Source organism: Cetorhinus maximus, unplaced genomic scaffold (assembly GCF_964194155.1).
Source record: "Cetorhinus maximus unplaced genomic scaffold, sCetMax3.hap1.1 HAP1_SCAFFOLD_316, whole genome shotgun sequence".
NCBI classification, from domain to species: Eukaryota; Metazoa; Chordata; class Chondrichthyes; order Lamniformes; family Cetorhinidae; genus Cetorhinus; species Cetorhinus maximus.
Window position 1 is genome coordinate 1 of NW_027596266.1, and position 67,871 is coordinate 67,871.

The window sequence follows — 67,871 nt, forward strand, 5'->3', positions numbered from 1 at the left end:
TGTGCACTGGGTTAAACAAGTTCCTGGGAAAGGGCTGGAGTGGCTCCTTGCTTACAGAAAATCCTCGGATACCAATTATTACGCGCCTGGAGTCGAAGGTCGAATCATCCCATCAAGAACTTCGTCCACAACTTACATTGAGATCAAAACTCTAAGACCCGAAGACACCGCGAGGTATTACTGTGCAAAAGACCACAGCGACCTGAACAAGCCCAGAGCTCGTACAGAAACCGCAGAGGAATAATTACAGCGAATCATAGGTCAGTATTAGCTCAAAATAGGTTAAGAGATGTGATTGAACCTAGATTGAAAAGTTACATTTTCCAAAGCAATAAAGTGGCGAAGAATAAAAACAAAATGTTGACTAACTCTGTATATTAAAGAGCATAGTTACCGCTTAGAATGTGCACAACTGGCGACCAGGAGCCAAATGGAAATATTGGCAAATTATTATGTGAATGGGGATAATTTGAACCCAAAGTTCTGCTCCTGAGTAAAACTCTTCGATGAAATGTAATCAAAATATGCAAATCTTCTGCTGACTGAAAGGTTTTATTTCTTATAGGAACAATCAGTGAGTGAGAGCAGTATTTGTGCTGGTGCGTGTCACTGTGGTACTACAGTGGGTCACGGTGCTGTGTATAGCGAACTCCTCATACAAATACCCCGGAGAGGGACTTTGATCAAATCTGCGATCAGTATCACACCAGGAAAGTCAAAGAAAATAAATATGACCAACAATAAGGGTTTGAAGGAACACTGAATTACGAAAAATGTATAAAAGTCTCCGTTTTTACTAATTTTGATTGTCTTGCTAAATAGGGGCATAGATGTTAAAGGCTTATTTCGATCAGCTTTATTAACATAATGAAGAGTTCTAACTGAAATATCACAATGATGTATTGCTACAGTATTCAGAATCAGGTTTCTCAGGCCACTGTGGATTTGAATCTCTGTATTTCACATTTAACTGTCCGCCACAGTTTCTGACATGGTGCGTCTCACAGTGATACTGGGGGGCACAGCCGTTACTGTTAATGCAAAAACCTCATCGGGGCTAATTGATTGCATTTGGGTCAATGCATTTTTTCTTACAATACAACTATATTAATCAAAGCCCTGTCTGTGCCTGGAACTCTCCAACTGACAGGTTTCAAGAGGTGCTAAAGTGTTAATTATTAAATCATTGGTTGTTGATTTCAATGCATGATCATCAGTTACTCTGTGAAATACAAATAAAACAGTGTAATTTATAAAGTGTTAAAAAATATTTCACAATTTTACTTTTTTGATAAAGTCGGTCATGATTTTACTTTGCCTTTCCGTTTGTAACATTTAAATTAATATTGAATTTTTCCACTTGTGTGCAGAACTGGTTATTGTGTGACCCAGACCAGCAAATGTAACACTGTGACTATCTTGACTACTGGGGACAAGGGACCATGGTGACGGTGACTGCAGGTAAGAAACATGCCTTCATTCTGTGCTGTTGGATTTGCTTCATTGTTTCACATTTCTGTTTATTTTTATCATTAATGTGTTAACCGAAACTTTGTATTGGTGGATTCTATGTTGACAATGTTTCATTTAATTATGCTGCAAAGGGACGGAACAATTGTTCTGCTTCTCGGCAAAAAAAAAAGCTATGGGAGTTTTAAGGGCTTGTTTGAGTGATTTGCCTTTTATCTGCTGATGAGGCTTTGTGCCTGGCTTACTTTAAATACCTGAGTTTTGTTAAACAATTTTGTGTTTCTACCATGTTTAATCTCGGTGACATCTGATTTCTGCAAGTTTTCTAATCGACTGAAAGCATTGTGTTTAAAAGCGTTGGAAATAAGATTGTAGACAGGAAACCGAGTGCTATCAAAGTCAAAAATGTCATTTTAAACTACGGGTTTTACAATAAATGTTTGTCATGTTTATTTGTGTTAACTGCGCTGAAAAATATCAATATAATGTTGACGAATGTTCATCTTAAATAAGTGAAATGCTACCATAACTAAGAACAACAGAGTTAACACATTTCCTACCTGGGTCAGGTTTAAATGACATATTAAAATGCAGTAATATCGCCAGATATTCTAAAATATACCGTGAAAATCAACACAATGCATTAAAAATGATCCATGGAAATACAATTCTTCTGCCATTGTTTCATATTGCTGTTTATTTCATAAATGACTTGTTCAATGAAAGGCGATTTCGGTGCGATGTATTGAGGTTTATTTGAAATGTTGCACCTGATTCTGCTGAAAGGGCTTAGGTAATTAAGCAGTTGTTGGATTCAGTCCCTCGGTGTTGTGATTTGGTGTTAAGTGCTGAGGAGAGTATGTGCCTGGGTTACTTTGAACAGTTAAAGCTCGTGGACCTATTTGGTGATTCTACAACATATAATGTCGATCGCATCTACCGTGTGTTGGTTTTGTGCTTAAACCATTATGAAGGACAGTTATAGTTACAAAGCAGGCAGGCTTTTTAATCAATATTGATAGATATATTGATGCAGTTATATTTCAGTGCTAATTGCAGATTCAACAATTAATATTTTGCTTCCGATACTCCCATTTAATACTTGAGGTAATAATGCAATGTTAAGGTACATAAGCAGCGAATTTGAACTGTGATGGGGAGTTAAATGAATATAACTCAAACGGCTATAATGCGGCAATATTTCCCAATATAACAGCAATAAAAAATAATATTGATAGACATTTAGCAGATAATCTGTGCTATCCACAACTCTGCTGCAGAACGCAGCACAATTAATGGCAGCCGGACAAATGCAGAAGTTCCAGCAATTTCCATTGTTTTTTCTTAATATAATGCACACTGATCGCACTGCAGTGTTTAGTTCGAAGAGGGATTTTAAATTAATTGGTTCCTCCCTGGTTTACGCAGGTTGAAAGCTGCTAATTAATCATCAATATTAAATGTGTTTTGTAAATTGCAGCTAGCTAATTTAATATATCTGCCGGGTTGTTGAACCTTTGCTATGCAGCCAAACAGCGTTTCTCCTTCAATTTTGGTGTAGACCATTATCACTAAACCAATCTTAAACAGTTTGCAGCTAATGAATTGCTCAGTAATTTTATTTTAATTCAGAGAAAGTTCAGAATGCATAAGGCTGGAAATGGACAAACATTGCAATTGAAGCAGGTTGGCTTAATTATAAATGTAACTTCTGAATTGAAGAACAACAACCAATCTTGCAAAGCTGTGTGATATACGGGTTGAATTAAATGGGCGCTACCTTTAATTCTCATTAAAATCGTTGTTCTTTTTGCTCGTTGACTTTCAGTGTCTCAGGTGATGCAGAGGAATTGTTATCTCTCAGTTCTGCATTGATGGTTGTGGATCTTAATTTCAATAAGTAACATTATATATTTAAATAAAAAATGCTGAAAAAATACTCAGCAGGACTGGCAGCATCTGTCCATGGAGAAGCAGAGATCTGAAGAAGAGTCATACGGATTCGAAACGTTAACTCTGTTTTTCTCTGCACTGATGCTGCCAGACGTGCTGAGTTTTGCCAGCATTTTCCGTTTTTATATCAGATTCCCAGCATCCGCCGCATTTTATTTTCATTATCTATTTAAAACAAATTTACGTGCATTGTGTGGATTACGGGCATGGTATTTCGAAGCTTGGCTGTATTATTATCAAGGGGAGGCTCCGAAAATGGCGACAAACTGCCAGGGCTACATTAGTTATTAAAAATAAAACTGCTGTTGAAATGTGGGATGATATTTAAACTCCTAAGTCCCACTTTAGTGACTAGAGGATGATGCACTCCATTTTTATTACCGATATGAGTACCCGGATAGTGTTTAAAATTTTTTTTAGCTGCCCATTTATAAACCTATCATGTGAAATACACGTTTAGAACAGAAGAGCTTTTAGGTCGTGACAACATAGTCACAAACATGAAAAACTTACACGGGTGTAGGTATAGGAGCACATTCCTATAAATTTTTGATCATCTTAATTTATTAAAAGTAAAATAATATATTTATCCGAATGTGTATGGAATTATTTGTTTAAGAAGTGTCACCTTAATTTAATTAAGCCTATTATTAACAAGAGACAAATCAGAAGAAGAAGAAAATTATTAACTAATTTGGCATAATAGGGTATAATATCAACAATGTGAAAATAAAATCTAAGATCAGTGCAAATTCATTACAAAAAAATCTCTCAAATGTGCTGTGCTGAGTCCAGGATTAAAGTTAAAACTCATGGTTGGAGAATTATTTAAAATTATTTTCAATTAACTTGGAAAGCAACATGTTTCTTACTCAGCTGCCTTCAGCTCCATTTGATGTTGCTGTACAATTTAATTAATTTCCTTCGTGTTTTGCCTCAGCAGTTTCAATGGTTACACATAATTCTGAAATTTATGTCAGTGAATATTCGGAGTTCAGTGTAAATATCTCCCGATTTGTTAAATTATTGCTCTGTTACAATGTCCCTGTTATAGACATAAATTACCCTGAATGTAAATTATTCTGATGTTCCTGTTTTCAGCCAAACTAACTCTAAGGCTGTTGTGAAAACTGTACACAGACAGGGAGAAATTGAGGCCCGTCAAAGGGAGTTTTTCAATTTAGAATCAGCTTAATTTCAAAGAAGTGACGTGGTCATAAATTTACAAAAGTTTTAATCAATTCAAACGGACTAATGGATACTGGAGAAATCTATCTTTAATAGAATGATTTTTGCATTGTTTATGTCTGTTCTGTTTCTATGTGCGTGATCACTGTGCGAGAAGCGTGAGCCTTCTGGCTGTTTGTGAACTTTCTGGTTCATTCTCCTGTATTTCAGGGAATTAATTTCGAACCATTTATTTAAGAAGTTTGTATATCCGAGAAAGGTGCAAGTCTGTTATTAAGTTTGAGAAGGTGTCTCAGAAATAAGATCAGTATCCCAGTTTGTGGAATGCAGAAGGAATGCGAAGTGTAGAAAGATATTTTTCCTGTTCAGTGTTTGCTGTATCAGAGCCGGTGGTTTGTTGATGGTCCAGTCTAAGTGTAAGTTTTAACTAACAATGCGGAATAGAGGGCGTTTTAGAATGCATCCCACCATTACTATTCCTGAAATACAGCGTTTCACAGGACTGTGCAAAGAGAGTTTTAGTATAATTCACCTGTTCTGTATCTGACATGAGCGTGTTGGCACTGTCAATGTTCAAGGAACTTTAACCAGTATCAAACTCATTGGGCGTGAGTTCTCCGAATGAGGTATGTAAAATTAAATGCCTCAATTCCTCCAATGAAGTAGCAGATCGTTAATTCAAAGTACATTTCATTCTAAAAAAAAAGCCAAGTTTCTGATGAAGGAATGATGATTAAACATTTTCAATAACAGATAACATTTGAATCAGATTGACCTGATCTAAAGTTCAATTTCAGGACAGTTAAATGAAGTGACTGTAACGTTACGTTCTGCGATATGATAGAATCTGGAAATAAATTGTGCAGCTTAAATAGACAGTATGGTGCCTTACTCCTTGTCTAATGCAATCTACTGTGGGAATGAAAGCTGGAAAAATATGAATTTAACTTAACTCAATGCACAACCTGATTCCAACTGCCCTAAGGACATTTGATGAACTATCATAGAAGCAGTTTTACTGTTGTTCTAAGGGCTTTACTAGAGCTGTGAATTTGATGTGGAACTTCAATGTTCTTCTCTCTTGCATCTAATCAATACAGTCTTTGAACTGTGAACATTTGATTGTGCAGTGTAGATGAAACGCCTTTTTCTGAACATGTATCTATTCATGCGTCCATTTTTCCATCCATCGATGCAAAGATCAATATATTGATCGGTCTGTCTGTCTGTCTGTCTGTCTGTCTGTCTGTCTGTCTGTCTGTCTGTCTGTCTGTCTGTCTGTCTGTCTATCTATCTATCTATCTATCTATCTATCTGTCTGTCTGTCTGTCTGTCTGTCTGTCTGTCTGTCTGTCTGTCTGTCTGTCTGTCTGTCTATCTATCTGCCTACGTGCTTACCTTGTCCATCTGTCTGTCTGTCTGTCTCTATCTTCTATCACTCTCTATCTCTTTCTCTATCTCTCTCTCTATCTATCTATCCATCCATCTGTTTATCTGACTGTCTCTCTCTCTCTTTCTCTATCTCTATCGATCGATAGATCTATCTATCTATCTATCTGTTTGTCTATTTATCTATCGACCGATCTCTTTAACTCTCTATTTATCTATCTTTCTATGTATCTATCTATCTGTTTATCTAACCAAGATAGCTGATAATAATGGATTATTTGTAAACACATTGAGCATTGGCAACTTTGTAGAGTTAATTCAGAATTGTGATTGGCGGAAAGCCAACCGTCCATGCTATCAAATAGTCTCATTGAACAACTCATGGTCATGCTTTATAAAAGTGCTAAAAGTTTGTCTGTAAGTAATGAAGCTAGTCGGTCCACCGTTCGGAGTTACAGAATCTTTAAAGCAAATGCTGCCAAGCATCATCCAAGTTTATCCCCTGAAAACAGCAACATGTTGAACATGAAACTAGAATAGGTTAGTGTAAAAACCCCACTGTCCCACTGATGTCCTTCATGGAAGATAGTCGGCAATCCTGGCCCAGAGATAGCTAAATGTTGCTGCATTAAAATAGTCATTTGCTGCTGATAAGAGGTTGATAGTAAAATACTTTAAGCGAGAGCTCAGTGGAAATAATGTGGAAGGATCTAAAGTGAAAGTTTTTGAGGAATGATTGATGTTTTCTCAACAGAGGAACAAGGGCTGGAGGAAGCCCAGGTTACAATATGCCTTATTTATTTCTCTATTATGTGGCCTCATGGGCAGTATTTCCCTTTTCCGACTTGTGCCTCATCCTATGTACAAGACTGGCCATCATGGGGGCGTGTCCCATCGGGCATATCAACTCCTAAATGCAGTTTATGATCAGAGTATTTTGGAAATTAATTATACCAATATTAAACTTCGAACAAGTTGCCTATTTCATAAGCACGAAACATATGTTTAACTTGTTCAATTGACTCTTCATTCCCAGCGACACCGTCTGACCCCACCCTCTACGCTCTGCTCTCCTCCTGTGAACAAGCAAACACTGCCGGCTCCGTGACCTACGGCTGTTTGGCTGCGGACTACTCCCCCGAAATCACGAGCGTTTCCTGGAAGAAAGACCAAGAGACGATCAAAGCTGGATTGAAGACTTTCCCATCAGTGCTGAACAAGAAGGGGACTCACACCCTGAGCAGCCAGTTAACCATCACCGAATCAGAGGTTGGAAGTAGCAAAATCTACTGCGAGGTTCGACGGAGCGACTCGGTCTGGCTGAAGGAAATGCCAGGTTCGTGTTGTGGGATGCAAAGGGCGGCAGTGCCGGGGCTGGGTGAAGGGTGAATGTGGTCAGCAAATGAGTTATGTTTAAATTCTGCATCACATGGGTTAGAATGGAGTGAGAGTATTGTGTATAGTTCAGGTGCCCATATCACACTTAGTGTATTGTGGATACCACATCACACTTAGTGGATTGTGTAGAGTTCTGGCCTCCACATCACACTTAGTGTGACATGGACAGCTCTGGTCTCCGCATCACAGTTATTGTACTGTGGACAGTTTTGTTCTCCACATCACAATGTAGTGTACTGTGTATAATTAAGGTCTCCACATCACAATAGGTGTACTGTGTGCAGTTATCCCCTCCATATCACACCGAGTATACTGTATGTAGTTCTGGTTTCCACGTAAGGAGAATGCTACAGGGACGTTGCACTAGCAGCTAAACTACTTACAAGGACAATGCCAGAGCTGATAGATTACACCTGTCAAGTAACAGCGAATAGGCTGGTGGTCTATTCTCGACAAAATAAAAATCTGTGGTGTGACCGAATAAAGGTCCCCATACTACTGAAATAATTTGATAGTTTAGACAAGAATTAGAGCTCATGTTTACAACAGAATGCTAAAAAAAAACAATTGGCAAATCTGAATCTTCTGTACACCAAGGATGAGCAGACTGTGGGACTCCTTGTAGGTGAGACGTTACTGAGACCCTGTTCAGGGGAATCTTAATAGATACATGAGGGAGATTGTAAAGGAGGTGGTTTTTACACTGCAAGATGAAGTAGAGCGAGAGGAAGTTCTTGTGGATCCTAAACTCCAGCATTGAACTATGGGGCCGGCTGGCCTGGTTCTGTCCTGAGGATTTTATGTAAATAGTTTTACAGTTTTTAATTGTTTGGTTTGAAGCAAAATTAATTCCAAATAATATGAATTTTCTTGCAGATATTGTGGTGCATCATCCAACTGTTCTCCTCACCGTGAGCCCCAGTGACGAAATCACAAGCAGCAGATTTGCAACCATCGTCTGTTCAATCGTTGATTTCAGTCCAAATTCAATCAACGTGAAGTGGCTGAAGAATGGACAGGCCATGATCTCGGGCTTCGTCACCTCTCCCGGCTTTGAAGTGAACGGGAATTTCTCGGCGACCAGTCGGCTGACAGTCCCCGCTGGTGACTGGTTCAGTCACACGCTCTATACCTGCCTGGTCACTCATAAAGGGGTCACTCAAAGCCGAAACATCACCAAACCTGATGGTAAGAGACACAACCCAAGAAATTTCAAGGCCATTCTTGGTGCCAATCTCTGTCCAAGCCAAGAATTATTTTTGAATGATTAAAATTCAGAGAATGTCTCCCATTTGCCAATTTGCCCGCTTGCGTTTCCTTCCAAAGGAAACAAAAACACACTGAAGTAATCCTATCATTTACACAGCGTCTTTATCAGCATCAGATTGTCCTAAAACACTTAACAGCCAATGAATGACCGTGAAAATGTGCTCATTGTCGTAAAGTAGAATATTCAGCAGCGATTTGCTGTACAACAGTTTCCTATAAACTGGGACATGATGCTGACTGGATTTATTTATTTATTAATTGATTTCATTCTGTATGTTGAGGGACACATGTTGTCCAGCAAACAGACACACTTTAGCTAAGCATTTAGATTTTTTTTTTCCAGATTTCCAGCAATATTTGGATTTTAGAACTAAATAACATTTTTGGTTTTGCTGCTGGGGATGGTTCAAAGTAACTCAGGAGGGGCGTAGGAACAAGGAGTGAATGTCAGAGAGTAATACCAGGGTGCATGGAATTCTGGGAGAGGCAGCTAACACTAAAAGAGGGTATAGTCAGTTAATAGATGGAGTCAGGAGAAGGGAGCATGCAATGAAGCCTAAATCAGTGTTGCACTGCATGTATGTGAATGCACGGAGTATAGTTAATAAAATTTGGGAGTTACTGTCGTAGATTGTCTTGTGGGATTATGATGTTAGGGCGATAACGGAGATAACGGTAAGCTTAAGGAAGGGCAAAATTGGGTGTTAAATATTCCTGGTTACAAGATGTTCAGAAAAGACAGGAGAGGGCATAGAAACGGGGTGGGGTGGTCGTGGCGTTTTTGGTTAAGGAGAATATTGCAATACTGGAGAAAAAAATGTGTCAGGCGATTCAAGGACAGTGCCAGTTTGGCTGGAGCAAAGGAATAAGAAGGGTGCAATTACATTGCTGGGTGTAATGTATAGACCGCAATAGCCAGTGGGAAGATGGAGAGGAGCATGGAAATAACAGAGAAGTGCAAACATCATCGAGTAGTTATAATGGAGGGGGGAGGGGTTCATTACCCGAATATATACTGGGATAGTGGTACCATAAGGGGCAGTGAGGGAGCAGCATTCCTAGATTATACTCTGGAGAATTTCCTACAGCTGTGTGTGTCCAGTGCAAGAAGAAAGGAGGCACTGCCTGACATCGTTCTTGGGAATGAGGTGGGCCAAGTAAATAAACTGACAGGAGGGGGGCATTTAGGGGACAGTGATCATTGTATCATAAGGTTTAGGATGACGGTGGAAAATCACATTGATCAATCCAGGGTAAGAATAGTCAACTTGCAGAGAGCGGACTTCAATGGGGCAAGAATGGGGCTGGGCCTGATAGACTGGAACCAAAGGTTGGTGGGAAAAACAGTAGCTGAACAATGGGCTAACTTCAAAGAGGAGATGGTTTCGGCACAGTAAAAGTATGTTCCCTCAAAAGGGAAGGTCTGGAGAAGCCAATCCAGAGCTCCCTGGATGTCAATAGGGATAGAAATTAAATTAAGGAAGAAAAGAATTGCTTACAGCAGGTGTCGGGAAGCAAATACATTTGAGAACCAAACTGAATACAGAAGGTTCAGAAGGGATGTGTAAAAGCAAATACGAGAAGCAAAGAGAGATTATGAAAAAAGACTGACAGCTAACGTAAAAGGAAATCCCAAAGTATTCTATAAGCATATGAATGGTAAAAGGGTTGTAAAAGGAGGAATAGGCCGATTAGGGATCAAAAAGGAGATTTAAACATAGAGGCAAGAGGCATGGCTGAGGTGTTAAATGAATACTTTGCAGCTGTCTTTACCTACGAGGTAGATGCTGCCCAGGCCGTGGTGACAGAGGAGGAAACTCAGTCACTAGAAGGGTTTAAAATTGATAAGGAGGAGGCATTGCATCAGCTGTCGGCACTTAAAGTTGATAAGGCACCGGGACCGGGTGAGATGCGTCCAATAGAACTGAGGGAAGTGAGAGTGGAAATTGCAGAGACCCTGACAATAATTTTTCAGCGTTCCCTGCATTTGGGGGAGGTGCTGGAGGACTGGAGAATTGCAAATATTGTTCAACAAAGTTTATAAAAGTCTGCCCTGCAATTACAGACGAGTCAGTTTAACATCGGTGGTGTGGGAACTTCTGGAAACAATTATTCCGGATGGAATTAATATCATATGGGATAATGTAGATTGATTAGGAAAAGTCATCATGGATTTATGAAAGGGAAATCCTGTACAACTAACTTGCTGGAGTTTTTTCAAGAGGTAACAGAGATGGTTAATGAGGGCAAGGCAGTTGATGTGGTCTATATGGACTTCCAAAAGGCATTCGATACAACACACAACAGACCTGTGAGGAAAGTAATAGATCATGGAATTAAAGGGACAATAGCTAAGTGGATAAATATTTATATATATAAATGATGTAGATCTTGGTTTGCAGGGGACAGTTTAAAGGTTTGTGGACGACGCAAAACTTGGGAGAATTTGGGGAAATGTGATGTCACACTGACAAAGCAGGCAGTCCCGGGCCTTAACAGTTGATGTTGAAGTTGGTACCTCTCACAGTACAGTACTCGATCAGTACTACATTTCTGGTATCAGAAGCTACACTTGTGTTCAAACATCTGGAGTGGGGATTGAACCCATGTTCTTTCTGAATCCGAATCTCCCGGTGTCCAGGATTCCATCAACTCACAAAACACGGTGACATTTTGTTCAAAAGTTGGACAGTGAGTGAGGAGTCATTGGTTTTAGTTTTATCCGAAAATGATTGTTCATATTGTGAGTAGGATTGGTGTCTGCAGGCCTTTACTGGTAATTGCCCACGACTTCAATTCCGACAAAGATGTGCACTTTATTTCTGCTGCTGTTTTCAGATTGAGCAGCTCTGATATCAGTTTGCATCGTCTCGGCTGCATTCCTTTGAGTACAAGAGTCTAATGAGTGATCGAATTCCGGTGTTTCGGTTAATTAATGAAATTGGAAAAGGGGAGAAAGAGTTTAGTCCTCCAAATTAGAGATAGAAAAATTCTGAGGAAGGCGATTTTGGCAACATTTTCCTCACACTGTGAAATATTATCACTTTCATTTACCCCAAGAATTTCTGAGGCTGGGAATCAATTGACATTTCAAAAAAAGAGATTAACATTTTTTTTTTAAATGTTATCGCACGTGACAGAACGGGGAGGATAAATGGGTTAAGGCGCACGTTATTCTTACAGAGAGACATAGAGAGCTGTATGGTCTCCTCCTGTGCTGTGAGCATTCTATCATTCACTGATTCCTTCATTTCGGGACGAGTGATAATCTGTCTTTCAAACGATTGTACCTGAATTTATTCGCATTGTTGGACCGGCATTTGGTTTATCCAGTCCCAGTGGTTCTGGCTGGAAATTCCCATGGAATGTTATGGAGTCTCCCGGAATTATTGCAAGTCACTGACCTTCAAATAATGAAGGCGTTAACACGGCAGCGGCAGGTCAAATAAATATTCCCGTCGTGAGAGTGAAAGCTGAAAACTGGGTTTCTGATTCTGAAGATGATGTTTTGGTTGACATTCATTTCTGCTTCACAGTTTCCGACTGCACCGATCCCGTAATTACTCTACAGCCACCGCCAATAGAACAGGTCTTACTGGAGGCGACAGTGACCTTAACCTGCATCGTGAGTAACGCCCCTTATGGAGTCCTCGTGTCCTGGACACAAGAGCAGAAGCCTTTGAAATCAGAGATTGCTGTCCAGCCGGGAAAGGATCCTAATAGCGTGGTCAGCAACCTGAACATCTCAACACAAGCCTGGCTGAGTGGGGCTGAGTTCTACTGCGTGGTGAGCCATCAGGATCTGCCGACTCCTTTAAGAAATTCCATCCACAAGGAAGAACGTAAGTGGTGAGAATGAATCAATAAGTGAGCCAGTGTGCAAATTCCCAGTGTAAGTTTAAGAACCAATAATTAGTGTACAGTGCATTAATGAGCTAGTCTGATTGGTAATTCCACTAACTAAAATCCCTAGGCCTGTACATGAAGCATTCCAGCAGTAAATTCATAAGTAGGTGAATGAACAAGAAACTGTACTGCAGGGTTTGATGATATAAGGTGGGAGGAGCTTGGTGTACAGTTTAGACACCAGCACAGAACCGTTCCGCCGAATGGCCTGTTACTGATGAAACTTTCCAATCCAATCCCGCATATTCTCAGTGTAAATGATTGCATCCACATCTGCTCCGAGCTAGAAAGCCGGTCAGACCCTAAAGTGGAAAATGGAGATCTTGAAAAGTCAAAACAAAACACATTTCTCTCACAATCTAACCACCGGTGTCATTTTCTCTGGAATTCTCCAGTTTTTTTTTTGACATTTATTGTAAATTTTTTGCAGCTAAATATCCGCGGGAACCATCCGTCTCTGTCCTCCTGCCCCCGGCTGAAGATGTCTCCGCTCAGAGATTCATCTCCCTCAGCTGCTTAGTGAGAGGTTTCTCCCCCCGAGAGATCTTCGTCAAGTGGACCGTCAATGACAAGCCGGTGAATCCGGGGAACTACAAGAACACCGAGGTGATGGCGGAGAACGGCAATAACTCCTTCTTCATGTACAGCCTGTTATCCATTGCAGCGGAGGAGTGGGCCAGCGGCGCTTCTTACTCCTGTGTGGTGGGACATGAAGCGATTCCCTTGAAGATCATCAACAGAACGGTTGATAAATCCAGCGGTAAACCGAGTTTTGTGAACATTTCCCTTGCACTGATGGACACCGTTAATTCATGTCAATGAGAATCTATCGCTTACATTTCGTACTTTAGTAGAAATAATAAAGTATTTTCCTCCAATTGTGAATTAAATACACAGCTACTTAATTAATTGTGTTTTCTAGTTTTGCTAATGTTAGGCCTGTTTAGTTGATGTCGGGAATTTACAGGTCTCAGACCCGAGTCTTGTACAATCAGTGCACCCAGCTCAGATACACCCTGGGTTAGAGACAGAATAATTCTCATCCATTACAGAATTCTGCAAAGTTACTTCACCAACTTGCCCCTCGCTGAGGTGAATTCTGACAATGTCCCATTTCCCACCAGCACACACAGCAGCAGCATTTAGATCCCGTTGTTCCTGTTTAATGTCCATCCATTCAAAGTTCTACCAGCTGGAAGTTGCCGCATCGCACCCACTGGGAACTGAAGTGAGGGTCACACGGGAACGCTAAATGTTACTCCACTTAACCAACATAGAAAGGGGGGAGGGCATTAGTTAACGCAATGTACCAGCACCTCCCCAACAGAGACAACCGGAGGGGAAATTGTTTAGCCAACGAGAGGGAGTGAAGAGGGGAACATTAACTCACTAAACTCCCAGAGCAGAGGGCTTAGAAGTGAACAGCTGTCTATGATATGGGTTCAGGTACAAGGCGGCTTCTAGATTCCTGCGCTCATATTGTAATCTTCAATCATGGAAAACATAGTGCAACATGATATCTTTGAAACGCTTTTCAATCTCCTGTTCTTGTGAATCATAAGATGCCAATGATTTCTCATAATCCAAAACTGAACTGCTGATTCAATCCTTCCCATTTTTCCAGTTATGTTCCTAATGTTTCTGGGTACTTCTGTTTAATTCTTGCATTCTATCGCTTGATGTCTCATTGAACCCCACAGAAAACACATTCATTCACAGAAAAGAGAATAGTGTTCTCCATCGATCATACCTTCACGGTCAGGCCACGTTTTTCATGTTCAGAGATATGTGGAAAAATAATAAAAAAAGCACAACACTGACACAAGCTCATAAACACACACGCACACAAACACAACCACACACGGACTCACAAACAAACACACACACGCACACACACGCACACACACACACAACAAAGGCACACATGCATTCTGACTCAAGATCTCTCTCTCTCCCAGACAAACACATACAGAGGCACACAGGCACAAACACACGCACACACAAACACTGACAGGAAAAAAATGCACACAAACACTAGTACATAAAAATACACTCACACATACAGGCTCACACACACACACACAAATACACACACACAGACAAAGACAGACTCACACACACCCTGACACATGATCACACACACACACACACACAACAAAGGCACACACGCATTCAAACACAAGATTTATCTCTCTCTCTCTCTCTCTCTCACAGACAAGCACACACACAGGCACAAACACGTGCACACACAAACACTGACAGAAAAAATGCACACACACTGGTACGTAAAAATACACACACACACACACTCGCAAACACAAACACACGCGCACACACACACACACACACACACGCAGACTCTCTCACACACGCGCACACACAATCTCTCAAAGACACACTCACACACACCCCGGCAGAAGGTCACACACACACACAACAAAGACACTCATGCATTCTGAAACAAGATGTCTCTCTCCATCTCAGAGACAAACACACACAGAGAGACACAGAGACAAACACACGCACATGCAGACACTGACAGAAATAATGCACACACTGGTACATAAAGGTACACACACACACAAACAAACACAGACACACGCAGCCACATGCTGACGCAAGCTTATAAGCACACACAAACGCAAAGAAGCACACACACAATCTGACTCAAGTTCTCTCTCACGCACACACAAATATGCACACATACAGACACAAGCACAAACAAGCGCATACGCGGACACAAACAAAATTGCATACACACACGTACACAAAGGTAGGCACACACACACGCACACACACACACACACAAACGCACACCCGCTAGATCATGCACACATGCCTGAACACATAAACACAGACTGACATACACACAGACAGACAAAAGCAAACAGACAGGCACAGAGGCGCACACACGCACACACACAAACATACATAAACAAACACACACATACACACACACACACACACACAAACATACATAAACAAGCACACACATCCACACACAAACGCAAACACACACAAACATACATAAACAAGCACACACACACACACCACTAGATCATGCACACATGCCCGAACACATAAACACAGACTGACATACACACAGACAGACAAAAGCACACAGACAGACAGAGAGGCACACACACACACACAAACATACATAAACAAGCACACACATTCACATACACACACACACACACACAGACATTGACACAGATATGCGTACACACACGCACTTACAGACACTCAAACACATGCATAAACGAGCACACATACAGGCACACACAGGCATCCACATGCAGGCAGACAGACACACACACAAACACACATATATACATAGAGACAAAGACACACTCGCACACACACAAGCACACACAATCACACAAGCATATACACACACCCACGCACAAGCACACACACCTGCGCACAAGCGCACACACACACACACACACACACACACACACATACATATACAAAAAAGTCACACAATCAAAAGACACGTGTAAACACACACCTCCACACGCTGATAAATATACACCCACAAACACACACACAGGCAGAAGATCACACACACACACACAAACATACACAGGCACACAGAAACACACACACACACAGACGCACACACGCATATACTTACACACATTTCCACACACACACAGGTTCATACACACACAAGGAAAAAGAGACACACATACACAAACACACACACGCATACACACACACACACACACACACAGACAGACACACACACACATACACATACGTACACAAGCACCAGCATACATACACACAGATGCTTATGCACAGAGCCACACACACAAGCACACACAAATGCACATGCAAACACTGACCCACACACTAATAAACATACACAGGCAAACACACAGGCATACACACCAACAAACCCACACACACACTCACAAGAGCACATATATACACAGAAAACATGCAGTCATGCACACTCACAGTAAAACACCACAAACATGCACATATGCAAACACATACTCACAAATATACACACACACTCAGCAAACAGTCAAACACACATACATACACAGGTGCACACACAAACACCACACACACACACATGCACACAGACACGCACACACACACACACACACACGCAAACACCTAAAAACGCAGATACTCTCTCACACACATGCCCTCACAGTCACACACTTACAAACATGTGTACGCACACAAACACATATGCATATATACACACACAACAGACACAAATACAGATGTACACAACCCCGTTTGCAGACTCATACAGGACATGTAAACATACACATGAACATGTTCATTACTATGCTTCAATGAACACAACAATATAGATCTAAAGACACACTATCACACACAATAATACACTTACATAGGCATTTCTACAAACACATTAAAACATTGACACACGGGCACACAGACACACAGATGATCAGACCTAACATTTTCAGAAGCACAGAACAAGAAACAACTGAATATATTCACGCACTCATAAAAAAAAACATAAACACACGCTTTAGTACACATGGACACGTAAACATACATAAACACATCGTTATAAATATCCATCAACGCATACATAAACGCACACCTTAACATACTCACACGCTCATGGGGTCACCATTATTAACATAGCCAACATAGAATATAAAAAGGCACAATATCAGATATATTAACAGGCATGGAAATAAACAAACTCTTTAACACAGACATTAATAAGTGAACATAAAGATTAACGCATAAAGTCACATTAACACACTGATACACACACATTTACAAATGAACAAACATACACACACAGGAGCGCCACACATAAATAAGCATATCAACACTCATGCCACATGAACACACACATCAACCCTCATATTACATGGCACATAAACACAGTTAAAGGCAGAGCAAGAGATACTCCTGCACACATATGCAAATATTAAAAAACAAAGGCAAATGCCAAGCTACAGACGAAAGAATAATACAAATATATTTTGTTAACGGACACATCTTCCAAAAATTTCTGGGAGCACATAAAGACCCAGGAAACACACTGAAGCAATGTTCTTAATTGTAAATTGATTTAAGTTAATTATATGCCAAACATTCCCATCACAAATAAACAACTAAGATGAAAATTCACAAAAGATATCTTACAGAGTTCAGAGTCTCGGAATTAGTAGCTATCAGTACCTATCATTAAAATAATTGTTATCAATTGGTAAACCTCCTGCAATTTCCATCATAATATAAGCAAAAGATAGGTCAGTACGAAATTTGTTCCAAAATAAACTGGTGTCGAAGGGGAAAAGAACACGTTTTCCAATAGGGAAAGGATGAGGAATGTAAAGTGAGAACAGCTGTGGAGTTAGTAACAGACAGAGATTGCTGAGAGTCACTAATTCATTAATAGATATGTATTGAAAATTGAATTAGAGAACAAACCAATTGCTTGAGGAAGATACAATACAATTAATATATATATAAAAAAACAGCAAGACACCCTCGATTAATAAGAATGTAATTAAAATTTCTCGGTTCTATCCCTGCAGATTCCACAGACCGTATGTGGATTGAAGAAAATGAGGACGATAACGGGAACATCTGGACAACCGCTTCCACATTCATTGTCTTGTTCTTCCTGAGCATTTTCTATAGCACTGCCGTCACTCTGGTGAAGGTGAGAAGATTCAATCCACTAACACTACAATCTGACAGAAGCGGTTTGAAAACTTTCTAAATGTTTCAACAATTAAAAACTATAACATAAATGCACCAGATCATAAACATCTGCTTCATTATTTTCTCCCTCTTTTACAGATCAAGTGATCGGTTGAATTTCGGACCCAGTAGCTTTTCCTCAGCTGTTCATTAAGATCTCTGTATTCCAATTTAAAATATGTTCTCTTGGTGATCCCGAATCTGTAACCGAACCTGTAACAGTATTTCCGTTTCCCTGTATGAAATGTGCGAGATGATAATGGTTGTAATGTAATTGTAGCATCTAATTTCCCTGGAGTTAGGATTTCAATTGTAATTAAGTAACTTTTCTCATTCCTTATTCACTATTGTTCCCTTCCCTTTCCGTTAAGCCGCTGTTTTCTCTTTCTGATCTATGTTCCAGTGGTACATACAGTTTACCAACTTAGAGCGCATGTGTTCTGTTCTCAATGTGACCTCAGGCGTTATACTCACTTCTGTTAACTTTAAAATAAACTTTCCTGTAAAATATCCTCTGACATTGCGAATAAATCTGGAATGAAAAGTGAACTAACTGTGACTTTGCTGAATTCCTTTCTCCAAGACCCATCGACACTGTTCCATTTTCCCTATTACACGTTTCTCCCAGCTTTACTGGTCCTGTCTGGGATCTATTTGCCCACAAGTCTCCACTAGGCCGCCCATCGGTGTATCGAGGCCTTTACCTCTGCCTGTTTCTGGCAATTGCCAGAGGTAGAATGATTGAACTGGGAGGGTCACCTCAGTGATTTCACTCATACTCTGGGTGGCCACAGTCATATGTCAGGCAATTCTAAAGAGCAGGAATCGGCTTCATCAGAGGCTGATACACGACAGGATATTTAAGCAGAAAACTTCCTTAACAGTGCCCCATTCAACACTCCCACGGTTGGTGCAGCCAGGGTCATAAACAGGGTAAAGATCCCTCTGCATTATCCGATTAAACACTTTGAAGGCGGGGATCCACGGGCTAAATAAATAACACAGGCAGAACAGGGAGCACAAACCAAGGAGAGTCTCCAGAGACTGGGAAGTGCCTGGCACTGATATATGATCGAGTGCAAATCCTGTAAATTATTACAGAGCTTTAGGTCTCTTGGACATTCCGGGGGGACAGAACCGCGAAAATGCCAAAGACGGGGTTCCACGTTATGCAGCAAGTAAACATAAACATGAGGCTTGTTCCCAGATCCTGGGGCCGATCGGATACTGAGACACTGGCTTCGCATTTTCTCTTAAATACACAAACAGTGATTTCCCGCACCCAACCCAAACCCACCCCTTTCTGTTAAACCGATACACGGTCCACGTCCAGGTAAACACATTGGCCGTGCACTTCCACCTTTTCTGTTAAGTCCATTAGCCCTGTCATTCTCCCTTCAGCTTTGATAATGAACTGTCTCCCTGATCAGCTCATTCCCTCTGATACCATCTCCCTGAACTGACTGAACATCACCCCAGGGATCCTCTCCCCCTGCTCCACTCCCTCTGATAACATCTCCCTGAACATCACCCCAGGGATCCTCTCTCCATGCTCCATTCCCTCTGACACAATCTCCCTGAGCTAACTGAACATCACTCCAGGGATTCACTCTCCCTGTGAGATAGAGACTGTCTGAGATAGTGTGTGTGTGAGGGAGAGTGTGTGTGGGGGAGAGTGTTTGTGAGGGAGAGTATGTGTGTGAGAGAGAGCGTGTTTTTGAGGGAGAGTGTGTGTGAGAGAGAGTGTGTGTGTGTGACAGAGAGTGTGTGTTTGAGGGAGAGTGCGTGTTTGAGGGAGAGTGCGTGTGTAAGAGAGAGAATGAGTGTGAGGGAGAGCGTGTGTTTGAGGGGGAGTGCGTGTGTGAGAGAGAGTGTTTGTGAGAGAGAGAGTGTGTGTTTGAGGGAGAGTGTGTGAGAGAGAGAATTTGTTTAAGATAGTGTGTGTGTGAGGGAGAGTGTATGTGTGAGGGAGATTGTGTATGAGGGAGAGAGTGTGTGTGTGAGCGAGAGAATGTGTGTTTGAGGCAGAGGGTGTGTGTGTGTGAGGCAGAGAGTGTGCGAGTGAGGGAGAATGTGTGTGAGGGAGAGTGGCATCGTGTGAGGGAGAGTGTGTGTGTGAAAGAGAATGTGTGTGTGAGGGAGAGTGTGTGTGTGAGGCAGGGATTGTGTGTGTGATGCGGAGAGTGTGCGAGTGAGGGAGGGTGTGTGAGGGAGAGTGGGTTTATGTGAGGGAGAGTGTGTGTGTGAAAGAGAGTGTGTGTTTGAGGGACAGTGAGTGTGAGGGACAATGTGTGTGTGGGAGAGAGTGTGTGTTTGAGAGTGTGTGTGTGGAGGGAGAACCCTTCTCCATCTTTCAAATGGAGAAAAATCCCTCCTCTGTCTTTAAAAAGGAGGGAGATCCCTTCTCCGTCTTTAAAAAGGTGTGAGATCCCTTCCCCATATTTAAAATGGAGGGAAAATGGAGGGAGAAACGTGCGCTGAAAAGCTGTGTCTCTGTCACATTTAAATTACTAATGAGTGAGGAGTCAACTCTGTCATAAATGTCCCAGTGCTGAGCGAACATAACTTGGCCACCGTGAACAAACCTAAAATGTCTGACAGATGTTTTTGGATTTTTGACAGATTCTCACAGAGAGAGATAGATGGAGATAGAGAGGGGGAGAGAGAGACACTGAGAGAGAGCGAGAGGGGGAGAGAGAGAGTGAGCCGGCAAGAGAAAGATAGAGTGTGACAGAGAGAGAGGGGGCGACAGAAATACGGGCTGAAAGGGAGTGAGACAGAGCAGGGATGAGGGATGGGGACGGGGCGAGAGGGAGGGAGAGGGAGCAGGGGTGAGGGATGGGGTGAGAGGGAGGGAGAGAGGGAGAATGTTGAGCCAGCGAAATGTTGTCCCTGTGCGATGACAGTTACCTGACTAGATTTTATAACATTGCAGCATTAAGGTACCGTGTGTACTGAGTGTAACAGTGTTTGCTGCTTCCCATCATATCATAGATTTTGCTGTGTGTGTTGTATGAATCCACAGGTGAAATATCCAGAGGAGGGACACTGAAGGCTGAGTAGGGAATGATCGACCAGGCTCGAGGGGTCTCTATGTGAGAGGTCCTGAGATCAGCCCCTGGGGGAGAGCATTCTACACCTCCGTCTAAACTGTAGAAAACCCTTAACCAATACATTGCGTTCTGTCTCCCTCTACACTGTCCCCATCAAACACTCCCAGGACAGGTACAGCACAGAGTTCGAAACAGAGTAAAGCTCCCTCTACATTGTCACTATCAAACACTTCCAGGACACGTATAGCAGAGGGTTAGATACAGAGTAAATCTGCCTCTACACTGTCACCATCAAACACCCCAAGGGCAGGTACAGCACAGGGTTAGATACAGAGTAAAGTTCCCTCTACACTGTCCCCATCAAACACTCCCAGTACAGGTACAGCACAGAGTTAGATACAGAGTAAAGCTCCCTCTACACTGTCCCCATCAAACACTCCCAGTACAGGTACAACACAGAGTTAGAAACTCAGTGGACTCACTCTAAACCGACACATCAAACAATCCCAGGACAGGTACAACATAGGGTTCGATATGGAATAAAGCTCTTTCTACACTGTCCCCATCAAACACTCCCAGTACAGGAACTGCAAGCGATTTTATGTAGAATAAATCTCTCCCTAGAAAGTCCCCATCAAGCACTTCCAGGCCAGAGACAGCACAGGGTTACATCCAGAATAAAGTTTCCTTTCCAACCTCCTCTCAAACACTTGCAGCACAGGTTGGAGCTACATCTGCACTGTCCTATCAAACACTCCCAGTACTGTTACAGCACAGGGTTAAATGCGGAGTGAAACTCTGTCTGTCTGAACTGTCCTCGGAAAGCTCCCAGGGCAAGTATAGCACAAGGTTGGAAATAGAGTAAAGTTCGATCTGCACTGTCCCATCAAACACTCCCAGGACAGGGACATCACGGAGTTAGATACAGAGTAAAGTTCCCTTTACACTACCCCCATCAAACACTCCCAGGGAAGGTACAGCACGGGGTTAGATATAGAGTAAAGCTCCCTCTACACTGCCCCCATCAAACACTCCCAGGGAAGGTACGGCACAGGGTTAGACACAGAGTAAAGCTCCCTCTACACTGCCCCCATCAAACACTCCCAGGGCAGCCACAGGTCAGGGTTAGACACAGAGCAAATCTCCCTCTACACTGTCCCCATCAAACACTCCCAGGACAGGTACAGCACGGGGTTAAATACAGAGTAAATCTCCCTATACATTGCCCCCATCAATCACTCCCAGGGCAGGTACTCTATGGGGCTAGGTACAGAGTAAATCTCCCTCCACACTGTCCCCATCAAACACTCCCAGGACAGGTACAGCACGGGGTTAAATACAGAGTAAATCTCCCTATACATTGCCCCCATCAATCACTCCCAGGGCAGGTACTCTATGGGTTAGGTACAGAGTAAATCTCCCTCTACACTGTCACCATGAAACACTCCCAAGACAGGTACAGCAATGGGTTAAATACAGAGTAAATCTCCCTCTACGTTGCCCCCATCAAACACTCCCTGGGCAGGTACAGCACGGGGTTAGACAAAGGGTAAAGATCCTTCTACAATGTCCCCATCAAACACTCCCAGGGCAGGCACAGGTCAAGGTTAGAGACAAAGTAAATCTCCCTCTACACTGTCCCCATCAAACGCACCCACACAGGTACAGCACAGTGTTAGATACAGAGTAAATACCCCTCTACTCTGTCCCCATCAAACGTACCCACACAGGTACAGCACGGTGTTAGATACAGAGGGAAGATCCTTCTACATTGCCCCAATCAAACACTCCCAGGACAGGTACCACACAGGTTTAGAGAATGAGTAAAGCTCCTTCTACACTGTCCCTATGAAACACACGCAATACAGGTACAGCACGGGGTTAGATACAGATTAAAGCTCCCTCCAAACTGTCCCCATCAAACACTCTCAGGACAAGTACTGCATGGGTTAGGTACAGAGTAACGTGTCGTCTACACTGTCCCCTTCAATCACTCCCAGGACAGGACAGAACGGGTTAGATACAGGATATATCTCCCTCTACACTGCTCCCATCAAGCACTCCTAGTATTGAATGAGCACCGGCTTATATGCATAGGAAAGCTCTGTTTGTCTGAACTACTGTCCGCAGAAACACTCCTAAGGCAGGTAGAGCATGGGAGCTAGATACAGATCCAAGTTCCCCCTGCACTGTCCCCATCAAACACTCCCAAGACAGGTACAGCACGGGGTTAGAAACAGAATAAAGCTCCCTCTGCACTGTCCTCATCAGCACTCCCAGGACAGGTACGGCACGGGGCTATTTTTAAAAATTTATTCATGGGGTGTCACTGGCTAGGCCAACATGTATTGCCCATTCCTAATTGCCCTTGAGAAGGTGGTGGTGAGCTGCATCCTTGAACCTCTGCAGTCCACGTGGTGTAGGTACAACCACAGTGCTCTTAGGAAGGTGTTCCAGGGTTTTGACCCAGCGACAGTGAAGGAACGGTGATATATTTCCAAGTCAGGATGGTGGGTGACTTGGAGGGGAACTTCCAGGTGGTGGTGTTCCCATGTGTCTGCTGTTCTTGTCCTTCTAGATGGTAATGGTCGTGGGTATGGAAGGTGCTGTCTAAGGAGGCTTGGTGAATTCCTGCAGTGCATCTTGCAGATGCTACACACTGCTGCTACTGTGCGTCGGTGGTGGAGGGAGTTAATGTTTGTGGATGGGGTGTCAAACAATTGTAGTGCTTTGTCCTGGATGGTGTCAAGCTTCGTGAGTATTGTGGGAGCTGCACTCATCCAGGCAAGTGGGGAGTAAGCTCCCTGTACACAGCCCCATCAAACGCTTCCAGGACAGGCACAGCACAGGGTTAGAGACAGAGTAAACCTCCTTCTACACTGTCCCCATCAAACACATCCAGGACAGGTACAGCACAGGGTTAGATATAGAGTAAATCTCCCTCTACACTGTCTCCATTAAACACTCACAGGATAGGTACAGCACGGGATTAGATACAGAGCAATGCTTCCTCTACACTTTCCCCATCAATCACACCCAGGGGAGGTATAACACGGGGTGAGATAGATAGTGAAGCTCACTCTGCAGTTTCCACATCAAACTCTCCCAGGGCAGGCATAGCACGGGGTTAGATATGGAATAAAGCTCTCTCTACACTCTATCCTCAAACACTCGGGCTGATATAGCTTGGGGTTAGATACAGGTTAAAGCTCCCCATACAGAGTCACCATTAATCAGCCCCTGGAGAGCTACAGCACAGGTTTATGTACAGAGTAAATCTCCATCTACACTGTCCCCATGAAACACTGCCAGGACAGGTGCAGCATGGGGTTAGACACAGAGTTACCTCTCTCTACACTCTCCCCATCAATCACTTACAAAGCAGAAACCGCAAGGGACTTGATGTCGAATAAATCACTCTCTGGACAGTCCCCATCAAGCACATCCAGACCAGGTACAGCACAGGGTTAGATACAGAGTAAATTTTCCTTTACAATCTCTTCTCAAACACTTCCAGGACAGGGACTGTACAGAGTGAAGCTCCCTCTGCAATCTCCCTTTCAAACATGCCCAGGACAGGTACAGCAGAAATAAGAAACAGAATAAACCTTCCTCTTCATTGTTCCATCAGACGCTTGCAGCACAGGTATAACACAGGGTTATCGACGGTCTGGAATGCGCTGTCTGGGAGGGTGGTGGAGGCGGGTTGCCTTGCGTCCTTTAAAAAGTATCTGGATGAGCACTTGGCACGTCAAAACATTCAAGGCTATGGGCCAAGTGCTGGTAAATGGGATTATGTAGGTAGGTCAGGTGTTTCTCACGTGTCGGTGCTGACTCGATGGGCCGAAGGACCTCTTCTGCACTGTGTGATTCTGTGATTTGGTGATTGTTTGATAGAGAGGGTCAAGCTCCCCCTACAAAGTCCCTTCAATTGGTGTACAAAATTAAGGAAGACTTGCTGTGATGAAACAGAACTTTGGTGTGTAAATAACCACCATGAACCATATTAAAATGGCCAAATGATGTATGTGAATACCTACAGGCTGTCAGGTAGAGCAACAGGGACACACACACAGAGACACCGACACACGCACACACAGACACACGCACACACAGACACACGCACACACAGACACACGCACACACACACTGAGCAAGGGACAGAGAGGAACAGTGGCAAATTTGGATTTTCGAAAGGGATCAGATCATGTCTATCGTAGATTTGTGAATTAAAATTTGACTCAGTATCATTACAATTTGCTAAGACAGTTCTAAACTTCTACGACCCTTTTCGTGTGGAAGTGTTTCCTTCCACTCTGTTGCATCAAACACCCCACGACACGTACAACATGGGGTTAGATACAGTGTAAAGCTTCCTCTACACTGTCCCCATTACACACTCCCAGAACAGGTACAGCACGGGGTTGGATACAGAGTAAAACTTCCTCCACACTTTCCCCATCAAACACTCCCAGGGTATGTTGAGCATGGGGTTAGATACAGAGTAAAGCTCCCTCTACACTGTCCCCATCAAACACTCCCAGGGTATGCAGAGAATGGGGTAGAAATCCCTCTAAAATTGCCCTCATCAAACATTTCCTTGCTCATGTGCTCCAACTCTTTGGCAATAAAGACACTCAGTCCATTTGCCTTCCTAATGATTGGCTGCACCATCATGTGAGAGTGTGTATGTATGTGTGAGTGTGTTGTTTTGTGCCTGTGCTTGCCTGTGTGTGTGAGCTCTCAGTATCTGATATAAGCTTCCCTATTTTGCCTTCTCCTGTCCTGTCTGCTCCCTGACATCAAACGTGCTCTAGATTTGGGAGGTTCCTCCCCCCCACCACCCCCCCCCACCCCACCCCGCCCCCACACACACCCTTAACCTCAATGTCCCTCAAAAAGCTTCCATTTAAAACCGTTAATTGTTAAATCTGGAAAATCACTGGGAGACTGAATTCTATTCCCCTCCCTGTCAGTGCAAAACTAATAACACTGGGAGAGAATTCACGGCTGGATTTAGACAATACAATCACCAAGGAATAATATATTTTGGAATGATTTGTTCCACTCAGTACTCAGGGAACCTTAATGTTACCAGAAGGTGTTATAATATATATTCTTATAATAGGGGCAAAAATTTCACTGGGTCAAGATTCCCAACTAATACAAAAGTATTCCACGAAGCAAGGCTGACAAATTCAAGGTGAGTTCCCCTGCTTACAGTACAGAGGTACTGCACGGGTTAGGAACAGAGTAAAGCTCCGTCTGCACTGCTCCCAACAAACTCCCATTACTGACCGAGCATCGTGTTAGACACAGATGAAAGCAGGTGAACAGTCTCTCTCCAGTGTGAACTCATTGGTGTGTCAGCAGATCCACTTTGCTTTTCTAGCTTTTCACACAGTCAGAACATCTAAAAGGTCTCTTTTCAGAGTGAACACATTGATGTGAAGTGAGCTGGGTTAGTTGAGTGAATCCCTTCCCACACTTGGAGCAGTTGAATGGTTTCTGCCCAGTGTGAACTCGCTGATATGTCAGCAGAATCTTTCTGCTTTTAAAGCACTTTTCACAGTCAGAACGTTAAAAAGGTCTCTTGTCAGAGTGAACAAGTTGATGTGAAGTGAGGGTAATTATCTGAGTGAATCCCTTCCCACATTCCGTGCAGGTGAACGGCCTCTCTCCAGTGTAAACTCGCTTGTGTGTCAGCGGGTTGGATAACTGAGTGAATCTCTTCCCACACTCAGAGCAGATGAATGGCCTCTCCCCAGTGTGAACTCATTGGTGTATCAGCAGATTCCTTTTGCTTTTAAAGCTCTTCTCATAGTCGCAACACTTAAAAAGTCTCATGTCTGAAGTGTTTGAGGTGAAGTGAGGTGGGTTAGGAGAGTGAATCCCTTCCACACTTGGAACAGGTGAAAGGCCTCTCCCCAGTGTGAGTGCGTGGATGAGTTTCCAGCTCAGATGGGGATCTGAATCCTAACCCACAGTCCCCACATTTCCACGGTTTCTCCATGGTGTCTGTGTCCCTGTGTCTCTCCATGTTGGACGATCTGTTGAATCCTTGTCCAGACACACAACATTTGCACAGTTTCTCCCTGCTGTGAATGGTGAGATGTTTTTTTCAGATGGTGTAACAGGTTAAAGCTCCTTCCACAGTCAGTTCACTGGAGCACTCTCACTGAGGCATGTCTGTGTCTCGGTGCTTTCCCAGTCACACTGATGTTCGAAATCCTTTCCCACAGACAGAACAGACAAATATTTCTCCTTCCACAGTCAAAGGTCAATGATATTCAGGTCCAACGTCGGGAATTATAGACCAGTCAGCCTGACATCGGTAGTGGGTAAAATTCTAGAGTCCATTATAAAAGATTTAATAGCTGACCACGTGGTAAACAGTGGCAATATGGGACAGAATCAGCATGGATTTCTGAAAGGGAAATCATGTTTGACAAATCGAGTGGAATTTTTCGAGGATGTAACCAGTAAAGTTGATAAGGGGGAGCCAGTGGATGTGGTTTATTTGGACTTTCAGAAGGCCTTCAACAGTGTCCCGCATAAGAGATTAGCATGTAAAATTAAAGCGTTTGGGATTGGGGGTTGTGTATTTATATGGATAGAAAACTGGTTGACAGGCAGGAAACAAAGAGTAGGAATAAACAGGTCTTTTTCCAAAGGGCAGACAGTGACTAGTGAGTTACCGCAGGGATCAGTGCTGGGACCACAGCTATTCACAGTATATGTTAATGATTTAGATGAAGGAACAAAATGTAATATCTCCAAATTTGCAGATGACACAAAACTGGGTGGGAGGGTGAGCTGTGAGGAGGATGCAGAGATGCTTCAGTGTGATTTGGACAAGCTGAGTGAGTGGGCAAATGCATAGCAGGTGCAGTATAATGTGGATAAATGTGAGGTTATCCAATTTGGTAGCAAAGACAGGAAGGCAGATTATTATCTGAATGGCTATAAATTGAGAGAGGGGAATGTGCAACGAGTCCTGGGTGTCTTCGTACACCAATCTCTGAAGGTAAGCATGCAGATGCAGCAGGTGGTAAAGAAGGCAAATGGCCTTCATAGCAAGATGATTCGAGTAAGGGGCAGGGGTTTCTTGCTTCAATTGTACAGGGCCTTGGTGAGACCACACCTGGAATATTGTGTGCAGTTTTAGTCTCCTTATCTGAGGAAGGATGTTCTTGCAATAGACAGAGTGCAGCGAAGGTTTACCAGACAGGTTCCTGGGATGACGGGACTGACGTATGAGGAGAGATTGAGTTGGTTAGGATTATATTTGCTGGAGTTCAGAAGAATGAGGCGGGATCTCCCAGAAACCGATACAATTCTAACAAGACTAGACAGGGCAGATGCAGGAAGGATGTTCCCAATGGTGGGGGAGTCCAGAACCAGGGGTCACAGACTGAGGATACAGGATAGACCATTTAGGACTGAGATGAGGAGAAATTTCCTCACCCAGAGAGTGGTGAGCCTGTGGAATTCGCTACCACAGGAAGTATTTGAGGCAAAAACATTGTATGCTTTCAGGAAGGAGTTCGATATAGCTCTGGGGCAAAAGGGATCAAAGGATATGGGGAGAAAGCGGGAGCAGGCTATTGAGTTGGATGATGAGCCATGATCATAATGAATGGCGGAGCAGGCTCGAAGGGCAGAATTGCCTGCTCCTGCTCCTATTTTCTATGTTTCCTGGTGAATCGAGTGACACTTTCAGATCTTGATGTGATATTTGGTTTTAGTTTCCTATCTGGAAATCATTTCCGTCTTGTACCCGGTAAAAGGAGTTTACAAAAATCTTCATCGTAAATACAGGATAGAAATTCAAAACAGAAAATTCGAGTTTCTTTGGTACATTCTTCACCCAATCATGTGGACCAATCAAACTGAAAGAAGTTCAAATCAGCAACAAAGTCCCAAGAAAAGCAAAGGGAACCTTCCTAACTAAACCAGAATGTTGTCTCCAGTGTCTATGAGACACTCTGTACCCTGAGGTGCCCACTGGATGTGAAAGGTATCAAACGCACTGGTGGACACCACATATTCCCTCACCGGGGACACCAGGGCATGGACAAGACCACGGAAGAGAGATCAGCAGCCAGTGTGACCACCCCCATGTGTGTCACCCATCCTGGATCTAGAAATTCCTGTTTTGAACAGGCCATGAACAGTTACAAGGGAAGATTCTCTGATTTATCCAGCACCAATACCACCCCCCACATCGTTACACTGGGCAGCCAGAGATTAGGATTGTGGGGCTGAAGTATCGCCAGAGGTTGAGGATCAGCACCTCTCACCCTGAATATGTAAATGGCCCATGGACTCACTCACTGTTACATCCACAAGAAGGCTGCGCATGCGCCCTGCTCCCTGCTGAAACAGGATGGCGGCCGTTACCCTGGGTCTGGGTCTCAGGGAAAATAAATATATAAAAACTCAATAAAATTAAACGCTTCCCCTTCCAAGGATAACAAACCAACTTCACCTCGCCTAATTGAAGTTCCGATCTCTCGTGAATCTTTCCTCCACGCTCTCACATTCTTCGTAAAGCTCAGCATTGGACACAATGCTGCAGTTGGGTCCAAAGCAGTGTTTTATTCAGGTTCATTCTAACTTGGTTTATTTTGTACTTTGTTCCCGTATTCATAAAGCCCAGGATTCCACATGCTTTATTCACTGCTTTCTCAGCCTGCCTCGCCATCTTCAATTATTTGTGCACATAAAGCCCCACATTAAACTGCTCCTGCACCTTTTTACAATTGTATCCTTTATTTTATATTGCCTCTACTTGTTCTTCCTACCAAAATGAATCACTTCACACCTCTCTGAATGAAATTTTATCTGCCACCTGTCTGCCCATTCCACCATCGTGCCTATGTCCTCTTGAGGTGTATCACCATCCTCCCCACTGTAAACACACCTTGAAAATTTGGTGTTGTTTGCAAATTTTGAAATGCAGCCCTGCACACACAAGTCTAAATCATTAATATATATCAAGAAATCAGTGGTCTTACCACTGACCCCTTGTGATCCCACTGTATACTTTTCCTCAATTTGAAAAAGCAACCGTTCACCATGCATGTTGTTGCCTGTCACACAGCCAATGCTGCCTTTGCCCCATGGATTTTAATTCTGCTGACATGCCTGTTACTTGGCACGGTATCAAATGCCGTTTAGCAGTTCATGTGCACATCAACCGTGTTACGCTCATCAACATTCTCTGTTTCCTTATCAAAAACTCAAGAAATTTAGTTCAACACGATTGTCCTAAACAAATTGTACAAGTGACCTAATTTTGACCTGAATTGCCGCTTCTAAATGCTTTCCCACACAGAGGTTAAACTAACTGGTCTGTCAATGCTGGGCTGACCCTTCCATTTAAGATTACTAAGGATTTAATATTAGTGCCAGGAAGTGTGGGGAAATCGTGAAGAATTGTGAAATTGTAACATTTAAAGACTGATAATTGATAAATAGCTCAATAAATAATCAGTTTTCAAGACATAAAGTACAGATAAATTAATTTATGAATAACTGAATTGAATTATTAATAATGTCAGGTAGAGTGCTTGGAATGGAGAAACGAAAATTACTGCAATGCTTAAAATATGAAATGAAAAGATTAAAAACTGGAAACACTCAATAGGTCTGGAAGAATCTGTACAGGGAGAAACAGAATTAACGTTTCAGGTCTGTGAGCCATTGGACGGTGGAAGAGGAACAGAAGGGAAGGTCTATGAAAGGCTGCAGGGCGAGAGAGATTAACTGACAAAAGGCTTCATAATGCAAGGTCAAAGGGAGTGGTAATGGGACTATTAAAACCACAAAAGCTGCTTCAAGATTAGGTGTGAATGGCACGATAACAACAGTCTGAATGGAATGTGAAGAAAATGAGAGAAATAAGAAAGGAAAACTAGGACTCAAAGAAATAAGGAACAAATGAGGGCAGAGATAATTACTTGGTTAAACAGGGATCCAGGGACAAAAGCAGAAGGTGGGATTAACTTTGAATGGAGCAGCGGGATAGAGACAAGTCAGAGAATCAAAGAATGGTTGCAGCAAAAGAAGGAGGCCATTCAGCCAGTCGTGTCTGTATTAGGCCCCTGAAGGGACAATTTACATAATGCCGCGTCCCTGCCTTTGCCCCATAGCCCTGCAATTAAACAAGATTGAACAAGTCTTCAACAAAACTTGTATGAAACAAGATATTTCCGCGAAGGGACAGCAGAAAAAAAAAGACAAGCAACTTGTTTATAGAGTGTATCGGGGGTGGGGAGCAGCATAATGTACCTGTGCAGGTCAGTGAGGATCCCCAAGGTCCATCAGCCGTCTGCATGCAGTGTTTAGTGGGCCCTGGGGGAGGGGAGGATGGAACCATTTAGGACACAGCACAGGGCAGGAGGTCACCCCTCCCCCACTACCATGGTAACACGAAGGACTCACCTTGGACTGTCCCACACCTGGGCTGGGCGGGGTCAAGGTGCAGGAAGCTGCAAGCTGGTAGGTTGAGCTGTGAACTGGGCGGAGTTTGTCCCCTTCACTGTCAGGGCTGACGGCCTGAAGGTGCTGGGGATATGGTTCGCAGGGACCAGAGCATGCGTTAGAAACTGGAAGGAGCGAGTGTCTATGGTGAAAAGGAAACTGGGCATGTGGGAGCGACGCTTCCTCTCCATTGCGGGTAAGAACCTCGTCATCAGGTATGAGGCACTCTCGCTGTTGCTGTACGTGGCGCAGGTCTGGCCCATTCCACACTCCTGCGTGGTGGCGATCACTCGAGCCATCTTCCGCTTTATCTGGAGGTCAAAAATGGATCGTGTCCGCAGGGACGCGATGTACAAGCCTCTAGATAAAGGGGGAAAAAACGTGCCCAACATCGCCCTCATACTGATGGCCACCTTTGTGTGTGGCTGCATCAAGCAGTGCGTAGACCCTCAGTACTCAAACACCAAGTGTCACCACGTGCTGAGGTTCTACCTGTCCCCGGTGTTGCGAAGGATGGGTCTGGCCACGCTGCCGCGGAACGCTCCAAGTAGTTGGACCGTGCCGTACCACCTGTCCCTGGTGGAAAAATCCCCTTTGACCACAAGTCCATCTGGCAGTGGTCAGCACGTAACGTCTTAGAGGCCCTGAGGGAAAAGGAGAGGGTGGATCCTGTGGGATGGTTCCCCGAGAAGACTGTCAAAGCCATTTGGCAGAATGCCTCATCGCCAGAACTTTCCAACAAGCACCAAGACGTGGCTTGGCTGGTGGTGAGAAAGGCCCTCCCCGTCAGATCCTTCCTACACGCCAGGAGTCTCACCCCCTCAGCACGTTTCCCTCGAGGTGGCTGTGGTGGGGAAGAGACCGTTGTTCACCTCCTTGTAGATTGTGCCTTTGCAAAGAAGGTCTGGAGAGAGATGCAGTGGTTGCTGTCGAGGTTCATCCCGAGCAGTTCTGTGACACAGGACTCTGTGCTCTACGGGCTGTTCCCAGGGACACACACCGAGACAAACATCAACTGCAGCTGGAGGATCATCAACTCGGTGAAAGACACTCTTTGGTCTGCCCGAAACTTGTTGGTCTTCCAGCGCAAAGAGTTGTCCCCGACCGAGTGTTGCAGACTGGCACATTCCAAAGTCCAGGACTACGTGCTGAGGGACACACTAAAGCTTGGGGCAGCCGCCGCAAAGGCACAATGGGGAAGGGTCGCTGCCTAAGAACTTTCTGCCACAGCGCACCGAGGGACTGGGAACTGTTTAAATCCCCTCGGGCTGTACAGCTCAAAATGAATGTCTGCAAATGATTGTAATATTGTTTGTTCTGATGCACCTGGTGATACATGTTGTAAAAGTTGAACCTGATTGTACCTTTGTAATGGTGTTTTTGAAATGGTTTGGAATGTGGTTGAAGATATTTTATGAATAAAGTATATTTTTGTAAAAAAAAAAATCACGACTTTAATAAAGACTTCCTAGACAAACCTCTGGGTTCTGAGTGTTCACTCCGTTTTTCCGTGACAGATGGCGACGAGGATGGGATCCGACTGAAGTCCAGTGGCCTCTTAAGTTGGAGAGGTATTTGAAAACCTGGACCGTCGGATCTTTGAAAAAGAACCCTCGCGGAGAAAGGGAGAGACTCTCCTAAATTGGTGAGAATACGAACTGCATCCTAGCTGAAAGGGGGAGTGCAGTTAAATAGCGTCCCAGCTACCTCTTAAGTTGTTAAGGTGGCCTCTTAAGTTGGAGAGGTGAAAGGGGGATGAACAAGCATCCTAGCTGAAAGGGGGAGTGCTTGAAAAAGGGTAGCTACCGACCGAAAAGATTTGAAAGACCCAAGGATTTGGAAGAATTGTTGAGGAATTCTTAAACACCGGTGGGCGCATAGGTAGGCAAAACGCACTGCGCTGTTTAATTGTGTTTCCATTCCAGATAAAATGGGAAATCGTGGCAGCAGAGAGGCATCTGCCGCATCCCCGGCTCCACGGGAATTCAAAAACAGACCAAAGCCAGAACCCAAATCAGGAACTTTGAAGATGGGCAAGAGAACGGAAAAATGCATGAAAATGGTAACCAGGGCTCGGCAGAAGGTAGGAGATCCGCTGGTCCCTCCGGGGTCGCCAGCCGACGTTGTTATAACAGAAACGGGAGATGACAGGTATGCGGTGCCTTTTAGTAGTGACTTATATGGGCTGGACACAAGGGGAATGGCCGTATGGCGGCAGTTTGAAAATACCCCTCATCCAGACCTGGTGGGATGGAGTTGCGAATGGGGCCGGAGATCCTACTTGGGATTTTAATTATATGCTGGGTTGTTTTGAAAAATGGATGGAGGTAGCAAAGCGGCATCAGCCCCCCAAACAAAAGAGTAAACAGGAGGGTTTGGCTTCTGATAATGAGACCCCGACCAACCGAGGGGGTACCCCTGATACCACCCTAAAGGAGAAAACTCCCGCTCCAGAGCCTGAAAACCCCTCTGCCCCTCCTCCTTATCCCACTGACTGCGGACTACTGGGGCCTTATCCCCAGTTCCCTAGACTCATGTCGCCCGTTTCTGACAGCCCTTGTCAGCCTCCTCTACCTGATACCCTGACAGGAGAACTAATAGAGATGGTAGCGGCTTGGAGACAGTGTAATAAAGTAGCGAGACAGGGTGCGGAAGCTGGAGCAGAGGCAGAAGCGGGTCCGGGACCATCAAATCCCGTCCCAGCTGACGACCAGCGTAAACAGCCTTCCCGATTCAGGGGGTCGGAATCTGATAGTGAAAGTAAGAAAGTGACTCAGCTAAATGGAGCCATCACACGAAGCCTCTCTAGACAGATAGCAGCTGACTCTGCCTCTCATGCATTTCAGGACCCTAAAATAATGATTGGAGACATGGCCGTACTTAAACCTTGGACCCCAGCTGAGGCTCGCGCCATGGTAGCCGAGGCACCCAACCCCATTAAGCGTCCCGCAGCCTTCCTCAATTGGTTGGAGCAAATGTGTGCAATTTATCAACCCCATCCAGGCGACTTACAAGCCTTATTAAAATTTGCTTATGGCAGCTCCTGGGCCACATTCCGGTGCCACCTGGGGAAAATGGGGATTGGCGGTCCGATGATGATCAAGCTGACACGGGAAATGAAAGTTTAGAGCGTTGGTTACGAGGGAGGGGACGTATTGCAATTATGGGGGCAGCACAGAGACATGGGGGCCTGGGGGAAGTAACTCAGTGTTTGCAGAAGAAAGATGAGGGCACCCCTGATTTTATTGCCAGATTCAGTAATACCTGGGAAGAGTATGCAGGTGTTCCCTTGGAGGGCAACGGGCCCTTGGCTATTCAAACGCTGTTGAACTGTTGAACCCAACAAGCCCAGGCCTTTAAGATGCGAAATCTAAATTGGCAAACTATGCGCTGGTCCGAAATTACCACTACCTTGGTCAATATGGACCGTGAGGGACTGTTTGCTAGCCCCCGGGAGGGCCCCAAACAACAAAAGACCCAATTCTATCATCAGGAATAGGGCAGATGTAAGGGACAGGCTAGGAGTCTGAGACAGGACAAATCCCAAGACATTTGCCGTAAATGCGGGAAGAAAGGGCACTGGGCCAGGGACTGCCCATCTACTCCCCCCAAGGAGCCTGCTATGCCACACAGGCAGCCGATAACCGCGGTTCCCTCCTTTACTTATAATAACCCTTTTCCACAAAATTAGCGGGGCCCAGGGGAGGTTATGTTACAGGGAGCGGTTATATCACTTTCCCAAGACTCAGAAACACAACCTATGGTAACCCATAGAATAGGAGATACTCATTTACCTTGGTGGACACTGGCGCTACCCTGTCCTCTGTACCTCCCTCCCTGTGATTGCCCCTTAGTCAGAACAGGGTAGTGACTGTGGGAGTGTCTGGGGTTCCTTTATCAGAGCCCCTATCGAAATGGGTTGTTTTATCATTAAAAGACAACCATGTAGAGGAGCCACTGATAGTATCAGCAACCACTCCCTTACCCCTGCTAGGACGCCAGACCCTGTGCAAATTAGGAGACACTATCTACTGTACCCCTCAGGGCATGTATATGGAGGTACCCTCGCCCCAGACCCATCATCTAATGTCCCTACTCCTTACCCCTGAAGCTGAGCCCGAACCGACCTTATACTGCTGGCAACTTGAGGGTAACCCTTATGCGGCCAAGATGGGCCGCTTGTGGCAGGAAATTGATAAGCTGCCGTTTTTTACTCCTGTTCGGACTCTGAAAAGCCTGTTACAGGTGGTGCAGTATTACTCTCGCTTACACTGTACTGTGTGGATTACAATGACAGATGACCCTGAGTATCACCAAAAGGCCAATGCTCTTGCAGGACAGTTAACCTCCGTCAGCCCCGACCGCTACATTTATTTCGGGGAAGCGGGCACAGGCGTCCCGGTGCACCTAACCACAGAGCAGCAGCCCCTGTTCCGTATGGACCTTGATTCAAGACCCACTTGACACTCGCTAATCGCCCCTCTTCCTGGCAAAGCACATAGATCCCATGATTAAACGGTTACAGTCGGCCTCTACCTCTGAATGCATTGGATCTTTTGAGTGGTTTGGACCTGCTGAGGGTAGAATATACCTCCCTGGTATTTCCTGTCAGTTAATCGACCCTCTTGCTGAATTTCAGTGGCAGCAGCCCCCTGAGCAGCCCAGCCTTGTTGGCCCTCCAGCCTTGGACATAATCAATAGCGATTTGTGGGCCCTGCACAATACTCATGTAGGCCGAGTGCTCACTGCCCCGGACCACCGTGTCATACTACGAAAGGATGTTGTGCTGCCCTGCGTTCGACAGTACCGACTGACCCCTGAAGCTGAGGCAGGCATCGCATCAGTCATAGACTCCCTGCTCCAACAAGGGGTTCTCAAGCCTACTGTCAGCACCTGTAACACACCAACACTGCCTATACCTAAAGTTGGACGGCCAGATTAATGGCGTTTTGTGCAGGACTTGCGAGCTGTAAATAACATCGTGATTCCCATAGCCCCGGTGGTGCCCGATGTAAATGTGATTCTATCCTCTATCCCGTCTGAAGCTGCGGTCTACGCTGTAGTTGACTTGTGTTCTGCATTCTTTTCCATCCCTCTCCACCCTGATAGCCAGTATTTGTTTGCTTTTACATATAAAGGACGACAATATACCTGGACACGGCTTCCCCAAGGGTATACAGAGAGCCCCACTGTGTATGCAGCTGCTGTGAAATGTGATTTGGAAGAATGCTGTCTGAATGGAAACTCTACCCTGATACAATATGCTGATGACCTTTTAGTGGCCTCAACTACCCTGTGGACTGTGTAGAGGACTCAGTGACTTTGCTCCAATTCTTAGCTACAAGAGGCCACAGGGTATCGAGGTCTAAACTACAGTTCTGCCAGTCACAAGTCCAGTACCTGGGATTCACCTTGAAGGCTGGAACTCGGCAAATAGTACCTGAGCGAGTGCAGGCTATCCTACGAAAACCCCCTCCGAAGACTAAAAAGGATGTCCTTTCTTTTCTAGGCATGGTTGGCTATTGTCGACAATGGATACCCGATTATCGCCTGCATGATGCTGTCCTCTGTGCTGCTACTCTGAAAGAAGCACCTGCACTCTTTCAATGGACTCCAGAACGGGAGTCAGCATTCCGAGCCCTCAAGACAGCTGTAACAACAGCCCCGGCTTTGGGGCTACCTAACTATGCGCGCCCTTTTCAGTTGCACGTCTGTGAGAAGGAAGGAATCTCCATGGGAGTGCTTACAAAGTACCATGGAGGAGGAAGGAGGTCAGTTGCTTACTACTCTATGGTTCTCCCTGCTGTAGTACTGGGAATGCCTGCTTGTCTCCGTGCCATCGCAGCCACCGCTGCCATGGTCGAAAAGTCTTTACCGTTGGTCCTCGACCACCCTTGTCAGGTGCGATTACCCCATGCTGTCATGTTACTTTTAAACTCCGTGTCTACACAACATTTTACTGCCTCACGACGTACGGGATGCGAAGTAATTTTGCTATCACACCCCTATTATACTTACCGCCAATCGCCTGCAATAATCCTGCCACCTTTGTGCCAGAGCTTGACTGCCTCACAGTGGTCGAACAGTCCACTTCCCCCAGGGTGGATCTGCGGATAGACCCCCTGCTCGATCCGGATCTTATCTTTTACACTGACAGCTCTTCTCATCGACCAAGAGACTATTTACTCCTCGCCGGTTATGGCATCGTGGACCCGCACCGCACTGTAGAAGCCTATGCATTGCCCCCTGGCACTTCAGCGCAGGCAGCGGAACTTATTGCCCTCACCCGAGCCTGCATCCTGGCCGGTGATCAGGCAGCCAATATTTACACCGATTCCCGCTATGCCTTTGGTGTTGTGCATGATTTCGGACAGATATGGAAAAATCGGGGTTTTATTACATCAGCGGGAAAGTCCATCAAGCATTCCCAACTTGTATTATACCTCCTCGAAGCAATTCAATTGCCCAAGCGCCTGGCAATTATTAAATGTGAAGCACACACTAATTTAACTGATGATGTCTCCAAAGGAAATGCCCGCGCTGACCAGGCAGCCAAAGGAGTAGCTGCCGCACAAGTACCTCTCCTGCAAGCTCTCCGCGTCTCCAGCCACCCTCCCATCCCTGTTTTAGAGTCTTCTGAACTACAGATAGCGCAACAAAACTCTACTCAACAGGAAAAGCGGACGTGGGAACGGGCACAATGCAGTTCTACGGAAGGATTTTGGTTTCATCCGGATGGACGGGTGGTATGTCCCCGAAGTCTGTTTCTGCCCCTGTATCGCCTAGTACATGCACAGGCACATGCAAAGGAGGGATGCAACATGCGATTAAACAACAATGGTTTGCGCCAGGCATAACCCCAACCATACAAAAAAATCACTCGCTCTTGTTCAATGTGCCAGCAGAATAACAAAGGGCCAGCAGCCAAGTATGATCGCCTCCCGATGCCCAAGATACCCTTCGAAAATTTACAGATTGATTTTGTACATATGCCCCCGGCCTTGGGATATAAGTATATGTTAGTGATAGTAGACATGTTCACCCGATGGGTAGAAGCTTACCCCACACGAAAAGATGATGCTCAAACGGTAGTGAAAAAATTGTGGAAAGAAATAATACCTAGATACGGAATACCTATGGGAATAAATAGTGACCGAGGGACTCACTTTACCGGAAAGATACTAAAAGACTTAGTGCAGGTTATGGGATTTCAGTGGAGATTGCATATTCCCTACCAGCCACAGTCCTCAGGGATGGTAGAAAGGGTAACTGGGGAATTAAAAAACGCCCTGTCTAAAGTTTGTCAGGATAATAAACTCCCGTGGCCAGAAGCACTCCCAGTAGTGCTTTATGCTATGTGAAATAGAAAAAATACAGCCACTGGAATAACGCCCCATGAAGCTCTTATGGGACGTCTTATGACTACTGGAGCCCAGCCCCCTGTATGTGCCGAAAAATTAGCCTTAGTTTGGAATGATGAACAGACTTTGGCTTATGCCTAAGCACTATGCAAAACTGCAGCTGAATTGCATGAAAGGGTCAGGTGACCGCAGAAGATACTCCTATACACGACTTCCAGCCAGGTGATCAAGTGTATGTAAAAAATCTAAATAAAGAGTCTCTTTCTCCTAGGTGGAAAGGACCCTACCTCGTGTTGCCAACAGCTCGGACAGCTTTGAAGGTTGAAGGGAAGGAAGACTGGATCCATGTCACCCGCCGTAAAAAACATTGTCCCCTGACAGTATAGCAACTGTTTTTTTTTTTTTTTGTAAAAATATACTTTATTCATAAAAATCTTCAATCACATTCAAAACCATTTCAAAAACAACATTACAAGGGTACAATCCAGGTTAAACTTTTACAAAATGTATCACCAGGTGCATCAGTACAAACAATATTACAATCATTTACAGCCTTTCATTTTGATCTGTACAGCCCGAGGGGCTCTAAACAGTTCCCAGTCTCTCGGTGCGCTGTGGTAGAAAGGTCTTAGACAGCGACCCTTCCCCATTGCGCCTTTGCGGCAGCTGCCCCAAGCTTTAGTGCGTCCCTCAGCACGTAGTCCTGGACTTTGGATTGTGCCAGTCCGCAACAATCGGTCGGGGACAACTCTTTGTGCTGGAAGACCAACAAGTTTCGGGCAGACCAAAGCGCCTCTTTCACCGAGTTGATGATCCTCCAGCTGCAGTTGATGTTTGTCTCGGTGTGTGTCCCTGGGAACAGCCCGTAGAGCACAGAGTCCTGTGTCACAGAACTGCTCGGGATGAACCTCGACAGCAACCACTGCATCTCTCTCCAGACTTTCTTTGCAAAGGCACAATCCACAAGGAGGTGAACAACGGTCTCTTCCCCACCACAGCCACCTCGAGGGCATCGTGCAGAGGGGGTGAGACTCCTGGCGTGTAGGAAGGATCTGACGGGGAGGGCCTTTCTCACCACCAGCCAAGCTACGTCTTGGTGCTTGTTGGAAAGTTCTGGCGATGAGGCATTCTGCCAAATGACTTTGACAGTCTGCTCGGGGAACCATTGATTTAACTTGCATTATGTATAGGATATTGTGCTTTGTTATATTCTGCAGAGTATGCCCAAGGGACCCTCACCCAAACACCTTTTTGTCTCTATGCCGCACCTATGCTAGAGAGGTAGGTCAGGGTGCCTGTTGGATATGTGCCCAGACTCCCCAACATGGGAGAGAGACGGGTAATTGGCGTGCTGTTCCTCTAAATGACACTGAGTATGCTGACGTTCGAACTTTTGATATTGTAACACCGCAGCACAATATGTTTAGGGGTTAGTTCCGTCGCTCTCCACCTGCCAATGGGTGGAACTATACAGAACATGGGATTAGAATTAGATCCCCACTTGAGCTGGTAAACGCCACCTGCTGGTGTTCCAACCTTACACTCAGCACTTATGATCTGGGACGAAGCTCCTGTCATACTACAGTATCATACATCTTTGGCCTATCTGTCCGAAAGTCCGCCGGTGCTGAACATCCACCAGACCCTCTTAATGGTACATATTGGGTTTGTGGAGATAAAGCTTACCCCTGGTTGCCTGGGATGCCTCAGCTGTCCTTTTCCTCTAATATGTCTGTAGGAAATTCGGAAAAGAACAAAACCACTCCCACCTGGAGTGGCTGTTGCTACCTAGCATACTTAAATCCCTATCTTCGCCATATAGGTAAATCAGATATGCACCCACATCGGCGCCTACATCGCCGTGGCATCTCGGAATCTGAACGATTCTGGATGATTGCTTTGCCCCCTTATGGATCGGCTCGTAATTCACGTGAAATTATCAACCTGGCAGCTGCGCTTGAAAAAGTCGCTAATTCAACGGCTGATGCTCTGATTAAAACACAGAAGCAGATCTCAGCCAGCACCACTGAAATGATAGCATTACGCCTAACCGTATTACAAAACAGGATGGCCCTTGACTTCCTTCTAGCTGAAAAAGGTGGCACTTGTGCTATGATAGGCTCAGAGTGCTGCACTTCAGTCCCCGATGTCTCTGAAAATATCACTGACTTGGGAAAGCATGTCATGGACAAGGTACAAGAAATAAAGAAGGCTGGGGAAAGTTCGAGCGATTTTTATAAAAAAGATTCTCAGTGGTCTACAATACTAGGTTGGTTTTCTGGTTGAGGAAGTTGGTTGCTATACTTTTTAATTGGGATAGTCGTAGCATGTATCATAGGGTGCTGTGCGTGTGTTACTTTACGGATTTGCTGCTCCCAGATTATCAATAGTGTCTCCACTGGATTAGGGGGTGCCCCAATCATTCCCCAAATGATGCGCACTGGCCCCAGCGAAGCCCACTGGTGGGGAGAGAAAGTTTACCCCGCCAGGGACCGGCCTTTTCCTCATGGTTATGAACCCCCGTATGATGATGAAGATATTATTCCTCACTGGTGTTAATCTAAAAGAAAAGATTAACAAGGAGGGACAGTGGAGGAATAAAATATGTGTGTAATTGGGGATGAAATAAAATACACATATAATTGTGAATGAAATAAAATACACGTATAATTGTGAATGAAATAAAATACACATACAATTGTGAATGAAACAAAATACACGTACAATTGTGAATGAAATAAAATACACGTATAATTGTGAATGAAATAAAATACACATAAAATTGTGCATGAAATAAAATACACCTATATTTGTGAGAGAAATAAACTTAAAATACATGTATAATGTAATTTACTGTAGACTGTCCCCAAACAGTCACGCAGCCAGCACATAAATTAGCAAATCAAAGGGCCAGTGCTACCTTCCCAGACTAAGGGGCTCCGGATGTCAGATACGGTGGCAAAATCTAAGAGAAAAAAACTATTGTGAGTGTGCATTGCCCAGGATATGTAACCAATTATCACTGTCTATTTGCTAAACCATTGACATTGTCCTGTCTATTTGCTAAACCATTGACATTGTCCTGTCTATTTGCTAAACCATTGACATTGTCCTGTCCATTTGCTAAACCATTGACATTGTCCTGTCCATTTGCTAAACCATTGACATTGTCCTGTCTATTTGCTAAACCATTGACATTGTCCTGTCTAATCGTGAAACCATTAACACTGATTGCTATTTTTTGAAACCATTTGAAACTATTGTAATTGCCCAAGTTTCTGTCACGAATCTTTTGCTTTATCTATGTGTGTAAAGAGGTGCTAGGCCTGCTGAGTTTTTCCAGGTAATTCTGTTTTTGTTAGGCAGAGACTGGTTCGCTCCGTTGTATGCAACTAGGCTCTCCGTGATATCACGACTTTAATAAAGACTTCCTAGACAAACCTCCAGGTTCTGAGTGTTCACTCCGTTTTTCTGCGACAGATTCTGTGGTGACAAGTGGTCCTCGTGTTTTTATCTGAGACAGGCCTCAGCCCAGTCATTTGCCCCGAGTGTTGATGTGATGGTTCAAGCGAAGAGATGCCGGGTACCGGGAGCAGCAGGAACAATAAATAAAACGAAGGTGTCAGTAAATACTGATATAGTTTATTTGTATCTAGTTCCATTTTTATAAATTCTGCTGAATGTGGCCCTCACCCAGTGTCAGGATATTGGATCAGAGCCACCATGGAAAATGAATTTGACACTGGTGAGATAGACAATGTCAACCGGATCCTCAGTATCTCTAACCTCCTCCAGCCCCACAACCCTTCCTGTAAATACAAGGTGTTGTTCTTGGATTACACCCTGAGATAGACAATGTAATTATATTTTAACCTTTATTCTTCAAGTAAAGTATCTCTCGTCGGGCTGTTCTCAAGGTTGCGCAAGATGAAACCAAACAGTGATTTATTTGTACTTCTTGCAGTTTAGTTACTGTATTCACTGCTCATGATGTGGTCTGCTCTACATTGGGAAGACCAAACACAGATTGGGTGATCACTTTGTGGAACAACCTCCGTTCAGTCTGTGAGCTTGACCCTGAGCTTCCGGTCACTTGTCATTTTAATTCTCCGCCCCACTCCCACTCTGACCTCTCTGTCCTTGGCCTCCTGCGGTGTTCCAATGAAGCTCAATGGGGACTCGAGGAACAGCAGCTCATCTTTCAATTCGGCACTTTACAACCTTCCACACTCAACATCGAGTTCAGCAGTTTCTGCACCAACAGTGAGTTGTCAGGATCTGGAACATTCTACCTGGAAAGGTGCTGGAACCTGATTCTATCAGGAATTTTAAAAGGGAGTTGACAGGGATTTGGGATTGAGGAACTTACAGGGTTACAAATAGAAAGTGGGTGTGTGGGACGAATACAACTGCTCTTTCAAAGAGACAGCACAAGCACAAAGGGTTGAATGGCCTCCTGTGCTCTAAGTTTCGATGATTCTAGGAGTTGGCCATTTAGCCCCTCGAGTCTGTCCCACTATGCAATCAGATCACGGCTGATCTGTGACCCTTTGTCTCCTGTCCCTTGATTTATACCTTGTGTTAGGAAGGATCTATCAATGCCAGATTGAAACTGAACATTGATCAAGCATGAACTGCTAATTCAGGAAGAGAATTCCAAACTTATCCCAACTTTTTCTGAAGAAGATTTTCCTAATCTCATCCCTGAAAGTTCTGGCTCTAAGTTTTAGACTATGTTCCTCAGTCCTGGATTCCCCAACCAATGGAAATTGTTCCCTTCTATCTACCACACCATGTCCAATTTATATCATGAAAACTTCGTGAAAATCCTCCCCAAACTTCTAAATTCCAGGGAATACAAACCTCGCCGTGAGATGATGAATATTGGCAGAATGAATAGGGTACTCAATGGTACAGTCCTAAAGGGTGTGTAGGGACTGGGGGACCTGGGGTTGATGTGCATACACATTTGAAGGCGAAAGGACATATTGAGAGAGCAGTACGCAAAATATATGAGATCGTGGGCTTCATAAGCAGATTTAATGTGTATAAACACAGGGAAAATAAGCTGACCCGTCATAAAGCTCTGGTTAGGTCACAACAGGAGTATTGCATCCAGTTCTGGTCTCCACACTTTAGGAAAGGGGTGTGGGTCCTTGAGAGGATGCGGAGGAGATTTACCAGAATGGTTCCAGGAAGAAGGGAATTCGGTTACAAAGTGAGATTGGAGAAGCTGAAGTTGTTCTTCTTGGAGTTACAGAGTTGAGGGGAGATTGGATAGAGGTGAACAAGATTGTGACAGGTTAAGATAAGGTGGACAAAGAAAATGTTGTTTCCATCTGGTGATGGTACAAAGATTAGGGGGACACAGATTCAAGGTTATGGGCAAAAGATACAGGGCAAATGCAGGGAGGAATATTTTACACAACATGTGGTAATAACCCAGAACTCACTGCCTACGAGCAGGCTGGAAGCAGACATGATAAATGCTTTAAAATTAAATTGGACCAGCATTTAAGAGAAATAAACATGCAGGGGGTTGAAGACACAGCGGGGCAATGAGACAGACTGGACTGCTCTACAGAGAGCTGGCATTGACTCAGTGGGCTGAATGGCCTCTATCTGTGCTGTAATTACTCTGATGCATTTGTTTGACCACTCCTCATAATTTAACCCTTGGAGTTCAGTTGTTATTCAGGTACATCTGCACTGCTCTCCCACTAAGGCCAATATGGTCTATCCTTCCTAAAGTGTGATGCCCAGAACTGAACACAGTATTCCTGTCCTGATGAAATTTCATGTTGACTCGAAACATTAACTCTGTTTCTCTCCACAGATGCTGCCAGGCCTGCTGAGTACTTCCAGCATTATTTATTTTTATTACAGTGGTTCAGGTGCAGTCTAACCAGGATTTTGAAAATGTCGGTGCTTTTCCCACAAACAGAACAAACCTTTTTCCTTCCACAGTCAAAGTCCGATGATATTCAGGACCTGAGGAATCGAGTGACTCTGTTAGATCTTGATGTGAAGTTTGGTTTGAGTTTCCCATCTGCAAATCCGTCCCATTGAAAATCCTGTACAAAGGACATTATAAAAATCCATCCCTGTCAGTCCAGGATAGAAATTAAGAGACAAACATTTCTCTGGGTTGGAGTTTTCTGTGTGTAAATCCTCCCCTTCTAACCCCCTGTAAAAGGAGTTTCCAAACACTCGGTGTAAACTGGGCTCCGGGAGTTTGTAATCCGGGTTTGGAGTCCTACACCGGGTGTTTGTGAACCCTCCCAGTCCACCCTCCGGCTCCATTCCTCTCCTGCACTCGGCCCTTTCTCACCCGCTGGACTTTCAACCCGACCGCCTTGATCCCGATCCCCACCAGCGCTGCGCATGCTCCAATTCAAGCCCGGCCACGCCCCTCATTCACTCCGATTGGCCGGAGGAACAGCCGCTCCCGCTGGTCCTCCAGGCCCGCCCCCTGTCCTTATTGGTCCGGAGCTACTGTCAATCATTGTGAGCTGGGGCATGTGTAGCGCGTGAAATCAGGCGTGAGGAGAACTGGAGCGAGCGGATTTAAAATGCGGGATTTACAAAGAGCGAGTGCGGACTGAGAGCTGGAAAAAAAGCCCGTGAGCATAGATAGGGCTGGCGGGTGAGTTGGGAGGCTTTATGAATTCACGGTCTCTGTCCTAAACCCTCAATAAGGAACCATCCTTCCAAACACAGATTAGGCCATTTCTCCGGAAGTAGGCCCGAGTTAACGGCCGCCAACTTTATAGGGGGCAAGGAGCAGCAGAGCGCATGTGCGGTCACCATCTTTATAGAGGGCAAGGCGCAGCAGAGCGCATGTACGGTCACCATCTTTATAGGGGGTAAGGAGCAGCAGAGCGTATGTGCGGTCACCATCTTTATAGAGGGCAAGGAGCAGCAGAGCGCATGTGCGGTCACCATCTTTATAGGGGGCAGGAAGCAGCAGAGCGCATGTGCGGTCACCATCTTTATAGGGGCAAGGAGCAGCAGAGCGCATGTGCTGTCACCATCTTTATAGGGGGCAAGGAGCAGCAGAGCGCATGTGCGCTCAGCATCTTCATTGGGGGCAAGGAGCTTCAGCGCGCATGAGCGGTTACCATCTTTATAGGGGGCAAGAAGCAGCAGAGCGCATGTGTGGTCACCATCTTTATAGCGGGCAATGTCCAACAGGGAGCATGCGTGGGCGCCATCTTTACAGAGGCTGCAGGCCCGGATGAATGACCCGCAGGAGGGACAATAAATCAGAGATAGAGTTTGGTGTGAAATCAATGGGTTGTTGTAAAACAGGAGATCAGGGGAACAGTCACAAACAACAACAACTTCTATTAACATCATAAATCATCCCAGTGAGCTTCACAGGGAAATTATAAAATAAAGTATAACATTCAGACACAGAAGGAGGTGACCAAAATACTTAAATAGTCACTTGTTTGTACGGAATTTGATTATTACTGAAAGAAGAGACAAGCTGTCAAAGCTTTTCCTGTTGCACTCACCAGGACAGACGCAAGAATCCCAAATTTCAAAGGGAACCACAATTTATACTGCACGAGAAAAGGGTGCTGATTGGTTGGACCGTCGGCTCTGATTGGTTGTTGCCATGGACAATACAGCCAGGAGCTGTCATCCCCTCTGCTTTTGTTTAACTCCACAAAAGACCCCGTGCCTGGACTTGTTCCTTCTGCCTGCAGAGGCCAGGTCCCTGTGGATGAACATATGTAGCTTCTAGCAAGTGTAAGTGAGACACATTACAAGCCTGACTGATAATTTTTGAAATTTGGTATTCTTCCCTCTATCCTGATGAGTACAAGATAAAATGTTTTGACAGAATGTCTTTTTTTATTAATACTAAGTTGTCTTAAAGGGGGAAAGTGTGGTAGACAGAGGGAGAGAATCTCAGAGCTTGGGGTCGAGGGAACTGAAGGCACGGACACGAATGGTGGAGCAATTAAAACAAGGAATGCTAGAATTAGAGCAGTGCAGATATCATAGAGGGTTGTGGGTCTGCAGGAGCCACAGAGAGGAGGCCATTGGGGGATTTGAAAACAAGGATGAGATTTTTAAAATCGAGTTGCTCCTTGAACGGGAGCCAAGGAAGGTCAGGGAATGGGCCTAGCTGTGAGTGAAGACACAGACAGCAAAAATATGGATGTCTTCAAGGTTACGGAGGGCAGAATGTGGGAGACCAGCCAGGAGTGTGTTGGAATGGTCAAGTCTGGAGGTAAAAATGGCTGTGATAAGGGTTTCAGCAGCAGATGAGACACTCCTGAGACAGGGGTGAGGTCGGGTGATATTACGGAGGTGGAAACAGGCGATCTTAGTAATGGCACAGACATGAGGTCAGCAGCTCATTTCGAGATCAAATGTGACACCGAGGTTGTGAACAGACTGGTTTAATCTCAGACCGTTCCCAGGGAAAGGGATGGAGTTGGTATCTGGGAAATGGAGATTGGAACAGGGACTGAAAACAGTGTCTTCAGTCTTCTCAGTGTTTAACTGGAGTTAATTAGTCATCAGGAAGAGAAGCAGGAACCAGAATGGGCCATGAGACTGATCCCAGGTTTAACTCAGTTAGAGAGGGAGAGAAGGAAGGAAGGAAACTCTGGGACATTGGGAGAAACCACCTTCATAATCGCTCATTAAATCTCCACACAGTTAGTTTTGAACACAAGGTTAACATCTGCTATTCTGTCTGGTCGGTCAGGGGGTTTCAGATTAATGTTTTGTCACGAGTAATCACTGAGGTGAATGATCAGACATATTGTCAACTCCAATTATAGAAATTTGTTAAAAATATACAGAAAGAATTGTCCAAAACTCTGTTTGGATTTCAGCACAGGGAGGAGGGAGAGTGTGTGGGATGGGGATTTGCAGCTTTGGGGGAACAAGAGAGGAAAAAATGTTCCATAGAATTGTCTGTTCTGAATTTCTATCCTGTTCTTACAGTGATGGATCTTGTAAACTCCTTTTACAGATAATTAGAAGGGGAGGATTTTCAGGCAGGAAACTCAAACCAAACATCACATCAAGATCTGACACAGTCACTCGATTCATCAGGACCTGAATATCATCACCTTTGAATGTGGACGGAGAAATGTTTGTCTGTTCTGTCTGTGGGAAAAGATTTCAAACATCAGTATGACTGGAAAAGCACCGAGACACACACACACACCCGAGTGAGAGTATCCCAGTGAACTGACTGTGGAAAGAGCTTTAACCAGTTACACAGCCTGAAATAACATCACACCATTCACAGCAGGGAGAAACTGTACACGTGTTCTCTGTGTGGACGAGGCTTCAACTGATCATCAAACTTAGAGAGACACAGGGACACCTGGACCATGGAGAAACCGTGGAAATGTAAGGACTGTGAGAAAGGATTCAATCGTCCATCCGAACTGGAAACCCATCGACGCAGTCACACTGGGGAGAGGCCGTTCACCTGCTCTGAGTGTGGGAAGGGATTCAAGCGGTTATCCCACCTGCTGACACACCAGCGAGTTCACACTGGGGAGAGACCGTTCACCTGCTCCCAGTGTGGGAAGGAATTCACTCAGTCATCAAACCTGCGCACACACCAGCGAATTCACACAGGGGAAAGACCATTCACCTGCTCCGTGTGTGGGAAGGGATTCACTCGGTCATCAAGCCTGCTGACACACCAGCGAGTTAACACTGGAGAGAGACCATTCAAATGCACGGTATGTGGGAAAGGATTCACTGGGTCCTCTAACCTGCTGAAGCACCAGCGAATTCACACTGAGCAGAGGCCATTCAGTTGTACTTCCTGTGGAAAGAGATTCAAGACTTCATCGAGCCTCAAAGTACACCAGCAAGTTCACACTGGAGAGAGGCCTTTCACCTGCTCCGAGTGTGGGAAGGGATTCACTCAGTCATCCCACCTATTGACACACCAGCGAGTTCACACTGGAGAGAGACCATTCACCTGCTCTGAGTGTGGGAAGAAATTCACTCTATTATCCCACCTGCTGAGACACCTTCGAGTTCACACTGGAGAGAGACCATTCACCTGCTCCCAGTGTGGGAAGGGATTCACTCGGTCATCATACCTGCTGACTCACCAGCTAGTTCACACTGGAGAGAGACCATTCACCTGCACGGTATGTGGGAAAGGATTCACTGAGTCCTCTCACCTACTGAAGCACCAGCGAATTCACACTGAGGAGAGGCCATTCAGTTGTACTTCCTGTGGAAAGAGATTCAGGACTTCATGGAACCTCAAAGTACACCAGCGAATTCACACTGGAGAAAGGCCTTTCACCTGCTCCGAGTGTGGGAAGGGATTCACTCGGTCATCCCACCTGCTGAGACACCAGCGAAGTCACACTGGAGATAGGCCATTCACCTGCTTTGAGTGTGGGAAGAAATTCACTCTGTTATCCCACCTGCTGACACACCAGCGAGTTCACACTGAGGAGAGGCCATTCAGTTGAACTTCCTGTGAAAAGAGATTCAGGACTTCATGGAACCTCAAAGTACACCAGCGAATTCACACTGGAGAGAGGCCTTTCACCTGCTCCGAGTGTGGGAAGGGATTCACTCAGTCATCCCACCTGCTGACACACCAGCGAATTCACACTGCAGAGAGACCATTCACCTGCTCCCAGTGTGGGAAGGGATTCACTCAGTCATCCACCCTGCTGAAACACCAGCGAATTCACACAAGGAGAGGCCATTCCGCTGCACTTCCTGTGTAAAGAGATTCAGCCTTCATTCCACCTCAGTGTACGCCAGTGAATTCACATGGGAGACAGGCTGTTCACCTGCTCGGAGTGTGGAAAGGGATTCACTCATTTATCCAACCTGTTGAGGCACTAGCGAGTTCACAATGGGGAGATGCTGTTCACCTTCTCCGAATGTAGGAAGGGATTCACTTAGTCATCCCACCTGCTCAGACAGCAGTGAGTTCACAAGTGTCTGCAGAGGTTGGATTCTGCTGTTATTGCTGCTGTTAATCACATCCGGAACTGAACTGTGTTCATTCTGACAGTTTTGGTTTGTTTCTATTGCTGTTCATAATCCCTGTAACTGGGCTGAAGTTTAATATCTTGAAGTCTGTTAAATAAATCAGTTTTGTTTCATACTCTCAGAATGTCGAGTCCTTGATTTCTCCAGGATAAGAGAAGACTGATTGATGTCCTGTTCCTAATGGCTCCATTTTTGGATCTTTTCTCCTCTCTTAACTCTAGATTCTTTCAGTTCTCAGACCTTTGGTTACTCTCATGGATACGTCCCAGCTCCCCACAACTCCCAGAGAGCCTTGGGATCCAGGGAAGTATCAGTGTTAAAAACAGAAAATGCTGGAAATAACCGATACTTTTCCAAGTGCCAATTGATTTTCTCCCAGATTATTGTCTCCAGCCTTTCCCCACAACTGATATGAAGCTGATTGTCCTAGAATAGCTGTGTTTTTGAACAGGGGTGTAACATTTACAATCTATCAGTTCTTTGACACCACTACTATATAAGGAGGATTGGAAGATTGTGACCAGAGCCTCCACAAGTTCCATGTGAAGAATGCTGTCTCTGACAGTGCAGCAGTCCCTCAGTGTCACCCTGGAGTGTCAGCCTAGATAATGTGCTCAGGTTTATTAATATTTCCTCTTGTTATTGATGTGGGTCATTAAGAAACAATGGACTCTTATGATGTCATCCAGTCCCAGTGCGATGATGTCATCCAGTCCCAGTGCGATGATGTCATGAAGACTATTAAATACCAGTGGAGCCTTAGTGGTGAAAACAGTTTTGTTCGAGATGGCAGCAAGTCCATTACTGATAGATGTGGATTATGAAGCTGAGCAACACGTACAGTATATATCCCATCTCCTGACACTCTGCCCCCACCTCTCGACACACTGCCCCCATCTCCCAACACCCTACCACCATCTCCTGACACTCTGCCCCCACCTATTGACACACTGCGCCAATCTCCCGACACTCTGCCCCCATCTCCCAACTCCCGACATGCTGCCCCATCTCCCGACACTCTGCCCCATCTCCCGACACACTGCCCCATCTCCCAACACTCTGCCCCCCATCTCCCGACACTCTGCCCCCATCTCCTGACACTCTGCCCCCGTCTCCCGACACTCTGCCCCCATCTCCCGACACACTGCCCCATCTCCCGACACTCTGCCCCCATCTCCCGACACTCAGCCCCCGTCTCCCGACACGCTGCCCCATCTCCTGACACTCTGCCCCATCTCCCGACACTCTGCCCCCATCTCCTGACACGCTGCCCCCATCTCCCGACACTATGCCCCATCTCCTGACACGCTGCCCCAATCTCCCGACACTCTGCCCCCATCTCCTGACACTCTGCCCCCATCTCCCGACACTCTGCCCCCATCTCCCGAGCAGCCCGTCTCTACCTCTGCTGAACCCACACAGGATGCACCAAGTTGAAACCAGAGGAAAGGACTGGGTGAGAAATTGTAATTCACCAAGGGTGTGCACATGGGGGTTTGACAAAATATTAAGTTTCCTGTTTTTAACAAGGACACAGAAAATGTATTGATTGGAACCACTTCCAGCTCTTGTCCATTCTGACATCCCGTGGGCCAGCTCACCCTCTCACTGGGTTCATGCTGAATGTCAATCCAGGCTGGGAGCCATTGGGTGGATGTGCAATGGGTGGGTGAGTGGGTGAAGGAATGTTCAGTTCACAGGGAGGGGGATGGGGGAGGGGGGGTTGGTGCTGGTGGTGGGAAGTGTTCATTCTGAAGGAGTCCCACCTGAAACAGTGACCACTAACTTATCACTTTCCAATGGTGATTGACCTGATGTTTATTTCTCCAGGTTTGTTCTGTTCAGTATTTATATATTTTTTTATCTTTGCTAAAACATATTGTTCTGACACTGAAATACAGAGAATTTTAATTATGTTAATGTCAATCCCCATCGAGTGCACAGGAGGACTCAACTGGTCCAAACTTTTTATGGTATCAATAAACAAAATTCCTACAAGATGTTTTTTTGGGGAATTGTTTTTCTCTGAGACCCGGGACAGTCAAACTATGACCCAAAGTTCAGATTTGGGCCTTGAGCCTGGGATATGGGGCCCACATACATGGAGCACCATTACCAGATGTCTTTCATCCCCGATTTTAATCACTCCACCATTGGTGACCGTGCCTTCAGCTGCCTGGACCCTAAGCGCTGGAATTTCCTCCCTAAACCTCTCACCTTTCTCATTCACTTTCCCCCTTTCAGACAGTCCTGATGACTGACCTCTTTGACCAAGCTTTTGGCCATCTGGCCTAATATGTCCTGCTCCTGTGAAATTCCTTGGGACATTTTATCATGTTAAAAGCTTGATATAAATAGAAGTTGTTGTTGTTCTTCACAGTATCACATTATCGTTACAGTGTAGAAGGAGGCCAATTTGTCCATTGAGTCTGCACTGACTCACTGAAAGAACATTCCACCTTGTCCCACTCCCCTGCCTTATCCCCGTAACCTTGCACATTCTCTCTCTCCATGTAACAATCCAATTCCCTTTTGAATACCTCGATCGAACCTGCCTCCACCACCCTTTCAGGAAGATTTTTCCAGAATCCAACCACCCTCTGGGTGATTTTTTTCCCCTCACATCACAATTGCTCCTTTTTTCAATTATTTTGAATCTGTGCCCTCCAGTTCTTGATGTTCTCTTAAGTGCGAACATTTTCTCACTACCCTGTCCATACCCCTCAGGATCTTGAATCCGTCTATTAAATCTCCTCTCAGCCTTCCTTTCTCCAAGGAAAACAGTCCTAACCTCTCTAATCTATCCTCATTGCTACAGTTCTTCATCCTGGGAATTATTCTTGTTAATCTCCTATGTATTCTCTCCAAAGCCTTCACATCCTTCCTCAAGTATGGTGCACAGAACTGGACACTGTACTCCAGGTGAAGCCTGACAAGTGTCTTATACAAGTTCAACATGACCTCCTTACTCTTGTACTCAATACCCATATTAATGAAGCCTAAGATACTAAATGCTTTATTAACTGCTCTCTCAACATTCCCTGCCATCCTCAATGACTTAAGTACGTACACACAGAGGTCCCTCTGTTCCTGCACCTCCTTTAGAGGGTCTCCCTTTATTTTATGCTATCTCACCATATATTTCCTACCAAAACAAATCACCTCACACTTCTCTGCATTGAACTTCATCTGCCACTTGTCTGCCCAATCCACCAACATGTCTATGTCCTTTTGAAGTTCATGGCTTTCCCTATCACAGTTGACAACATTTCCAATCTTCGTATCATCCGCAAATCACCAGGACACAGACACCCGAGTCACAACTTATATCGGGGTCGAACCTGGCATCAAGCATCCAAAAAGTCTGGTTTAGTCTCAGACTGTTGCCAGGGAGAGGAATGGAGTTGGTCGCTCGGGAATGAAAACAATGGGTTCAGTCTTCGCTATATTGAATTGAAGGAAATTTCTGCACAATTCACCACTGGATATTAGACAAACAGTCTGAAAATTTAACAAAAGTGGAGAAGTGGAGAGAGGTGGTGGTGAGGTAGAGCTGGGCACTGTCAGTGTCCATGTGATAACTGACACTGTGTTTTCAGATGATGTCGTTGTGGGGAGCATGTTGATGAGAAATAAGGGGAAGCCAAGGCCGGATCCTTTGTGGACACCAGAGGTAACTATGGGAGTGGGAAGGGAAGACATTCCAAGTGATTCTCTGGCTATGATTAGACAGAGAAGAATGGAACCAGGAGAGAGCAGCCCCACCCAGCTGGATGACAGTGGAGAGGTGTTGGAGCAGAATGGTGTGGTCAACCCTGTCAAAGGCTGCAGACAGATCGAGAAGGGATAGTTTACCTTTGTCACAGTCACATAGGATGTCATTGGTGGCATTGGTCAGAGCTGTTTCAGTACTGTGGCAGGGCAGAAACCTGATTGGGGGGATTCAAACATGGAGTTCTGGGAAAGATGGGCACAGATTTGGGAGGTGTGAACATGTCCAAAGAGTTTGGAGAGGAAAGGGAAATTGGAGGTGGGGCAGTAGTTTGCATGGATAGTGGTGTCAAGGGTTTGTCCCTTGAGGAAGGGGTTGATGGTTTGAGGGAGAGATGGACAGTATCTGAAGAGCGAAAACTGTTAACAATATCAGTGAACATGGGGAAGTTGGGTTATCAGCAGTTCAGTGGGAACAGGGTCGATGAGGCAGGAGGTGGGTTTCATGGAAAAGATGAGCACTGGGGGGTGCATGAGGGGAGGTGGGAGAGAAACTAAAGAAAGATGTGGGTTCAGAGGTCGGACATGGGAGATGAGCACTGGGAGGAGGGAAGCAGCAGAGGCAGCTGATCAGATTATTTCAATCTTAGTGACAAAGAAGCTCCATGAGCTCCTCACACTTGTTGTTGGAGGTGAGGATGGAGGAGACAGGAAAGAAGAAGAGCCCTTCAAAATGAAATAACTTGTGTTAGAGATGTTAAAAAGATTCAATACACTGTATTTAACAGAAAGCTGATTTATTTGACTTTTGTCCAGAATGTTAACATGTATAACTGGACTGAAGTTTCTAAGGAATATATCTTTTCATTTCTGTTGGACTGTTGTAAAAGCATTTTTTCCCCAATTTTCTTGGACTGTGGCTTGGCTTTAAAAACTACCATGGCTGCAGTTGAAAGACATGTTCCCTGGAACAGGATGTGAAATATACAATGTTGCTATCTCTTGGAACAGTGTGCCTGGTTGGACAAAATGGTACTGGAAAGGAGGCCTAGGGAACTGCCTAGCAATGGAGTTTTGATTGGCTCCTGACCAAGTGGCCAGGTTCTGTGTGGCGATTGTGCAGTACATCAGCTCCTAGCCTGGAAAGAGGAAAGACCTGAAACCTCTCTCTCCTGTGTTTTGTGAGATTCCAGTAATCCTGCCATTGTAGCCAGCTGGCTATTCCTCATACCATTGGATTCTGCTTTCTTTGAGAAGCCCCTGTCAAGAGGAAAAGAGGGGAATGTCATGAAGCTATTCATGTATATATTATTGGAAAATATTTTTCTTTAAAAATAGAGGTTTAGTCTGTGGGTGTCTTAACTGGACAAAAGCCAGCTGGTCTGGGTGCTTTGATGTATACTAGTTGTGAGATATAAGAGGGATAGAGTGCATTTCCATTTTTTGAATAGACCATTCAAAAAGTGGGGTGAATTCTGACACCTTGCTTGCAGAGACCAAGCAATATATTTACATTGCTAATAAAATTGGTACAATGAAAGGGGTTTTATAGTTAGAGAGGTGGAGTTCAAAGAGGTTGGTGATACAATGAGAATTGACATTCAATGAGCTGTGCTAGGTCTGACAAGACAGCCGTGTTGTGTGTGTAGGACAGAGGCAATGTAAGTAAAGCAGCTGTAAGTCTTCAACTGTCTCCACAGGAACCAAAGTGAAATGAACCTAATTTTGAATTTGTGAGGTGAAAATGCTTTGCCTGGTGTCTGGTTAAGTCTATGGGTTGCTGTTGCCTTCATGGAGAATAGTTTGGGAATTTAAAGTTATGATCCTAGTAATTTGTAGCCATGTGCATATATTTAACTTGTGTAAATTAATAAAATGTTTCATTTAGCTTAATATAAAACCTCTCGAGAACTAGTGGTCTGATTCCTGAATTTAGAGTTGCACCTTAAACATAATATTTAAAATTATTGGTTATGATATTTGGTTAAAGTCTCCCTCTGGGATTTTTAAATAACTCAACTTTATCAACTGCTTGGTCGTAACAGAGAAATCACCAGTAGAAACATTAAAATCAAGTTTCAACCAGAGAACGACAGACTGCAAGTGCTGGGAGACCACCTCATGTCAGCCACAACAACCTGCAAGGAATTTGGAAGAAAGCAATCAAAGTCAATCCATCTAATCCTGAACTCTGGAATGGTGTTATTGAACTGTTTTATCTCACTCTTAAAATCCATGTTTTGTGTGTCTTACATGTGTTTGTGTGTGTGTTTGTATTTGTGTGTGTTTGCATTTGTGTTTACGTTTGTATTTGTGTATGTTTGTATTTGTGTGTTTATGTTGTATTTGTGTGTGTTTGTATTTGTGTGTTTGTATTTGTATTTGTGTGTGTGTTTGTGTTTGTATTTTGTGTGTTTGCGTTTGTATTTGTGCGTTTGCGTTTGTATTTGTGTGTGTGTTTGCATTTGTGTGTGTGTTTGCATTTGTATTTGTGTGTGTGTTTGCGTTCGTATTTGTGTGTGTGTGTTTGTGTTTGTATTTGTGTGTGTGTGTTTGCGTTTGTATTTGTGTGTGTTTGCGTGTGTTTGTTTGTCGGGGTTTAAGAAGGGGTACAGCTTGTAATAGAGTTAAAAGTTAGCAGTTCATGTTGCTTTTGCCACTGGTTAAAGACGATTTGTTTAATAAACAGTTATTTACTTGTTAAGTTTACAAACCTGGTGCTTGTATTCTGTTAACCTAAATCAAACAGTTAGGTAGAATTGGGGCAATCTGGTGGTCTAATAAAACTTTTCACATTTGTCTTGGCTCGGGGAGCAGTGGGGCTGGATATTACAGTGCACCATTCCCAGTGAGTTGTAACAAGTTTATTAACATCAGCAGAAACAGACCCCAATGAACATGGTTCAGTCCTGGATGTGATCAACAACAAAATCCAATCACTATAGTTACTTGTGAACTCGCTGGTGTCTCAGCAGATTGGGTGAAGTAGAGAATTCCTTCCCACACATTGAGCAGGTGAACGGTCTCTCCCCAGTGTGAGTTCTGTGATGTGTCAGCAGGTTGGATGACTGACTGAATCTCTTCCCACACACAGAGCAGGTGAATGGCCTCTCCCCAGTGTGAACTCGTTGGTGTGCGCGCAGGTTGGATGACTGAGTGAATCCCTTCCCACACACGGAGCAGGTGAACGGCCTCTCCCCAGTGTGAATTCGCTGGTGTGCAGTGAGTTGAGATGATTGTCTGAACCCAGTCCCACAGTGAGAGCACCTGAACGGTCTCTCGTCAGTGTGAATACGTTGATGGAACATCAGTTCCCTGGAACTTTTGTAGCACTTCCTGCAGTCTGGGCATTTAAAAGGTCTCTCATTAGTGTGAACTCGCTGGTGTGTCAACAGGTTGGATGCATCAGTGAATCGCTTCCCACACTCAGAGCAGATGAACAGTCTCTCCCCATTATGAATTCTCTGGTGTGTCTGCAGGTGGGATAACTGAGTAAATCCTTTCCCACACTCAGGGCAGATGAATGGTTTCTCCTGAGTGTGAATTCGCTGGTGTCACAGCAGGTGGGATGAATTTATGAATCCCTTCCCACACTCGGAGCAGGTGAACGGCCTCTCCCCAGTGTGACTGCGCCGATGAATTGCCAGGTCCAATGGGGATCTGAATCCCTTCCCACAGTCCCCACATTTCCACAGTTTCTCCCTGTTGTGACTGCATTTATGTTTTGACAGGTCAGATGATCGGCTGAAGTCTCGTCCACACACAAAACACGTGTATGGTTTCTCCCCACTGTAAACGGTGCTTTTTCCTTCCATGTTCAAAATCCTTCCAATAACCTGTTGATTTAAAACAGTAAAAAGGAATGAGAGAGAACCCACAAAAACACAAAGGCAGGTTGTGAAATTGAGCTGAATGAATCTGGGAATTTGTGGGGCCGGCACGAGGAAAAAGTGACCATGAAAACTGCTGGATTGTCATAAAAACCTAACTGGTTCACTAATGTCCTTCAGGGGAGGGAACCTGCCACCCCGTCGAGCCGACTCCACCATTCAATACAATCGTGGCTGATCTTGGGCTTCAACTCCACTTTCCCGCCCACTCTCCATATCCCTTGACTCCCTGAGAGACCAAAAATCTCTCCATCCCAGTCTGAAATATATTCAGTGATGGAGCATCTGCAACCCACATAGAATTCTATGTGATAGAGAGAGGAAGATAGACAAGGGGAGTGGGAGAGGCAGAGAGAGAAGGGAATGGGAGAGGCAGAGAAAGAAGGGGAGTGGAAGAGGCAGAGAGAGAAGGGGAGTGGGAGAGGCAGAGAGAGAAGGGGAGTGGGAGAGGCAGAGAGAGAAGGGGAGTGGGAGAGGCAGAGAGAGAAGGAGAGTGGGAGAGGCAGAGACAGCAGGGCAGTGGGAGAGGCAGAAAGAGAAGGGGAGTGGGAGAGGCAGAGAGGGAAGGGCAATAGGAGAGGCAGAGACAGCAGGGCAGTGGGAGAGGCAGAGAGAGAAGGGGCAGTGGGAGAGGCAGAGAGAGAAGGGCAGTGGGAGAGGCAGAGACAGCAGGGCACTGGGAGAGGCAGAGAGAGAAGGGCAGTGGGAGAGGCAGAGAGAGAAGGGGCAGTGGGAGAGGCAGAGACAGCAGGGCACTGGGAGAGGCAGAGAGAGAAGGGGAGTGGTAGAAGTAGAGAAGAAAGGGCAGTGGTAGAGGCAGGGGGTGAGGAGAGGGTTTTGATAAACTGACAACTAAACCAGAACTTTCACAAAACCTCCCAAATCCTCAACCTCCACCACCTGGAAGGCCCAGGGTAGCAGGTGAATGTGAACACCATCACCTCCAAGCCACACACCCTCCTGACTTGTCTGACATCCGGTACCGGATGAACAGAAATTTCCTCCATTTAAATATCGGGTAGACTGAAGCCATTGTCTTCAGTCCCCACTACAAACTCCACTCCCTAGCCACGGACTCCATCCCTCTCCCTGACAACTGTCTGAGACTGAACCAGACTGTTCACAACCATGGTGAAATATTTCACCCCAAGATGAGCTTCCAACCACATATCCACATCATCATCAAGACCGCCTATTTCCACCTCAGTAACATCGCCCGACTCCACCCCAGTCTCAGCTCATCTGCTGCTGAAACTCTCATCTACTCCTTTATTACCTCTAGACTTAACTATCCTAACACACTCCTGGCCGGCCTCCCACATTCACCCTCCCTGTAATCTTGAGGCCATCCAAAACTCTGCTGCCCGTGTGCTTACTCGCACCAAGTCTTGTTCACCCTTCACCCCTATGCTCACCGACCTACAAAGGCTCTGGGATAAGAAGCAACATTTTTAATTTCTCATCCATATTTTCAAATCCCTCCAGGGTCTCACCCTCCCTATCTCTGTAATCCAGCCTCACAACCCTCAGAGGTATCTCAGCTCCTCTAATTCCAGCCTCCTGAGAATTCCTGATTTTAATCGTTGTACCATTGGTGACCGTTCATTCATTTGCCTAGGCCACAAGCTCTGGAATTTCCTCCTTAAACCTCTCCACCTCTCTTTCCTCTTTTAAGATACCCCTTAAAACCGACCTCTTTGATCAAGCTTTTGGTTACCTAACCTCATATCTCCTTATGTGACTCAGTGGCAAATGTTGCTTTGCAATATTTCTGTGAAATGCCTTGGAACATTGTGTTTCTCTAGCACTTTCAATGTAAGACAAATTATTATTGTTGATTTGGAGATATATCCCTGTTCCTTCATCATCGCCGGGTGAATAACCTGTAACTCCTTACCTAACAGCATTTTACTAATAAAGTTCGTTTAGAGAAACTGGTGTTGTTCTCCTTGGAGCAAAGTAGATTGAGAGGAGATTCGATAGGGGTGTACAAGTTTATGATTGGCTTAGATAACGTAGTTAAATAAAAGCTGTTCACAGTATCTGATTGTAAAATGATTACATGACACAGACTTAAGATTTGGGGCAAGATGTACATGGGCCATGTGAGGAGAAAATTTTCCACAGTGAGTGGTAATGACCTGGAACTCAATGCTTACAGTCAGAGGCCGATAATATCACATTCCGATGAATTGAGTGATTCTGTTAGATCTTAATGTGATGTTTGGTTTGAGTTTCCCAAATGCAAATCCTTCCCATTTAATGTCCTGTAAAAAGGAGTTTGCAAAACAATCCATCAGTGTCAGTCCAGGATATAAACTGCGAAGAGACAAACATTACTCCTGGTTTGGGTTTGCTGTGAGTAAATCTTCCCCTTCGAACCCCCTGCAAGAGGAGTTTCCAAAATCCATCGCTGTCAGTCCAGGATAGAAATTCACTATATTCTCTCCTCCTGCTACCTGGACCAGGATGACCGCGCATGCGCCCTGCTACACATTGCCCCCTATAAAGATGGCGGCCGTTAATCTGGGCCTGGCGAAGGGAGAAATCCAGACTTTTTCGTTCCTGTAAACACAGGACCGGTACCTTGTTATTTGGGGTTTGCGGCCTGCACTGTGTCTTTACGAAGCATCCCTGTCCACTCCGCTGGCTGCATTCCTCCTCACACACCCACTAACTCTGTTAGTTTGCTCCACTCGACATTCTCTGACCCGCTCTGAGCAGCTTCAGTCACAGACCAGCACTGCGCGTGCTCACGAAGCTGGCCAAAACGCTCCGAGCGCGCGCTCACGCTCTGATGCGCATGTGCAGGGAGCTGCAGTGAGGATAGGGCACATTCTCCTCCCATTTGAATGCTGGGTAGCCCCGTCGCCATTGAAAACCAAATTTTATGAACAGAAAATTGTGTTTTGTGACCCTATGACGATTGAATGATAGTGCCAAGATATAATATTATTAAGTAAATTGATATGACAAATGAAATGCACCCGCCCTCTGCCATAGTTCTGTCCTGGATGTAAATAACAACAGAATAACCCCCTACAGTTAGATGTGAATTCACTGTAGTCTCAGCAGGCGATGTGAACAAGTGATTTTTCTTCCCATACATAGAACATTTAAACTTTGTCTTACCAGTAACATCCGAACAAGGAGCAATTCGGCCCCTCGAGCCTGCTCCACCATTTAATAAGACCATGTCTGATAGTAACCTCAGATCTGAATCCAATATCCTATCACCCCTTTGCTTATGATGAATCTATCCACCTCTGCCTTAAAAATATTCAAAGACACTGCTTCCACCACCTTTTCAGGAAGAGAGTTCCAAAGACTCAAAATCCTATGAGAGAAAACAACTCGCCTCATCTCTGTTTAAATAGGCGACCTCTTATTTTTAAACAGTCAGAGAATGACTAGATTTCTGCACAGGGCCAGTGGAAAGTACAGTTAACATGATTGGCAAGCAGTGAGGAAGTGAAGTGCAATTCAAGAGCACCTTGTTTGTGCATTTTCCAGATTAAAACTTCAATTGAATTTATTGTTCTCCATCATAAGCATATTCAAGATGGAAATCCATTAATATTTGGACACTCAGGGAATCAATGGATTGGGTGGGGGGAGAGGAAGTAGAGTGGAGGTCGAAGATCATTCAATGTTGGAGCAGGCTCAATGGAACGGACTGTCTACCCTTGCTCTTATTTCTTGTGTTCTTTTGAACAACACTATGAATCATTTCCATTCAAGCACAGCCGATTCAGCACCCACCCTTTCACCTCCTCCCTTCCAACATTCCAGGTGACAAAGTGATTTCCTTGTACTCCTTGGTATCTAGTGATGTGTATTCACTGCTCACGATGTGATCTCCTCTACGTTGAGGAGACGAAATCCCGATTGAGTGACAGCTCTATGGATCATCACCATTCGGTCTGCAGTCATGATCCTGAGCTTCAAGCTATTTACCAGTTTAATTCTCCACCAACTCCCTCTCTGACCTCTCTGTCCTCGGACTCCTGCACTGTTCCAATGAATATCAATGGAAGCTGGAGGAACAGCAGCTCATCTTTGATTAGACACTTTACAACCTTCCAGGCTCAACATTCATTTCAACAATTTCAGATAATAACATGTAAAGTAAAGGTGATAATCTGTGCACTAGGGAAATGAGTGTGAATCCCCCCTGGACAGAGGGCAACTGACCATCCATCTCAAGCTCTAATTCCCAAACAGAAAATGCTGCCAAGAATCAGCAAGTCAGGCTGAGACTGTGGCCGCTCTCACCATTTGAATCCGTCACAATGCCCGGCTGATTCATGGCAGCTCCGGACCAATAGAAAGAACCGGAGGACCAAGCGGGAGCGGCTGGTCCTCCAACCAATCGGAGTGAATGAGGGGCGGGGCCGGGCTGGGGGTGAAGCATGCGCAGTGTGAGTAATGGCGATGGAGAGATGGACCTTTCTCTGAGCCTCAATCGGTGAGTGGGTGAATGGTGGGGCGGAGGGAGCGATGGGTCCGTCGGATGGGCGGGAGGCTTCGCAAATATGTTGTATAAGCAGCAAACCCCGGGAATGATGCCGGGGAGACCGTCACCTGTTTGTATCGAGCGAGGCCGCAGCTTTTTCCCAGTTACCGACGCGGGGGAGATGGCCGCCATCTTTTTTGGAGGCAATGTACAGGAGGGCGCATGCGCGGTCGCCATCTTTGTTGGGGGCAATGTTTTTGTAATATTTTCAATGACAATGGGAACAACTTGTCCATCAAACTGATTCACGCTTTGAGTTGCAATGTCTTACTGATGAGGCAGAACAACGACATATGTCCAAGTCAGTGACAATAATTTACTATGTGCCTCTAACATAATAAAACTTCACAAGGTATTTCACAGAAATGTTACAAAGTAACGTTTGACACTGAGTCACATAAGGAGATATTAGGGCAGGTGACCAAAAGCTTGGTCAAAGAGGTCGGTTTTAAGGGGTATCTTAAAGGGTAGAAAGTGAGGTGGAGAAGTTTAAGGAAGAAATTCCAGAACTTGAGGCCGAGGCAAATGAAAGAACGGTCACCAATGGTGGAGCGATTAAAATCAGGTATGATAAGAGGCTGGAATTAGATAAGTGTCGAGATCTGAAAGGGATGTGTGGCTGGAGGGGGTTACAGAGATAGGGATGATCACAACCATGGAGGAAAACAAGAGTGAGAATTTGAAAATGAAGGTGCTTCTAAAACAGGGATCTTTGTAGGTCAGTGAGCACAGAGGTGAACAAGACTTGGTGCAAGTAAGCACATGGGCAGCAGAGTTTTGGATGACTGAAGATTACAGGGAGATTGAATGTAGGAGGCTGGCCGGTCGGGAGTTCATTAGGATAGTAAAGTCTAGAGGTAACAAAGAAATGGATGAGAGTTTCAGCAGCAGATGAGCCGATACTGGGGTGGAGTCAGGAGATGTTACTGAAGTGGAAATAGGCGGTCTTGGTGATGATGTGGATATGTAGTTGGAAGCTCATCTTGGGGTGAAATATTTCACCATGGTTGTGAACAATCTGGTTCAGCCTCAGACAGTTGTCAGGGAGAGGAATGGAGTCGGTGACTAGGGAGTGGAGTTTGTAGTGGGGACTGAAGTCAATGGCTTTAGTCTTCCTAATATTTAAATTCAGGAAATTTCTGTTCATCCAGTACTGGATGTCAGACAAGTCAGGAGGGTGTGTGACTTGGGAGGGGAACTTGGAGGTGATGGTCTGCACATATACCTGCTACCCTGGTCCTTCTGGGTGGTGGAGGTTGAAGGTTTGGGAGATTCTGTCAATGCTCTGGTTGTGTAGCAGATGTTTGAAATCTTTCTCCTTCCACCCTGCCTCCATCTTTCTCTCTCTCTCTGTATCTCTCACTCTCTCCTTTTTTTTTATTCGTTTGGGAGGGAGCGATGGATCCTGCAGCTGTAAGGATGTGGGCTTCACTGGCTGGGCCAGCATTTCTTGCCCATCCCCAGTTGCTGATGAGCTACCTTCTTGAACCGCTGCAGTCCATGTGGTGTAGGTACACCCACAGTGCTATTAGGAAGGGAGTTCCAGGATTTTGACCAAGCGACAGTGAAGGAATGGTGATATATTTCCAAGTCAGGATGGTGATTGAATTGGAGGGGAATTTCCAGGTGGTGGTGTCCCCATCTATCTGCTGCCCTTGTCCTTCTAGATGGTAGTGGTCGTGGGTGTGAAAGTTGTTGTCTAAGGAGCCTCATTGAATTCCTGCAGTGCATCTAGTGGATGGTACACATTGTGCTACTGTGCGAAGGTGGTAGAGGGAGTGAATGTTTGTGGACATGGTGCCAATCAAGCAGGCTGCTTTGTCCGGAATGGTGTCAAGCTTCTTGAGTGTTGTGGGAATTGCACTCATTCAGGCAAGTGGAGAATATTCCAACACACTCCTGACCTGTGCCTTGTAGATGGTGGACAGGCTTTGGGGAGTTAGGAGGTGAGTTGCTCATCACACGATTCCTAGCCTCTGATCTGCTCTTGTAGCCACAGTATTTATATGGCTAGTCCAGTTCAGTTTCTGGTCAATGGTAACCCCCAGGATGTTGATAGTCGGGGATTCAGTGATGGTAATGCCATTGAATGTCAAGGGGTGATGGTTGGATTCTCTCGCGTTGGAGATGCTCATTGCCTGACACTTGTGTGGTGCAAATGTAACTTGCCACTTGTCAGCCCAAGCCTGGCTATTGCCCAGGTCTTGCTGCATTTGGACATGGGCTGCTTCAGTATCTGAGGAGTTACGAATGGTGCTGAACATTGTGCAATCATCAGCTAACATCCCCACTTCTGACCTTATGATGGAAGGAAGGTCATTGATGAAACGGCTGTTATTATAAGAAAACATGCGATCTTGTGAGTATATAAAGAGTATAATTTTCAAAGCTAAATAAATCCTGAAAAGATAACTAGTTCTGATCTCAATATGAGAATCCAAAGTTTAAACTTTCCTTGTTACGGATATAAGAATTCTACAGTCAGTAAGAATATCCATCAAATATGAAAGTAATATTTCCTTAACCTCCAGAATGTGAGATTCACTCCATTCAGAACAGTTCTGAACCTGATGAATCCCCCTGACAAATCTAAAGACTCAAGTTTGGGTTGAGATATTTATCATGAATTTTGAGGTTGTATAGTTAATGGTAGAAGATGCCCATTTGATCACTAACAGACCACCTCTAATTAGTATTCTATATTTGGTGAAAGGACCACCTATTATAGTGAGGGTGTCCGTTCAATTTCTAGGAAATGTTATTTTGAATTAATTCCTGAAAACTGGACATCCTGTAAAAGTCTTGTTGGTTAATGTTGCTGAGTCAAGGTATTGAGATAATGAAAATTGGGGCTGAGTATTTCATTTATCTGTTTTGGGGTTTTAGTTATCAGAGCCAGTATTGTAGCTTGTCTGTTAGTGTCATAGCAAGAACCATGGAATCCCATTTTTTTAGGTGTGTGTATTTCTCATCAGTAAACTCACCTTTGTTGTGAGGGGATTTAACCTCGCTACTTTTGCGAGCAAGTTTTGACCCCTGTTAAATTATGTTTCACTGTGAATTTACCCAAAGTAACCTTTAACAAAAGATTCCTGTATTAATTCCATATTATTTGACCATTATTTCCTCAAGCCCTTCCCTGAAGGACATTAGTGAACCAGTTGGGTTTTTATGACAATCCAGCAGTTTTCATGGTCACTTTTTCCTCGTGCCGGCCCCACAAATTCCCAGATTCAATCAGCTCAATTTCACAACCTGCCTTTGTGTTTTTGTGGGTTCTCTCTCACTCCCTTTTTCTGTTTTAAATCAATTTCACAGGGGATTAGAAGGGGAGGATTTACAGTGGGGAAACTGAAACCAAACATCACATCAGGATCTGACGGAGTCACCCAATTTATTGTAACCAGAATATCATCGAATTTTGAACATGAAAGGAAAAAGCACCGTTCACAGTGGGGAGAAACTGTACACATGCTCTGTGTGTGGATGAGGCTTCAGCCGATCATCTGGCCCTTCGAGACACAAGCAGAGTCACACTGGGGAGAAACCATGGAAATGTGGAGAATGTGGGATGGGATTCCATTACCCGTGTGAGCTGGAAGCTCATCAGCACAGTCACACTGGGGAGAGGCCGTTCATCTGCTCCGAGTGTGGGAAGGGATTTACTGATTCAACCCACCTGCTGATACACCAGCGAGTTCCCACTGTTGCAAGACCTTTTAAATGCCCAGACTGCGGGAAGGGCTTTAAAAGTTCTGGGAACCTGATTCGTCATCAACATATTCACACTGACGAGAGACCGTTCAGGTGCTCTCACTGTGGGACTGGGTTCAAATCATCATCTGAACTCACTGTACACCAGCGCAGTCACACTGGGGAGAGGCCGTTCACCTGCTCTGAGTGTGGAAAGAGATTTACTCAATCATCCAATCTGCTGAGACATGAGCGAGTTCACACTGGGGAGAGACCATTCACCTGCTCCCAGTGTGGGAAGGGATTCACTCAGTCATCTGCGCTGCTGAGACACCAGCGAGTTCACAAGTAACTACAGTGATTGGATTTTGTTGTTAATCACATCCAGGACTGGGCCATGTTCATTGGGATCTGTTTCTGCTGATGTTAATAAATACCAGTCCAGTTATAGGGGTTCATATTATGGATCAAAGTCAAATGAATCAGCTTTATGCTCAACACAGTTTGTCGAATCTTTCTATTATCTCCAAAACAAGTTAGTTCCATTTGAAGGGCTCTCCCTCTCCCCTTTCTCCTCCACCCTCATCTCCAACAGCAAGCGTGAGGAGCTCATGGAGCTTCTTTGTCACTAAGATTGAGACAATCCGATCAGCTGGCTCTGCTGCTTCCCTCCCTTCCACTAACCCACCTGGAAAAACTGTCTCTAAAGTTCCCCCTTGTCTGAGCCCTGAACCCAAATCTTCCTTTAGTTTCTCTCCCATCCCCCCTGATGTCCTCTCAGCGCTCATCTTGTCCATGAGACCCACCTCCTGCTCCATCGACCCTATTCCCAATAAACTGCTGATCATCCAACTTCCCCAAGTTCACTGAGATTTTAAACAGTTCATTCTCCCAGGTACTGTCCCTCTCTCCTTCAAATCTGTCATTATCACCCCCCACCACCAAAAAACAAACCTTTGACCCCCACGGTCCTTGCAAACTACTGCCCCACCTCCAACCTCCCTCTCCTCTCCACAGTGTTTGAACACGCTGTCACCTCCCAAATACTGGGACTCTCAGTGTGAACAGGGTGGGATGTGTTTGGAGACAGGATGTCCCAGTTCTCCACCCTGGGATTCTCAGAGTGAACAGGGTGGGATGTGTTTGGAGACAGGATGTCCCAGTTCTCCACCCTGGGATTCTCAGTGTGAACAGGGTGGGATGTGTTTGGAGACAGGATGTCCCAGTTCTCCACCCTGGGATTCTCAGTGTGAACAGGGTGGGATGTGTTTGGAGACAGGATGTCCCAGTTCTCCACCCTGGGATTCTCAGTGTGAACAGGGTGGGATGTGTTTGGAGACAGGATGTCCCAGTTCTCCACCCTGGGATTCTCAGTGTGAACAGGGTGGGATGTGTTTGGAGACAGGATGTCCCAGTTCTCCACCCTGGGATTCTCAGTGTGAACAGGGTGGGATGTGTTTGGAGACAGGATGTCCCAGTTCTCCACCCTGGGATTCTCAGTGTGAACAGGGTGGGATGTGTTTGGAGATGGGATGTCCCAGTCCTGCTGCTGTACTCATTGTCTGGTGTATATTTTATTTTACTGTAACTTACAAAATGTTCATATTCGGCTGTGTTGAATTCAATCTGACATCTACCGGCCCCATTTACTAACCTGTGTGTTCACACTGAATCACTCTCAGTCCTCTTCACAATTCCCCACACTCCCTATTTTCCTTCACCTTTGGTGTAGTTGAATGGAATATATCAACCTGGTATCACTGTCCATTCTCGTGAATGGAAAGTGTAGTGGAGGCTCTTAACTTGATAGCTTCTGGAGATATTTGTATCTTTGTTTATGAACTGTTTTGTGGAT

At 45.0% G+C, this 67,871-nt stretch overlaps 1 protein-coding gene, 1 pseudogene and 1 gene segment (V, D, J or C); 2 read left to right on the plus strand and 1 right to left on the minus strand.

The window, feature by feature from the left end:
• Window positions 1-90: 90 nt before the first annotated feature.
• LOC144673227 (Ig heavy chain C region-like) lies at window positions 91-13,478 on the plus strand. The segment is given in 6 exon segments: window positions 91-260; window positions 1,371-1,461; window positions 7,037-7,336; window positions 8,275-8,586; window positions 12,204-12,509; window positions 13,004-13,478. Coding segments are annotated over 5 exon segments (1,329 nt in total).
• Window positions 13,479-48,567: 35,089 nt separating this feature from the next.
• LOC144673221 (uncharacterized) lies at window positions 48,568-66,368 on the plus strand (the record flags this gene model as incomplete). Its single annotated transcript, XM_078535164.1, is given in 2 exon segments — window positions 48,568-49,895; window positions 65,855-66,368. Coding segments are annotated over 2 exon segments (1,842 nt in total), but the record flags the coding sequence as incomplete, so codon positions are not given.
• LOC144673214 (uncharacterized) lies at window positions 56,863-57,733 on the minus strand (annotated as a pseudogene).
• Window positions 66,369-67,871: the final 1,503 nt, after the last annotated feature.